At 48.1% G+C, this 72089-nt stretch overlaps 1 protein-coding gene across 1 annotated transcript; it reads right to left on the bottom strand.

The window, feature by feature from the left end:
- Window positions 1-31671: 31671 nt before the first annotated feature.
- PPRC1 (PPARG related coactivator 1) lies at window positions 31672-60849 on the bottom strand. Its single transcript, XM_077258280.1, has 14 exons — window positions 60590-60849; window positions 53443-53592; window positions 52962-53111; window positions 52656-52736; window positions 49735-52426; window positions 49018-49071; window positions 48463-48520; window positions 47475-47542; window positions 44893-45700; window positions 37175-37354; window positions 36992-37049; window positions 33855-33976; window positions 32837-32988; window positions 31672-32101 (listed from the first exon to the last, which is right to left on the bottom strand). Exons 1-14 carry the CDS (start codon window positions 60668-60670, stop codon window positions 31998-32000), a joined length of 4758 nt encoding a protein of 1585 aa, XP_077114395.1. The 5' UTR covers window positions 60671-60849; the 3' UTR covers window positions 31672-31997.
- Window positions 60850-72089: the final 11240 nt, after the last annotated feature.

Here is a 72089-nt window from a genome sequence, read left to right as displayed (position 1 = left end):
CCGTGACGTCACGGCTTGTGATTGGTCGCGTCGCGGTCACATGGGCGATGCGACCATTCACAAGCCGTGACGTCACGGGAGGCAGGAAACGCGCGCATTTTAAAATTACGTCCCGGCTTGTGATTGGTTGCGTGCCGCCCATGTGGCCGCGACGCGACCAATCACAGCAAGCCGTGACGTAATTTTCAGGTCCTGAATGCCTAATTCTAGGCATTCAGGATTTTAAAATTACGTCCCGGCTTGTGATTGCTTGCGTGCCGCCCATGTGACTGCGACGCGACCAATCACAGCAAGCCGTGACGTAATTTCAGGTCCTGAATGCAGAATTCTGCATTCAGGACCTGAAATTACGTCACGGCTTGCTGTGATTGGTCGCGTCGCGGTCACATGGGCGGCACGCAACCAATCATAAGCCGGGACGTAATTTTAAAATGCGCGCGTTTCCTGCCTCCCGTGACGTCACGGCTTGTGATTGGTCGCGTCGCCCATGTGACCGCGACGCGACCAATCACAAGCCAGAACGTAATTTTAAAATCCTGAATGCCTAGAATTAGGCATTCAGGACCTGAAAATTACGTCACGGCTTGCTGTGATTGGTCGCGTCGCGGCCACATGGGCGGCACGCGACCAATCACAAGCCGTGACGTCACGGAAGGAAGTAAACGCGCGCATTTTAAGCAAAGTATGCTGCCGGTTCCCTCGGTGAGGTCCATGCTGCGTCGGAGAGGTGAGTATAGCAATATTTTTTATTTTAATTCTTTCTTTTACACATTAATGTTGTTTCGATACCGATACCAGATACCACAAAAGTATCGGATCTCGGTATCGGAATTCCGATACCCGCAAGTATCGGCCGATACCGGATACTTGCGGTATCGGAATGCTCAACACTAGTCCCTGCAGATCGGGTGAAGGGGTTAACTCCCATTTTACCCGATCTGCAGAGACAAGGGGAGTGGTACTTCAGCCCAGGGGGGTGGCTTCACCCCCCCATGGCTACGATCGCTCTGATTGGCTGTTGAAAGTGAAACTGCCAATCAGAGAGATTTGTAATATTTCACCTATGAAAATGGTGAAATATTACAATCCAGCCATGGCCGATGCTGCAATAGCATCTGCCATGGTTGGAGACCCCGATCTGCCCCCACCCCACCCCACCGATCGCCTCCCCAGTCGTCCTTTTTGCCCCGATCTCCGTTCCGCTCCCCTCCTCCCTCCTGTCGGCTCCCCCGGTCCTCCTGTCCGCTCCCCAGGTCCTCCAATCCCCCCCCCCCCGTGTTCCGGTCCCACCCCCCCATACTTACCTAGCTCCGATGTCCCTCCCTGTGTCCGGCCGTCTTCTTCATGGGCGCCGCCATCTTGGAAAATGGCGGGCGCATGCGCAGTGCGCCCGCCGAATCTGCCAGCCGGCAGATTCGTTCCTGCACATTTTTGGCGCTGTGATAAGTTCTATCACAGCGATCAAAATAAAAAAAATAGTAAATAAATCCCCCCCTTTATCACCCCCATAGGTAGGGACAATAATAAAATACAGAAAATATAATTATTTTTGTTTTTCCATTAGGGTTAGGGTTAGGGTTAGGGTTAGGGGTAGGGTTAGGGGTAGGGTTAGGGGTACGGTTAGGGGTAGGGTTAGGGGTAGGGATAGGGGTAGGGTTGCACTTAGGGTTGCACTTAGGGTATCACTTAGGGTTGCACTTAGGGCTAGGGTTGCACTTAGGGTTGCACTTAGGGTTGCACTTAGGGTTGCACTTAGGACTAGGGTTGCACTTAGGGTTGCACTTAGGGTTGCACTTAGGGCTAGGGTTGCACTTAGGGTTGCACTTAGGGTTGCATTTAGGGTTGCACTTAGGGCTAGGGTTGCACTTAGGGTTGCACTTAGGGTTAGGGTTGCACTTAGGGTTGCACTTAGGGCTAGGGTTGTACTTAGGGCTAGGGATGCACTTAGGGCTGGGGTTGCACTTAGGGCTAGGGTTGCACTTAGGGCTAGGGTTGCACTTAGGGCTAGGGTTAGAATTAGGGTTAGAATTAGGGTTAGGGTTGGAATTAGGGTTAGAATTAGGCTATGTGCACACGGTGCGGATTTGGCTGCGGATCCGCAGCGGATTGGTCGCTGCGGATTCGTATCAGTTTTCCATCACGTTTACAGTACCACGTAAACCTATGGAAAACCAAATCCGCTGTGCCCATGGTGCGGAAAATACAGCGCGGAAACGCTGCGTTGTATTTTCCGCAGCATGTCAATTCTTTGTGCAATTCCGCAGCGTTTTACACCTGCTCCATATTAGGAATCCGCAAGTGAAATCCACACAAAAAACACTGGAAATCCATGGTAAATCCGCAGGTAAAGCGCAGTGCGTTTTACCTGCAGATTTTTCAAAAACTGCGGAAAAATCCACACAAATCCGCAACGTGAGCACATAGCCTTAGGGTTAGGGTTGGAATTAGGGGTAAGACTAGGGTTAGGGGTGTGTTGGGGTTAGGGTTGTGGTTAGGGTTGGGATTAGAGTTAGGGGTGTGTTGGGGTTAGTGTTGGAGTTAGAATTGAGGGGTTTCCACTTTTTAGGCACATCAGGGGGTCTCCAAACGCGACACGGCGCCACCATTGATTCCAGCCAATCTTGCGTTGAAAAAGTAAAATGGTGCTCTCTCCCTTCCGAGCCCAGACGTGTGCCCAAACAGTGGTTTACCCCCACATATGGGGTACCAGCGTACTCAGGAGAAAATGATCAACAACTTTTGGGGTCCAATTTCTCCTGTAACCCTTGGGAAAATAAAAAAATTGCGGGCTAAAAAATTATTTTTGAGGAAAGAAAAATGATTTTTTATTTTCACGGCTCTGCGTTATAAACTTCTGTGAAGCACTTGGGGGTTCAAAGTGCTCACCACACATCTAGATAAGTTCCCTTGGGGGTTTAGTTTCCAAAATGGGGTCACTTGTGGGGAGTTTCTACTGTTTAGGCACATCAGGGGCTCTGCAAACGCAACGTGATGCCCGCAGAGCATTCCATCAAAGTCTGCATTTCAAAACGTCACTACTTCACTTCCGAGCTCCGGCATGTGCCCAAACAGTGGTTTACCCCCACATATGGGGTATCACCATACTCAGGAGAAACTGGACAACAACTCTTGGGGTCAAATTTCTCCTGTTACCCTTGGGAAAATAAAAAAATCAGGGCTAAAAAAATTTTTTGAGGAAAGAAAACGTATTTATTATTTTCACGGCTCTGCATTATAAACTTCTGTGAAGCACTTAGGGGTTCAAAGTGCTCACCACACATCTAGATAAGTTCCTTGGGGCGTCTAGTTTCCAAAATGGGGTCACTTGAGGGGGAGCTCCAATGTTTAGGCACACGGGGGCTCTCCAAACGCGACATGGTGTCCTCTAAAGATTGGAGCCAATTTTTCATTCAAAAAGTCAAATGGCGCTCCTTCCATTCCGAGTTCTGTCGTGCGCCCAAACAGTGGTTTACCCCCACATATGAGGTATCAGCGTACTCAGGACAAATTGGACAACAACTTTCGTGGTCCAGTTTCTCCTTTTACCCTTGGGAAAATAAAAAAATTGTTGCTAAAAGATCATTTTTTGACTAAAAAGTTAAATGTTCATTTTTTCCTTCCATGTTGCTTCTGCTGCTGTGAAACACCTGAAGGGTTAATAAACTTCTTGAATGTGGTTTTGAGCACCTTGAGGGGTGCAGTTTTTAGAATGGTGTCACTTTTGGGTATTTTCAGCCATATAGAACCCTCAAATTGACTTCAAATGTGAGGTGGTCCCTAAAAAAAATGGTTTTGTAAATTTTGTTGTAAAAATGAGAAATCACTGGTCAAATTTTAACCCTTATAACTTCCTAGCAAAAAAAATGTTGTTTCCAAAATTGTGCTGATGTAAAGTAGACATGTGGGAAATGTTACTTATTAACTATTTTGTGTCACATAACTCTCTGGTTTAACAGAATAAAAATTCAAAATGTGAAAATTGCAAAATTTTCAAAATTTTCGCCAAATTTCCATTTTTTTCACAAATAAACGCACAAATTATCGACCTAAATTTACCACTAACATGAAGCCCAATATGTCACGAAAAAACAGTCTCAGAATCGCTACGATCCGTTGAAGCGTTCCCGAGTTATTACCTCATAAAGGGACACTGGTCAGAATTGCAAAAAACGGCAAGGTCTTTAAGGCCAAAATAGGCTGGGTCATGAAGGGGTTAATATAGGGTTTTCATTGTTTCTTGGGATTTCACCTAGCATTTCATTTTCCACCGTGGAGAAGAAGGTGTTTAATATGTTAGCCTTTTCCTCATCATCTACAACCATTCTTTCCTCACTATTTTTTAAGGGGCCTACATTTTCAGTTTTTATTCTTTTACTATTGATATAGTTGAAGAACAGTTTGGGATTAGTTTTACTCTCCTTAGCAATGTGCTTCTCTGTTTCCTTTTTGGCAGCTTTAGTTTTTTAGATAAAGTATTTTTCTCCCTATAGTTTTTAGAGCTTCAATGGTGCCATCCTGCTTTAGTAGTGCAAATGCTTTCTTTTTACTGTTAATTGCCTGTCTTACTTCTTTGTTTAGCCACATTGGGTTTTTCCTATTTCTAGTCCTTTTATTCCCACAAGGTATAAACCGCTTACAGTGCCTATTTAGGATGTTCTTAAACATTTTCCATTTATTATCTGTATTCTTATTTCTGAGGATATTGTCCCAGTCTACCAGATTAAGGGCATCTCTAAGCTGGTCAAACTTTGCCTTCCTAAAGTTCAGTGTTTTTGTGACTCCCTGACAAGTCCCCCTAGTGAAAGACAGGTGAAACTGTACAATATTGTGGTCGCTATTTCCTAGATGCCCGACCACCTGCAGATTTGTTATTCTACTTACTAACTACTAACTAACTAAAAATATCCCTTTTAACCCTATGTCTGGGAATCTCACTGCCCAGCACCACCGTGCCAATTCTCGCTTGCAGTCCTGGCATTGTGACTGGCCCGGTCACTTTCAGAGAGATTGTCATACCCCTGCTGACAGATGCTACCTTCAGGTTCCCCCTTCCACCTATAACCTGAATACTGGGAACTCTGGGGGATACTCTGGTTACAGACAGCCTCAAAATCCTGATAATCGCCCATACTGACGGGGTGGCCAACCAGGGTCTGCCATCACAATGTCCTCCACCAAACCTGGGGCATGCTCATCAGTCACGCTTCCTGTTGGAGACACCCTCATCAAGTTTTTGGTAGACTGGGGTGGCCAATTCCATAATCAAGTCATCAGATGTACCTACGGATATCCCTATTCAATTCTCAGACCAAGAGCTTATTTTAATTGGAGTAGATGGCAGACCCAATAAACATACTCTTACAAAACCCATCCCTGTGGGACCTTTCCCTGAGGTCACGGCCCAGTTCGTAATCTCTCCCACATGTCCAGTAAATTTACTGGGGGCAGACATATTATCACAGTTCCGCTCCAGAATACAATTCCAAGATGATGGTCAGATGGTTCTTACGTTACATAACCCTTATGCAGATGAACACAATGAGGAGATCTGTATCCTACACGCCCTTCCCACAGTTATGATGGCCCTGATAGGCTCAGACCCTCCCCCAATAATGCCTGAGGACCAATGACTCACCTCATATCTCTCAGAGATACCACCCAAACTCTGGTCAAAAGGGCCAGATGATATAGGGAAAATGCCTGTAGAACCAGTAAAAGTGTTTTTAAAATCTGGTGTCCCTTTTCCCAAAGTCCATCAATACCCTTTGAAACATGACCAGGAGCGGGGCCTCAAGGGGCAAATACAAACGTTACTCGATAATGGTGCACTGGTACCCTGTGTTTCCCCATGTAACACGCCTTTGTTTCCCGTTAAGAAAAAGACCCCACCCGGCCAACCTCCTGTGTACCGGCTGGTACAAGATCTATGGGCAGTTAATGCAGCTACTGTTCTGGAAACTCCGGTGGTGCCTAATCCACATACTCTTTTGTCCCAGATACCTCAGGATGCTGCTTGGTTCACAATCATTGACCTTGCCAATGCCTTCTTCAGCATTCAATTACACCCAGATTGCCAGTTTCTGTTTGCATTCACTTATCAGGGACAACAATTGACGTGGAGAGTTATGCCACAAGGGGCCCAAAACAGTCCCAATCAGTTTGCAAAAAATATGGGCGAGTGTCTTTTACCCTGGCAGTTAGATCACCCCTATGTCACACTGCTTCAGTATGTGGATGATCTTTTTTTGTGTGCACGAACAGAGCAGGAAGCTATTGCTGCCACTGTTAGCCTCCTCAAGTATCTGGCAGATCTGAACTGTCTGGTTTCGGCCTCGAAACTTCAGTTCTGCCTTGGTCAAGTGATATTTTTGGGTCACTGTCTCCTTCAGGTTGTCAGACACCTCACAAAAGAAAGAAAAAGAGCCGTCAGCTCCCTTCCTTTTCCAAAAGATGAGACTGAACTCCAGCGTTTTCTTGGACTATGTACTTATTGTCGTCAGTGGATACCGGACGCATCCCGCTTAATGCAAGTGCAGCGCCCCAGAGTCCTGGTCGTTGCAGTACTGATGCTCTGCCGCTATGGGGGGCTATGGTACGTCTGATGGCACTGAAGGAGTTCATCTGACCAGGTATCACAGACACCAATACATTTCACAGTCTGGCCTCTAGGAGGAGCTAAGGGCGCTATGTATTAGGCCACTCCTCACAGTCTGGTAAAACTGGGGGTTGGATAGGAAGTTAGAAAAGAAAGCTGACTGGGAATCGAACAGGCAACACCTTGTGGCAGAGGGTGTTGCAGGGAGAGACTCAGGGGGGGTCCCTGTCAGGGGTGGGATCCTGACAGAGGCCTAGCGAACAGAGAGAAAGTTACGGGTCCGCGCCTGCACTTCATCGCGGCGGCACCCCAAGAAAGGATAAGAAGCGAGATTTATTGTGCTGAGTGAGAAACGAGATCAACGCAACAAGGAGAATACCAGTAGGAGTCGTGCTGTATGAAGAGGCAACATCCTACTGAGGCGCGCAACCGGTGGCCGGAACGCCGAGGAAGTATTAGGCTCCAGGCAATACTTCAAACCTACGGCAGGACAGTCAGTTAGAGGCGGGCTGTCTCACCCAATTGACCTAGGAAGACACAAGGGGGGTAACAACAGGAGTGGGGCGGCGCTAGAGTCCCAGAAGAGCTCCGAGCCTCCCCCGTCATACGGGTGCATCCTAACCATAGCATCTGGGGGACGTAGAAGAACATCAGAATCGAGTTGTGAGGGAACACGAGAAACAGACACAACAGTTGTGGGGACTATCCCGTAAGCACAGCAGGGGAGGACCACAACACATAAGCGCTAGAAGGTAGGCACAGATTTCCACCTGCAAAGGGAACTCTGGATGTGCCATCGGACCGGCCGGACTTGCGCAGCCCGGTTAACCATATTCCGGATTGAGGACCCTGAAGCCTTCAGTAAAGAGGTAAAGAGACTGCAACCTGGTGTCCTCATTATTTACTGCGACCGGCACTTCACCGCACCATAACATCACCACCATCCCTCACCCTTTCTACTGGACGCCCCTCGGCAGGGCCACGGACCGGGCCTAGCCACCGTGACAACCCCAGAGCAGAGACTCAGAGGCCCGGTACCGGGTACCCCTCGGCCCTGCGGCGGTGGGGGCGACACAACTTGGCGTCACGAACAGGATCTACTTAAGCCTGAAGAATCAGGTCATGTGTGCCTTGGAACTGTGATTTACTGTGCTTGGACTGTGCTTTATTGCAAGGACTGTGTATTGCCATTTACCGCCAAAATCCGCCATTACAGCGCCCTGAGGAGAGCGCAGGAGAAGAAGAGGGGTGTGAAGTGGGCGTAGACAAGCTGGAGAGCGCGAACGACAATGGCCGCCCAGTCTAAACATTTCTGCGTCCTGAGGACGTGTCCGTCACCAGCCGAGGTCCGCCTCCTGATTCTCTTTGGAGGAGACCATGGAGACGGGGCCGCCCACGAAAGAGACCGCGGGAAGAGGACACTGGAGAAGAAGTAAAGATGGCGACGCCGGGAGTACCTCATGGGAATGACCCGACTCAGCATGAGGCTGCACAACCCAACACAGCCCCAGATACGCCATCGTTGCGGGGACTGACCCTTGCGGAGCTACCGATGGGCTGACCCCACTGGCCGCCATCTGAGGAGTGTGTGGCTGCAGCCGAGGCCCGGCAGATAGCCTACCGCCGGGAGGCCGACGCCCGTGTGACCGCTCAGCTGGGTCAACCTACGGAGGTTCGCCTGTCTCCGGTGTCCCCGGCTTCTTTCATCCCGACTGCGGCGGAGTGTGAGCTGCAGGCACAGGGCCTGAGGATCCTGCCGGAGGCAGAACACCTGCGGCGTTTGATGACGGCTTGGCGGAACAGACCCCAACCTGCGGCCCAGGTCGATCTGACGAGCGTCGAGGAGACTCCACCGTCACACTGGGGTGTTGTGGTGTCCTTCAACTCCCGGAAGGGAAGGGGAGTTATTCAGGAGATTGGGGAGCCACTACAGGTCCGTGTTGACTGAGAAGAAGTGGAGCCCTGCGGGGTAAGGTACGATTCCGACCTGGAGCCTGGTGACGCAGTGACCTACACCTGGTGGAGGAGGGAGGTCGGCTGGATGGCTCGGGGCGTCCAGCGGTGTGTCGCACTCCAGGCCGCTACCGGGACATCTGAGGACGAGCCTCCTGCAGGGAAGGCGATGGAAACTGTCTCCGTGGAACCTCAGGAAGTCCAGGCTCACCACGTGCCCCTGGGTCGCGCTTGCCCACGAGTAAGGAGGGCATCCCGACGAGGGATCCTGTCATTGCTGGAGCCGGGACCGGTCCTTGTTACACCAACGCGACCCGTTGGCCGGGTGAGGCCTGGAAGGAGACCGCATCCTGCTCCGCAAGAAACTGAGTAAGCAAGAATGCTTCATTAAATGTAAATAGTTAACTGTTTGTTTTCCTGCTTTTTGCTGCTTTAAACCCGACTAGGGTTAAACTCTTAAAGGGATCCCTTTGTTTACCTGGGATCCCTTCCTCTATTTTTTTGTTTTTCTACTTTTGCCCCAGTTATCAAGAGACTGCCGAATCATGGACGGTGAATGATTCACAAACTGATGCTGTAAATAGTTTGCACCTTCTTAAAGGTGTCCTCTACTGGTTTTACATAAAGAAAGGACTCTTTGCGAAGACACTGTTCTTGGAACCAGCACCGGAGTCCTTGCTGCGTATGGACTTGCAGCTTGAGAAGTTGCACTACCCCATAGAGACTTGGTTCCCTCTTAAAGGGAACGTTCACTCATAACATTTAAAGTCTAATGATGCCTTAAGAGAAATAGTGATAATGCTTACATGTAAGGTTATATGTAGAAAGCTAGTTAATTGTAAGAAATGCTTAATAATGTGTTAGAGAATGAGGACAGAAAGTGAACCCAGACGGGGTTAGTCAGTGAGTCCTCCTAGGAGCCATACAGAGATGGCTCAGTAATCCTGAACTGAAAGATGGATGATAAGTTCTATACTGTGTATAGTTACGGAAAGGCAGTAGGCCCGGGCAGAAAGGGGCGGTCCTGTAACAGAAAGGAGAGGCAGTAGGCCTGGAGCAGATAGGACAGGCGGTCCTGCAGACATAAAGAAGGAGAATGAAGAAAAAGTTGATTAGCCTTATAATGTTTATAAGAAGGTCTTTAGTGGATTTAGCGTGTACGTCCTTAAAGGCAATGTTAACTTATTGTTCAGAAATTTGCACTTAGTAGAATACCCGGTTGGGTAAAAGAAGTTATTTATAGTAAGTTATCTTAAATATTTAACCATGTTTGTAACGTTCAAGTGTCCTCACCTCCCATAAAGGGAAGCTCTGTTAAAGTTTACTTGTTACTGCATTTCTAAAATTGTATGTCTTTTTGCTGACATGTATTGTTGTTTTCTTCCCAGTCGAGGAGTACTGGATTTAACCGGGGGGGAGTGCAGCGCCCCAGAGTCCTGGTCGTTGCAGTACTGATGCTCTGCCGCTATGGGGGGCTATGGTACGTCTGATGGCACTGAAGGAGTTCATCTGACCAGGTATCACAGACACCAATACATTTCACAGTCTGGCCTCTAGGGGGAGCTAAGGGCGCTATGTAATAGGCCACTCCTCACAGTCTGGTAAAACTGGGGGTTGGATAGGAAGTTAGAAAATAAAGCTGACTGGGAATCGAACAGGCAACACCTTGTGGCAGAGGGTGTTGCAGGGAGACTCAGGGGGGTCCCTGTCAGGGGTGGGATCCTGACAGAGGCCTAGCGAACAGAGAGAAAGTTACGGGTCCGCGCCTGCACTTCATCGCGGCGGCACCCCAAGAAAGGATAAGAAGCGAGATTTATTGTGCTGAGTGAGAAACGAGATCAACGCAACAAGGAGAATACCAGTAGGACTCGTGCTGTAAGACGAGGCAACATCCTACTGAGGCGCGCAACCGGTGGCCGGAACGCCGAGGAAGTATTAGGCTCCAGGCAATACTTCAAACCTACGGCAGGACAGTCAGTTAGAGGCGGGCTGTCTCACCCAATTGACCTAGGAAGACACAAGGGGGGTAACAACAGGAGTGGGGCGACGCTAGAGTCCCGGAAGAGCTCCGAGCCTCCCCCGTCATACGGGTGCGTCCTAACCATAGCATCTGGGGGACGTAGAAGAACATCAGAATCGAGTTGTGAGGGAACACGAGAAACAGACACAACAGTTGTGGGGACTATCCCGTAAGCACAGCAGGGGAGGACCACAACACATAAGCGCTAGAAGGTAGGCACAGATTTCCACCTGCAAAGGGAACTCTGGATGTGCCATCGGACCGGCCGGACTTGCGCAGCCCGGTTAACCATATTCCGGATTGAGGACCCTGAAGCCTTCAGTAAAGAGGTAAAGAGACTGCAACCTGGTGTCCTCATTATTTACTGCGACCGGCACTTCACCGCACCATAACATCACCACCATCCCTCACCCTTTCTACTGGACGCCCCTCGGCAGGGCCACGGACCGGGCCTAGCCACCGTGACAACCCCAGAGCAGAGACTCAGAGGCCCGGTACCGGGTACCCCTCGCCCCTGCGGCGGTGGGGGCGACACACAACCTCTCTACAATGCCCTGAAAGACGGTATAATGAACAATAAGGAAAGATTACCGGCTTGTATGGAAAGCCTTTATCGTGCCTTCTTTGAATTAAAGCGGCTTATTGCTTCCGCCCCTGCCTTGGGCATCCCGGACTATACTAGACCATTCCATTTGTATGTGTCTGAGAATGAAGGACACACAGCAGGGGTACTCACACAGTCGCATGACAATAGGCAACGACCAGTGGGCTATTATTCGGCCCGCCTCGACCCCGTAGCCCGGGCATCACCAAGTTGCATGAGGGCAGTTCACGCCACTCACTCGTTGCTTAACAAGACTGCAGGCATAATTCTTGGACATGAGACGCACATTTTTGCCCCGCATGATATTGCGGCAATACTGACACTCCAACCGTCAAGACATTTGACTGTACGACACTTGCGGCTGCAGTGTTCACTCCTTTTGCCTGACTACGTCAAGTTGCATCGCTGTACTACAATCAACCCCGCTACTTTACTGTCGGTCCCCAAGAAAGATGGCAGTGATGAGGATTACCTCCAACATGACTGTTCCCAACTCCTGACTGAAGAGACAGCTACTCCATCAAATGTCAGTGAAAATCCACTTCCAAATCCTGATATGGTGTTATACACGGATGGTTCAAGATATGCTGATGAGTTTGGCAGATTCCACACCAGATACGCTGTTACTATCGAAGACACTGTAGTGCACGCATAGGAGCCCTATGGGCCAATCGAGGGTTTATTACCACCGCCGGGACTCCAGTGAAGAATGCTGAAGCTGTTAAAACCCTCATGGACTCAATCAAATTACCTACCCAGGTGGCCATTATCAAAGTTAAGGCGCACGGTCCTAGGAACAGTCCACAGACTGTTGGCAACGCCCTTGCGGATATGCAAGCAAAAGCTGCTGCTCTCCTACCTGTTGAACCGACCATACCAGCTATGGTGACCACACGCTCTCAGCGTAAACAGTTACAAGAAACACTGACTCTACAGGAACCTGATGATCTGCCCCAGGCTGTTTTCTGCCGGACCCCGCGAGACCCCTTAATGACGATGCAGAGAATGTCCCCAATGGAAGAAGTGAAGCAGTGGAAGGCCGCTGGAGCACGTATGGACAATGGTCTCTGAAAAAAGGACCAACTTGTGTGTCTCCCTAAGCGGATGTACCCTGCTATTGCCACGTGGGCACATGGGCCCACACATCGAGGAAAAAAACAGGTCCTAGCCCTGGTACAAAAATTCTACTGGGCTCCAGGTATTTCTACAGTCCTGACAGCACTCAATCGTGCATGTAACATCTGTCAGACCTGCAATCCCGGTCAACTTCAACGTGTATCCCCGAAGCACCTTGCTAAGCTCGACTATCCTTTCCAAATACTCCAGGTGGACCACATCACATTGCCTAAGTCTGGAAGGTATGAATATTGTCTGGTGGTTGTCAACATGGTTGGTCGGAAGCATTGCCCATTACCAACATGACTGCAAAAACTACAGCAAAGAAACTGGTGATGGAAGTCATATGCATATATGGTGTTCCAGAAGTCGTTGAAAGTTACCAAGGTGCAGCCTTTTCTTCTCATGTGTATCAGGAGGTTCTGACAATGCTTGGATCCACTGTAGCCTTCCATACTCCATACCATCCACAATCCAGTGGGAAAGCTGAGAGGCTGAACGGCACACTGAAGGGACAATTGACCAAAATGATGCAGGAGACTACAGCTCCATGGCCAGAGCTCCTACCCATTGTACTGTACCACATTCGCACTACCCCTATTACAAAACATGGCCTGTCCCCATATGAGATATTGTTTGGTGCTAGGCCCCCAGTTGCAAATTTCCAGCCTCAGCAGTTGTCAGAGGAAACTGATCGTGCTGTTCAATGTTATTCAGCTTAGTAAAAATCTTGCTAACACCCATGCTCTAGTTTCTTCTTCCCTTCCAGATTCAGCAGAAACTGACACTTGTCACAACTTGAAGCCTAGTGATTTTGTGGTCGTGAAAAGGCATGTCAGAAAACACGGACTGGAACCCTTGTATGACGGTCCCTACCAAGTCCTCCTCATTACTCCTATGTCAGTAAAGCTGGAAGGAAGGCTGACGTGGATCCACGCATCGCCCTGCAAGCTGGTCAAACAGACTAGTAGCAAATAAGGGGATATAATGTTTTTTTTTTTTCCCTTCAGGGAGACCACATGTAGTAAAGATGGGTATAGCCAATAAAATTGTCAGTTCTATTTTCATTTACCCTATGATTACACAAATGTGGGATAAATTGCATATACTTAATACTACTGTTGCTGTCCAAAACCAACTCATCATAGTCACTACTCACTAATCAACATACTGAACTACTGGATTACTTAACAGCAGCACAGGGTGGTATGTGTCAGGTTATTGGACCCGCTTGCTGTCATTATATAGATCCCAATAGCACTATGAAGTTAAAGTTAGAGGACATTCAAAGACTCAGAGATCAATATGATAAAGACAATGACCGTAATAAGGACAGTTGGTGGGCAGACACCTTCTCCTTTCTTAATCCAGCCAATTGGTTTAAGGGACTTGGGGGCTGGATAGCTGGAATCTTGAAAAGTTTGTTACACATTGCTGCCTTTATCCTTGTCATGTATAATACTACAACTTGTTCTTTGGTGTTTTTCTGTATGTATTAGGAATTTCTGCACTAGGACAACTAATAATTATACCAAAAGCGTTGTCACCCCTGCTCTTCTCTACACCAATTTCACAAAGTTATCTGATGAAGATGTTGAAGCCAAGTGCATGGCTACCTTCAAAAGACCTCCTCCACCGTCATCAAAAATTGTTATCCGTAAATTGTAGCATACTAGGGGGACGGGTGCGCCACAACAGCCATGGCTGGTAACATGGCACCAGTCATGTGAAGACCGTACCCCTCAAGCTTATAGCTCGGGATAGTACCTCTGATGCTACATGTTAGTTAACAAAATTTATCTACGGGGAATGTGAAGGGTTAAACTAAGAAATATTAAAGCAGGCTTCATTTTGTGCTTTTCGACTCCATCTTGCTGTTTTGAGATAAATTCTGCTACTAGGCTAAAGTTCATAGTTGTTATGAGACCTTGATTGTTCTAGTTTGAACAAGAGCATGAGTCTGAAGGTGTATTGTTCTACGAGACCTTGAAGTACAGGCTGTTCTTGCATTCTTATAGGTCAAGTGTTGCAAGTGTGATTTTATACTATTGGTTGAAGTGTAACTTGTTAAGATTATGAAAAGTGCGACACAATAAACGGGGCTTAGAGATCTGCTTGACCCTCACAAACAGAGACACACGTCTCTGTCTGGTTATTTTCAGTTGCCAGCAACGCGCTGTGGATCAATTTGAAAATCACTGAGTCAACCATGAAGGGTCACTCGAGATCCTCCCTTAACATGACCACATCAGGCGATGCATCTTCCAAGAAATCCGCTGCCTTCAGATTAGTTGGGAGTCTTGCTAGTAGTTGGTCTCTTGGACACTTGTTCCTAATCTGGCAGTCAAGTTGGTTAAGCAACAAGTGGGGATCTTTCTGTGCATGTGACCGCTGCTAGTGATGAGTAAAGTTGAGCGAATTTGTTCAGATTCGGTTGCCGAATCTGAATTTGCTACATTCGTGCCATATTGGTTCCCTATTTGTGCCTAATGTATGTTTGTGGATCGGTTCCGAACATATTCAGTAATTCCTACTCCCATGGATTCTAATGACGTTCGGCTGTTTGACTAATATTACATAAACAATATTCGCTGACGATCGTATTCGGAACTGAATCCACACAAATTCGCTCAACTCTAGTGATGAGCGAGCACCCTTGGGAGTTATCAGGGTATCTTAGGAGTGCTCATATATTATGTTCGAGTCCCTTCGGCTGCATAATTCGATGCCATTACACAGCCTGAACACATGTGGTGTTTGCCTTTATGTTATGGAATTCCCACACATGTTGAGGTGGTATAACAGCAGCAGGAACTCAAACATAATATGTAAGCACACCCGAGATACTCGGATAACACCAGAGCATGCTTGGATAAGGGTTAGGATGAAGGGGCAAGGGCCACTTCTATCTGCTCAGTGCATAAGGAGATTTTTGTGTACTCGCCGTAAAATCCTTTTCTCCGAGCCAATCATTGGCCAATCACAGGACCATGGGTGTTATGCTGCTGCCACTAGGAGGACACTAAGCAAATACAGAAAGAATAGCTCCTCCCCTGCAGTATACACCCTCATGCTGGCTCTAAGTGAACCAGTTCGGTAACAAAGCAGTAGGAGCTTAACATTTAACAAGGATGAACTATGTCAAAACAAGTCAACACAGAAAAACCAAAGCCAATAGGCTAACAGGGTGGGTGCTGTGTCCCCCAATGGCGAGTACACAAAAATCTCCTTTTCTCCTACGCCTCATTGGGGGACACAGGACCATGGGACGTCCTAAAGCAGTCCGTGGGTGGGAAACAATCAACTGCAATTGCTCCTTGTACCCACAAGTTACAGATGCTGCACTGCCGCCTGCAAAATTCATCTGCCGACGGTCGCATCTGCCAAGGCCTGAGAGTGAATATGGTAATGTTTTGTGAACTTATGCAGGCTGGACCAAGTCGCAGCTATGCAAACTTGTGCTGCCGAGGCTTTGTCAGTGGGTGCATCTTGTGCCATCCGGCACCGAGTGCAGTGAGCCTTAATCCCTGCTGGGACAGGAAGACCTCTGACTCGGTAGGACTCCTGAATAGCCAAACGAATCCATTTGGCTATTGTCACCTTGGAAGCGGGAAACCCTTTCCTTGGTCCTTCCGGGAGAACGAACAGGGCATCTGACCTGCGGAAAGACGCTGTCCGTGAGACGGATCTCCTAAGAGCTCTCACTAAATCCAGTGTGTGTAGGGCCTTCCCGATGCGATGTACTGGTGCCGGACAGAGTGACGGTAAAACAATGTCCTCATTGAGATGAAAAGAGGAGACAACTTTCAGTAGAAAAGACGGGGATGTTCTCAACACCACCTTATCCTGATGAAAATTCAGGAACGGAACTTGAGAAGACAAAGCCGCCTGCTCGGAGACTCGTCTAATAGAGGTGACCGCAACTAGGAAAGCAAATTTCCATGAAAGAAAAGACAGGGAAACCTCCTGTAGAGGTTCGAAAGGAGCCTGTTGCAAAACTCCGAGGACCAGATTAATGTTGCAGAGTGCGTCTTCTAGCAGTCACCGCTGTAGTTAGGAAAGCTTCAATCAGCAAGATATCTTGAGTAAACAGTATTTACTTCATACTGGTAAACATGAGATACAATTCAGTGTCACACGTGCACACTGAGGCATAACACATTCATGAAGAAGCAAGAAGAATCAGGAAGTAAGAAAAACAACCAACAACAACAACAACAACAGAGAGTTTCCCTCTCACATTACAGCAAGTATATTACTTTACACACTATCGCCATCTGCTGTCTGGTTAGTGTAAAGTCCTCCTTTCACTTATAATAAGTCCTAATCTGTTGCATATGCCAACACCCTTTCTCAACAGTAAGGACTTATTCAATCAAACCCAACTTTTTTATTAGTCTCTGATGTTTATCAGCATTCAACGCCTTCGTGAGAATGTCTGCTGTCATTTCTTCAGTAGGACAGTACTCTAACTTCAAGACTCCTTGTTCCTGATGATCTCTCATGAAATGATATTTCACATCAATATGCTTGGTTCTTGGATTGACTCTTTCCATCTGAGCAAGAACAAGACATCCTTGATTGTCCTCTTTCAGTTTTGTTGGTGCCAACTGTGGTTGTCCTAATTCTGTCAACAATTGTCTTAACCACAGTACTTCTTGACTTGCATGTGCTGCGGCAACATATTCTGCTTCTGTTGAAGATAGTGTCACAATTGACTGTTTCTTACTTGTCCAACTTATTGGTCCACCTGAGAGGAAAAAAATATGTCCACTGGTAGATCTTCTGTCAGTTGGATCTCCAGCCCAATCTGCATCAACATAACTTGATAAAATGCAATCATCACTTGTGGGTAATTTCAGCTTAACATTGCTAGTTCCTTTCAAATAACGCATTACTCTCTTCACGGCATTCCAATCAGCTTCATTTGGTTTTGATACCTTTCTACTCAGGATTCCTACTGCTGCTGCGATGTCTGGTCTTGTAACGGTCGCTAGATACAGTAGTTTTCCTATTGCTGTTCTGTATTCTTCATTATTTGGTAGAATATTTTTTTCACTGTTCATCTCTTTGAGATAATTAGTTTCCATTGGAGACTTTACTGTTTTTGCATCCTTTAATACAAATTTTTCTGTTATGTCTTGAATCATGTGATTTTGATTCAGTAGGAAACTTCCGTCTTCTTCTCTTTCTACCTGTATTCCTAGATATTGTTTTACATTTCCCAAGTCTTTGATTTCGAAATGTTGCTTCAGGATTTTTAGAATGTTTTCGTTATCCCTTTCTTGTTCAAAACAAATCAAAATGTCGTCTACATATATGAGTATATAAATCCATCTATTAATCAGCCTTTTTGTGTATAAGCATGGATCAGCTTTGCTTCTTTGAAATTTTTCATTTAAGTACTTCCGTGATTTTGTCATTCCACGCTTTAGCTGCTTGCTTTAAACCATATATGCTTTTCTGTAGTTTACAAACTTTGTTTGGATTTCTTTCATCTTTGAATCCTGGAGGTTGCTCCATATAAATGTCTTCTGTTAAATCTCCATTCAGAAAAGCTGTCTTTACATCCAGATGTCTCAGTTGCATCTGTTTCATTGCTGCAACTGTAAGTAAAGTTCTTATTGTAGTGTGTTTGACAACTGGAGCAAATGTCTCATCATAGTCTTCTCCATATTTTTGAGAGTACCCTTTAGCTACGAGTCTTGCTCGGTATCTTTCAGCTGTGCCATCTGTTTGGTATTTAACTTTAAAAATCCATTTACATCCTATGGTTTTTCTTCCTTCTGGTAAATCTGTTAGTGTCCATGTATTTGAATCTTGCATGGATTTAATTTCTGTTTCTGTTGCTTCTATCCATTTATTAGCTTCTTCTACTGGCAGGATAGATATGTCTTCCCAAGAAGTAGGCTCATAGATTTTTCTTGTGCTTGTCTTGTATGAGAGACGTTTTGGTGGTTTTCCTTTGTTCTCTCTCATTGAACGTCTTGGTTCTGTGTCTGTTTGTAGATGTGATTCTTCACTTTCAGTATTTTGTTCTTCATTAATTTCTGCTTCTTTCTCATCAGATATTTCTTCAGTTGTGTCACTATTGGTTTTCTCATTTTTTGTTTCAACTGAAATCATAATGTCTTCATTTAAATCTTCAATGAATGTCACACTGTTACTCACCGTAACTCTGTCTGTTTTGGGATCTAGGATTCTGTATCCCTTGCAATTTTCACTATATCCAACAAATATTCCTTCCATGGATCGGTTTTGAAGTTTGGAACGTTTTTCTGTTGGAATGAATATGAAAACTTTACATCCAAAAACTTTTAAATGATTGACACTTGGTTTCATACCTTGCCACAGGTCATATGGAGTTTTCATCAGTTTTCTGGAAAAAAGTCGGTTCTGTAGATATGTAGCTGTTATTGCTGCCTCACCCCAATATTTCTCTGGTAGTTTGGAATCCGTCAGCATACATCTTATCATCTCTGTTAGAGTTCTGTTTTTCCTTTCTGCTACTCCATTTTGTTCAGGTGTGTATGGAACCGTTTTCTGGTGTTCTATTCCATTTTGTCGTAAGTAGTCTTCTATTCTGTGACCTGTAAATTCACCTCCAATATCACTTCTGATGACAATTGGCTTCCTTTGAAATTTGTTACTTGATCTTGTTACATAGTCTACAAGTTTATCAAAAACTTCACTTTTGTTTTTAATTATGTGTATCTTGAGTAATCGTCTATAAAAGTCAACATGTATCTATTGCCTCCTGATGTAGTCACTTTCATGGGTCCACATACGTCCGTATGCACCAAATCAAGTGGTCTTTTGCTTTTCATCTCACTTTCTTTTGGAATAGATATCCTTGTGGCTTTGGATTTTATACAACATTCACATCTTATGGTAATTGAGCAATCTGATATCTTTAAATCTTTTGTCAATTCTTTTCTCTGTAGTTCCCTTATACTGTCAGGGTGTCTATGTCCTAGACGTCTATGCCACATGTGAATACAGTTTTTGTGATCATGTGTACATACCTTCATCTGTTCTTTTGGTGTGTCAAAATGATATAATTGTTCATCTGCCTTGACTTTGGTTATCACCTTGTTTCCTGCAATAATTGCACACTCATTGTCTTTAAATTTCACTGTAAGTCCTTTTGCTGTTAAACATTTCACAAACAATAATCCGCCTTCCAATTTTGGAACATACAACACATCCTGTACAAGTATCTTTGAATCTTGTCCGAACTTGTTTGAACAATTTAGCATACCTTGTCCGATACCTTCTGCGGTTATTTTGCTTCCATCTGCAAGATAAATGGCTTCTTTCTTATCTAAATCAAGATCAGTAAAGAAATTCTTGTCACTTGTCATATGACTCGTTGCTCCTGAATCAATAAACCAACCAAGTGATGGTTTCTTGTCTGTTACTTTAAATGTGCCATTCCAATTATTCTCACATGAATCGGAAAATGTGTTTTTTACTTTCTGTGTATGCTTTTTATGTTGTAATTTTTGTTGTTCTGAAGATATTCTCCTGTATGTTCAGCTCCTGGGAGGATGACTTCCTCTGTCACTCTGTGTCTGGATTTCCTTCTGTTTACAGAGCTTATCTGTGTGCTCCGTTGTTATCTGAATAAACCAGGATCCTTCTGCCTTGTAGTACACACCTGTAGTGTCTGGGGTTCTGGGCCCATAACCTGTTGCAGAGTGCGTCTTCTAGCAGTCACCGCTGTAGTTAGGAAAGCTTCAATCAGCAAGATATCTTGAGTAAACAGTATTTACTTCATACTGGTAAACATGAGATACAATTCAGTGTCACACGTGCACACTGAGGCATAACACATTCATGAAGAAGCAAGAAGAATCAGGAAGTAAGAAAAGCAACCAACAACAACAGAGTTTCCCTCTCACATTACAGCAAGTATATTACTTTACACACTATCGCCATCTGCTGTCTGGTTAGTGTAAAGTCCTCCTTTCACTTATAATAAGTCCTAATCTGTTGCATATGCCAACAATTAAGGTCCCATGGTTCCAACGGCATCCTATAGGGCGGCACCCTATGGGAGACTCCCTGAATAAACGTCTTCACTTGTAATCTGTTGGCAATCCTGCGTTGGAAAAGAATGGACAGGGCTGAAATCTGCGCCTTGAGCGAACTAAGGGCGAGACCTAAATCCAAACCCGTTTGTTAAAATTCAAGGATGGCAAGGATGGAAAATTCAAGAGAACATCCCCGGTCGTTGACCCAGGAAAAGGTAGTTTTCCAAGTGCGATGATAAATGTGCATAGACGTAGGCTTTCTAGCGCTGATCATGGTAGAGATTGCTTCCGGAGAGAAACCTGCCTGGGTTAGAACCCAGGACTCAATGGTCATGCCATCAAACACAGGGCCTCTGCGTTCTGGTGGTAAATGGGGCCCTGTGATAGCAGGTCTGCGCGATTCGGTAATCGCCAGGGAACATTGGCGAGTAGTTGAACTAGTTCCGCGTACCACGCGCAGCATGGCCAATCTGGCACAATCAGGATTACCGGTACCCTCTCCACTCTGATCTTCTTGATGACTCTCGGCAGTAAAGGAAGCGGGGGAAATATGTACGGAAGCCGAAAATTATGCCACGGGAGTACAAGAATCTGCCCCGATGGCTGCCGGATCATGGGACCGAGCTATGAAGTCGGGAACTTTGGAATTTAGCCGTGAGGCCATCAGATCCACATCCGGAATTCCCCAATGACAGCAGATCTGGTGGAAGTTCTCCAGATGGAGAGACCACTCCCCAGAGTCGATGCCTTGACGACTGAGGAAATCTGCCTCCCAATTGTCCACTCCTGGGATGTGAACCGCAGAAATCATTGAGCGTTTTTTCTCAGCCCATCGGAGGCCTACCTCGGTCATGGCCGTCTTGCTGCGGGTTCCCCCTTGGCGGTTGATGTATGCCACTGCAGTGGTGTTGTCGGACTGAATCCGGATTAGGTGACCCGCCAGGAAGGGATGACATTGGAGAAGCGCCAACCTGATTGCCCGAATTTCCAAGATGTTGATCGGAAGGTGTGATTCCTGGGGGGACCAGCGGCCCTGAGCAGTGTGATGAAGGAACACCGCTCCCCAGCCTAGAAGACTGGCATCTGTTGTCAGAACTAACCAATGTACTGGAAGAAAGGACTTCCCTCGATTCAGGGAGGATTTCAATGTCTACCACCTGAGACTGTCTGACTCACTGGGGAAGGAGGAACCGACGATCGAGGGAGAATGGTTTCCTGTCCCAAACAGCCAGGAGGGCATGCTGTAGAGGACGGAGGTGTAATTGAGCAAATGGAACCGCCTCCATAGCTGCTACCATCCTGCTGAGAACTCTCATACTGAGGCGCAGAGAGTGAGGGCGAGACAGAGAGCTTCTGAGCTTCTCGCTGTAAGACTGAGATCTTTTCCGGGGGAAGAAGAACCAACCCCCGGGATGAGTCGAGTATCATTCCTAGAAAGGAAATCCGCTGAGCCGGTACTGGGGAAGATTTTTTGAAGTTTATCTTCCAACCCAGGTGAGAAAGAGTATCTATTGTGATGTTCACGGCCTCCTTTCAGGTGCGGAAAGAGGGGCCTTTGATGAGGATATCATCTAGATACGGTAGCACCACCACATCTCAGGTGTGAAGGATGGCCACGGCAGCCGCCGTGACCTTGGTGAATACCCTGTGAGCGGTGGCGAGGCCGGAGGGCAGAGCAACGAATTGAAAGTGATCTTCCTGAACTGCGAAGCAAAGAAACCTTTGGTGAGAAGGTAAAATAGGAATGTGGAGGTACGCGTCCTGGATGTCTATAGACGCCAGGAACTCACCTTTTTCCATGGAGGCAATGACAGAACGAAGCGATTCCATCCAGAACCGTCGCGCCCTGACAAATTTGTTCAGCACTTTTAGGTCCAGTATGGGCCATACTGTACCGTCCTTGTTTGGAACAATGAAGAGGTTTGAATAAAAACCTTGAAACCTTTTGCTTTGAGTGACGGGAATAATAACTCCGTCTTTTCTCAGAGAGCTTATAGCTTGGAAGAACTCTGATGCTTTTGCCCTGGGAGGAGAAGACCGGAAAAAACAATTTGGTGGAAGAGAGAATTCTATCTTGTAACACTAGGTCGCAGACCCTTTCGTTGTGAACGACCGAGAGCCATGCGTCGCTGAAGGAAAGCAGGCGGCCGCCTACTTTGAGGGTGTCCTCCGGATACCGCAGGGAGTCATTGTGTGAGACCTGCCCGGTCTGGACCCCTGGATCCTGGCTGCCTAGGACTGCCTCTCCATGAAGGGGAAGGTTTGTAAGAGGTCTGGGGACCTCTATCCCTACGTTGTGCCCGGCTGGGTCCGGAAGATGTGGAAGTAGAGGACCAATTTGAGTTGAAACGAAAAAATTGGGACCGAGCCTGCTGTTGCTGATTCCGAAAGGGCCTCTGTTGTGGAAGAAATTTACTCTTCCCTCCAGTGGCGTCGAAAATTAATTGGTCGAGCTTTTCGCCAAAAAGGCGACCGCTCTGATATGGAAGAGAAGTCAATGACTTTTTGGAAGCAGAATCCGCACGCCAGTCCCTGAGCCATAAGGACCTCAGGATGGTGATGGTGTTTGCTGCTGCTTGAGAAGCAGTTAGCAGCATCTAGGGACGCGGTCACAACAAAATCTCCAGCTCTGGCTATCTGAGTAGCGAGGTCTGCTATCTCGGAGGGAAGATTGGTATCCAGCGCCGCAACAAGACCTCAGCCCAGTGGGTCATAGCCTTAGCCACCCACGTAGCGGCAAAAGATGGGAAGAGTGCGGCTGCTGAGGCTTCAAAGGCTGAACGCGGAATATTGTCAATCTGACGATCGGTTGGGTTTTTAATCGAGGCGCCCTGCGAAGAGGATAAAACAGATTTAGTAGCCAGGCGGGATGCCGGAGGATCAACTGGGGGCGACTGCCCCAATCCTTTCTTAGATCCTGGGCAAAGGGATATTTTGACTCCATGGGCTTCTGCCCTGTGAATCGTTTATCTGGACGGCTCCTGTGAGATTCAACGATTTCCTTAAATTCGGGATGAGTGGCGAACACTATGAGCTCGCTTGGTCCTCTTAAAGGACATGGCATGATCCGTTTTAGATAAAGGTTCCTCATCAAGCTTCAAAGCCTTATTCACTGACTCAGAGTCGAGAGTCTCCTGACCGTGATGAAATTCCTGATCTAGGGACGTGTCAGAATCGTCCTCTGAAACAGGTTCTCTACTTGCCCCAATGGAAGGGGAGCGAGAAATGGAGCTCTCAGAACCCGAATCCCGGTGATGGTCTGGGGATATGACATGAGTCCTTTTCCTGGAAGAGCGAGTGCTCCTTGGCAAGGTACGACCCCTGGAGTACAAGGGGTTCTGACGATCGGAAGCTTCATCCGAAATAGTGCCCTGGTTAGAGGAAGGGTCTCGGAACGAGTCTAACGCTTTTGTCAGGGATGCCATAGACCGGGTAAGGGAGGTAGCCCACTCAGGGGGACTAGGCTCACTGGGTTCAGTATCAGTAACAGGTGGTCCCTGAGCAGTCACCGGTTCACAAGCTGTGCACAGTGCAGTATTGTGACCCCAGGGTGATGACACCTTACAAGAGGTACATGCAGCGAAGAACACTATGGGTTTTCCCAGTGTTTTTGTGAGGCTTTGAGACATAGCGTAGCCTTGAGGAGAACACTTACTAGCAGGGGAAGAGTTAAGCTATGTTTCTGCAGCTTACCCAGGTCCGGTGTCTTGAGTCCCCAGGGGAGGTCTGCAGTGTATGCCCAGAAATCGCTAGTCCTGAAGGCTGTGATTCAAAAGGCTGGAGCAGCGCTGCAGCATCAGCCCTGTGGGTGTCCCAAGATGGCCGCCGAGATCAGTGAGAGCGCTTCTCAGGGAACGAGAAGCGCCAGAGAGTGGGAGGTGGTAACTGCAGGTGGGTGTGGCCAAAACTCAGACCTGTATGAAGGGAAAAAGCCTGGGGCTAAATTTTAAACCTGCGGTTGTGGCCTGCAGCGCCGCGACCGCTATTAGCGCAATACTTAAGCCACGCTCCTTCATTGAATTGCCGCACTGCGAACCACCCACGGACCCGGGCTTTAAGGTGCGGACCTCCCAGCGCCTCAGTCCCCGCAGTGTACTCACGGTAGATGCGGTGGGCTCAATCCACCGTCGCCATAGTCAGGGAGGGGCTGGAGAGCTTCTGCCGCCATGCGTCATCCGCTATGTCAGTGGTGATACAGAGGCCATATATATCATGTCCGGCTATGCACCTGGCTCCAGGAGAGGTAGATGGAGGGCTACTCCATGTGGTCGCCTGCTACGGAGGGAGATCGGAACGCGAAGGAACAGTCGCCCGTAAGGTGAGCTCAGGGCTGGCATCCAACATTGCAGGAAAGGATACGGGAGGAACGCTCCACGTACTTGCCTATTGATGATTCGGGGGAGATCGGAACCTAGAAAGGATCCGTCACCCCCATTTGCTCCGTTAAGGGAAAAAATAAAATAAAAGGTAAAAAACTAAAATAAAAACCGGTGGGGTCTGAAAGCAGACCCAAGTGCCTCCTACAGACACTGAGCAAGAACTGGTTCACTGAGAGCCAGCAGGAGGGTGAATACTGCAGGGGAGGAGCTGAGAGCCAGCAGGAGGGTGTATACTGCAGGGGAGGAGCTGAGAGCCAGTAGGAGGGGGTATACTGCAGGGGAGGAGCTGAGAGCCAGCAGGAGGGTGTATACTGCAGGGGAGGAGCTATTCTTTCTGTGTTTACTTAGTGTCCTCCTAGTGGACAGCAGCATAACACCCATGGTCATGTGTCCCCCAATGAGGCGTAGGAGAAAAATTAAATTATAATATTCACTGCTTCACATCCTGTGATCTGGATTCCCCTACACAAACTTAAACTTCAATGTTAATCGGCAGCAGCTTTATCTATGAGCTACAGCCCACAATGATGTAGAAAGGAGAAATTGGTCCCTGAGAAGAAAAAAGCATTAAGCTACTTACGGGTAGCGGCATTTCTCGGAGGCCCATGACAGCACGACGAGAGAGGGGATCCGCCCATTAGGAACAGGAAACCTACAGATACAAAAGGGCGGCACCTCTCCCCTGCATCAGTTGTATTTCAGAGCCTTGAGAGGACTACCGCGGTTAGTGGCACACAAAAATATACATTATATACAGTTTATATACAAAATTTTAACCCATATAATGGAACTGGGTATCATACGTGAGATATATACATTATAGGAGGTGCAACCCCCACGTGAAATAGGGAGGGAACTAAGGGTGCTGTCATGGGCCTCCGAGAAATGCCGCTACCCGTAAGTAGCTTAATGCTTTACTCGGACTCCCATGACAGCACGACGAGAGATTTACAGAGATGTAACACCTTAGGGAGGGACTATAGCTTGCAGCACCCTTAACCCGAAGGTGAAATCAGAGGAGGCCCCTAAATCCAACCTATAGTGTTTAAAGAAGGTGGACGGGGATGACCATGTGGCCGCCTTACATATCTGGTCGATTGATACTCCAGATTTTTCCGCCCAGGATGTAGCCATGGCTCTGGTGGAATGCGCCCTCAGATTCTGCGGAGTCGGATCCCCACCTGCAGTATAAGCCAAAGAGATAGCCTCCCTAATCCACTTCGCTAGTGTGTACTTTGATACCCTGAGTCCCTTTCTAGGATTTTGGAAAGATAAAAATAACGCATTATCTTTCTTCCATGTATCAGTAACAGAGATGTATTCTAGCAGGCATCTCCTAACGTCTAGTGTGTGGAGTAGCTCTTCTTTAGGGTTGGAGGGATTGGGAAGGAAAGATGGTAAAACTATCTCCTGTGACCTGTGAAACCGTGATGACACTTTTGGTAAATAGGCTGGGTCCGGTCTGAGGACTACCCTATCTGGCAGAAACTCTGTGTAAGGGGAAATTCTGGAGAGAGCTTGTATGTCTCCTACCCTACGGGCAGATGTTATCGCTACCAGAAATGCTGTTTTAAGGGATAAGGCCTTAATTGAAGCTGATTGTAATGATTCAAACGGCTCTCTAGTCAATGCTGACAGGACTAGATTAAGATCCCAAGGCATAGATCTATCCTTATGTATGGGTCTTGCCCTACTAGAAGCTTTAATGAACCTTGAGATCCAATAATTATTGGCGATGTTACAGGAAAACAAGGCCCCTAGGGCCGAGACTTGTACCTTTAGGGTACTAGTGGATAGATCTAGCTCTAAACCCCTTTGCAGGAATTCTAAGATCTGTTTTATAGGTATTCCCTCTTCTAAATTAAAGTCAGAAGAGGCCAGGAATTTCCGCCAGGTTCTAGCGTAGATTGTTGTTGTAATCTGCTTCCTACTTTTCATAAGGGTTTCAATCAAATTTGGGGAGAACCCTTTGTCCTTCAGTAACGCCCTCTCAAACTCCATGCCGTTAAATGGAGATTCTTTACTTGAGGATGGCTGATCGGACCCTGGTAGAGTAAATCTGGAATGTCCGGAAGCACCCAGGGGTCCTCCACTGACATGATCCTGAGCCAGGTGAACCAGGCCCTTCTGGGCCAAAATGGGGCAATCAAAATAACTCTTGCCCGATCCTCTCTTATCTTCCTGATTACCAGAGGTATCAAGGCCAGCGGGGGGGAACGCATAAGCCAGCCGAAAGTTCCAACTGATCAGAAAGGCGTCTACCTCCAGAGGATTCTCCCTGGGATTTAGGGAACAGAATTTTACTGTCTTTCGATTGTCCCTGGTGGCAAATAAATCCACCTCTGGATGTCCCCATTTGTGGACAATCTGGTCGAACACGAGACCGTTTAGAGACCACTCCCCTTGTCTCAGGGTGTTGCGGCTTAGAAAGTCCGCTTTTACATTTTCTTTTCCTCTTATGTGCAGTGCGGTTAAAGATAGAAAATGGTCTTCCGCAGTCTGGAATAGACGATCTGTCACTCTCATCAGTGATTCGGAATGAGTTCCACCCTGGTGATTTATGTACGCGACCGCCACCTGGTTGTCCGAGAGGATCTTGACGTGGTGACCCTGCAGATATGAGTAATTTTTTAACTGAAAGTTCAACTGCCATTAACTCTTTTTGGTTGGAGAAGGCTGATGTTAGGGGGTTTCGTAGACCCTGAACTATCATGTCATCCATGTGTGCTCCCCAACCTGAAGGGCTAGCGTCTGTCGTTACAATACGTGTCTCCTGTGTCACCCAGGGAACTCCTGCCGATAAATTGTCATTGATTAGCCACCATCTAAGATGTCAGTGCTTCTGGACCCAAAGTAATCTGACTTTGCAAGGACCCTTGTAAGACTATCATTAACCAGTACCTCGGATTGTAAAGGTCTGGTGTGAAATTGGGCCCAACGGACAGCGGGAATGCACGAGGTTAGAGATCCTAACAGTGACATAGCCTGTCTAAGTGTCATGGATGGATTATCAGTTGCTCTAGACACCTGCTGTTGGATGTGTAATAACTTGTCGGGCGGAAGACAACACTGTTGGGTTTCTGAATTTAACAACAGCCCTAAGAATCTCTGTATTTTCTGGGGCTGTAATCGGGATTTTTCATAATTCACAATCCACCCCAGATGCTCAAGTTTGGTTGTGGATGTTTTTAGCTGAGAGGCAATGGTCTGCTGAACTCCCAACTATAAGGAAATCATCCAAATAGGGGACAATTAAGATGTCAGACTCTCGTAAGTACGCCATGACTTCGGCCACTAACTTGGTAAACACCCTAGGATCTGCTGATAAGCCAAAGGGAAGAGCTCTAAACTGGAAATGACGAATTTGTCCCCCCATTGACACAGCTACCCTCAGGAATCTCTGGAAGTCTTCATGTATTGGGACAGGATAGTATGCGTCCTTTAGATCTACAACTACCATGAAGCAGTGTTTAAACAACATTTTTATTGCTGAACCAATTGATTCCATTTTGAACGATTCATTGGTCAGAAATTTATTAAGGCCTTTAAGATTTATGATCGTTCTAAACGATCCGTCTGGCTTCTTGATCAGAAAAAGAGGAGAGTAAAATCCCCTCCCTCTTTCTGATACTGGGATTTCAATCAGAACATTCTTGGAGCATAATTTCGTGACTTCTGCTTCCAAGGCTGCTTGCTCAAGGGGGGAGGAACGTAAAGGGGTTAACATAAATTTATCTCGAGGCCAGTGATCAAAGTCAAGTCTTAGACCTTTTGCTATAATGCCTCGGACCCATTTACTGTTCGTAATGTCAAACCAAGCTGAGGAGAATGCTGACAGTCTACCCCCCACAGGGATTGCTAGTCATTGGTCCGGTTTTTCCTGTTCTTTCGAGGAACGGCGAAACATAGAGCCCGTACCTCTTCCGCGTCTATCCTCCCATCTAAAACTCTCTCTAGAAGGTGAGGATCCGCGTTTTTTCCCGCGACCAAATCTCCTCTTAATGAAGGGCCGGCGGTAGGATGCTGAAGACGGATTAGGAAATTTCTTCTTATCATCCCCCGCTTTCTCCAGCAACTCATCCAGAGTTGGTCCAAAGAGATATTCTCCTTTACACGGGATGGCGCAGAGCTTAGTTCTGGATTGAATGTCGCCAGACCAGCACTTCAACCATAAAGCTCTACGAGCCGCGTTGGAGAGTCCTGCCGCTCTAGCCGCCATCCTGACTGAGTCCACAGATGCGTCTGACAGAAAGGCCGCAGCATTCTGCATTGTTGGTAAAGCCTTCAGAATGGAATCTCTGGAAGCGCCGTCCTTGAGCTGGGACTCTTAACTGATCCAGCCAGACCATTAAAGACCTGGCTGTACATGTCGCGGCAACTGCTGGTCTTAGAGATCCTGCCGCCGTCTCCCAGGTTCCTTTAAGGAAAGTATCTGCCTTTCTGTCAAGGGGGTCCTTGAGGGTCCCCATATCCTCAAATGGCAATGAGGCTTTGACGCTTTTGCCACCGCCGCATCCAGCTTAGGGGCTTTATCCCATGTTTCCACAACCGGATCATCAAAAGGGTACCTGCGTTTCAATGCTGGCAGTAAGGAACCCTTTTTCTCGGGTTTCTTCCATTCTCGGAGAATCAAGTCTTGGATCTTTTCGTTCACCGGAAAAGATCTGTTTTTTACGATCCAATCCGCTGAACATCATATCCTGCTTTGAGGGCTGCAGCTTGGGCTCTTCTATCCCAATTGTGCCTCTAACAGACTTGACGACTTTGTCAATTCTATCCAGGGGTAGACAGAATCGTCCAGACTCCTCATCTGAAGAAGAGGAAGGACTTGAGTGATAGGCACCCTCTTCTCTTTCTTCCTCCGAAGAATTAAGAGTCCAGGGGGGTCCTATGTTTTGAACCTCCCGCTTGGGACAGGGACCGTAGGGATTCCCTTACTTCCAAACGGATCATTTCTTTCAGGTTAGCCGCACTCACAGATTCTTCCGCTACCTAGGGGAGGAAAATATAGGTGATAACTACTATCTGACCTAATGTCACTTCCACCCAACCACTCCTGTAGACCTCAACGTCTGTTGTATACAGGGGGCACATAATTTTTTGGGACAAGAATCAGGTAAGGGGACCCCACAGAGGGCACATTCCTTATGCTTTGACTTGTCCGTGCTTTTCTTCCCCTAGAATGATAAAGTATAGGGGGCCTGCGTGACAGAGTGAACTTTCACGTAGATCACTTACCCGTGCGCCAAAGTACCGGAATACGAGGGGGTTCTTTCCTAGCCGAAGCTCTGGATCCTTTTGCGGATGAGCTTCTTCGACTGGACTGGTCGCTTCTGTCCTTGGGCTTCTGACGCACCTCATCCAGCAGCTGCTGCTGCTCACCACCACTCTCCATGATGACTTGCGACCAAAAGCAGGGTTCTGCAGTTGTCACCTGCTTAAATCCCCCTTGGATCCGGTCAGCAGATAGGTCAGCGCTACCCCATTGGCTCAGGATACAGCAGGGAGGGCAGGAAACCATGTGGGAGAAACCGGCATTCAGGATGCAATGGGCGCCGCCATCTTGGATCGACTACGCATGCGCAGACACCCGGCGACCCGGAAGCGGCTGCTAACTCCGCCCCCTCACGTCACCGCACCCGGAAACGCTCCAGCACACGCTGAGAGCGGTGCAGGACGCCGGGGACGGACCGCAGCGCTCCGGGAGTTCACCCAGACAGCCCTGACGCCGGTACCCCATATTCACCGCACCGCTGCATCACCAATGGGATATACTTACCGGCACCGACGCTGATGGAGGCAGGAAAATCCTCCGGACTCCGCTCCCTGCTGCGAACGCCACCGCGTGCAGTCCAGCCAGGACCACCGTGGCGTCTCCAGGGTTCTCCGCACCGGCCGAGGTAGGAGACCCCCCCGCTACCAGACTCGGTCCGGCCGGCCTGGGCTCCTTTAGTTCAATCTGTAGGCACCCGTCCCTTTAGGAACAGGAAACCAACTGATGCAGGGGAGAGGTGCCGCCCTTTTGTATCTGTAGGTTTCCTGTTCCTAATGGGCGGATCCCCTCTCTCGTCGTGCTGTCATGGGAGTCCGAGTAAAAACCTCTTTTTTCCCTTAAATTTGTTAAATAATAAAAAGCAGTTACAATTTTTATTTTTGGTGACATCTCCCCTGTAATTGAACTCACAACTTTTAACATTACAGGCAGGAACTAAAGCAACTGAGCCACAGGCTCTGGTGCGGTAAAGGGGAAACTGTGTTGCAGGCTCTGGCTCCATAGGCAGAATATACAGATAGAAGTAAACTGGATGTACTTGTATTCTAGATTGAAAAGTTTTTTTTATTTTTTAAAATTACTAAAAAATAATGAGAACCACTTAAAATAATGTTATTTTTAATGAGCTTTTTCTTTTTAAATAATTAATCACAAATCAAACAACACGGACTTATTTGATGTCCCTGTAATCATAACGACCCGCACAACACAGCGCTCAGATTATTTACGGAATCTGTAAATTACACAATTGATATTTTTTTGCTCTATTGAAAAGGGAAACCAGAGTGTGTTCACACGTTGCGTAAAATGTTGGATTATTTTTTTCCTGCATGTGTCCGCACCACACAACGCAATAAAAATCTACTCTGATTATTGCGTGTTTGCTGGATTTCTTTTAGTTGTATTCCCCCTTATTCAATGTGTTTTTGGTGCAGATGTGAATTTGCGTCTTTAATGCTTTATAAACACTGCAGAAAAGATTTGGTTTTGCACTTAAAAATACAGCAGCTTTTTTTTTTCCTTCATGTGTTTTTTTTTCAGAAGTCTAAAGGCAGTATCAAGCCTTTCATATTGAGCAGAGTTATGTTTAACATATTGTTTCAGCCCTCCACAAAAATGTTCCTGAATCGCCTGCTGCTTGTATATTCCTAAAGATCACACCGTCCTCCCCGCACCTAAATGACCACACAAGGACTCCGCTGTACGTTATATGTTTATTAGCGATCTGCATAGTGACTCCTCATCAGATCTGGGCAGTGCACACTAAGCGCCAGTTAAATAGGTTAGAAAACCAAAAAAAAACAAGTATCAATTCTAAAATAAAAAATAAAATTGTCTTTAAACTTTTTTTTGATTATTTTTTTTTAATTTAATTAAAAATGAAAAATAATCCAGCACTTGTCTCCCCGTCCCCTGGGATGTTGGGAGTCTCGTGCTCGTATTTAGTGAATGGCCTTCTCTCCAGTGTTTGAGGTAACTTCGTTATACATGATTCTTCTGTATTGACGTCCGGGCGTGGCGTTACCTCCGGTGATTCTTTTGGGCTTGTTTTAATAAGGTATCGAAATCTAAAGCTTCATATTTGCTTCTAGCCGGCGTCGGATCAAAGTCGTCACGGTTCGAATCTGCAAAGAAAAAAAAAGAAAAAAATGATGGGAATTGATATTTGACTTCCTGGCTCGATAACGACCCATCGGGTTTCTGATATTGTATCATGGCAACCAAATGTAGGAGAACGGTTCAAATCGCTTAAAATGCCGAGGTCGCCGATCATCACTGAATCCTGGTTGAGCTGCTCTGACCAGAGCGAGCGCCGATACCGGCGAGTGTCTGCTGTGTTAATTATCCAGCACCCACCAAGGATGGAACAGGCTCTAAACTTCTTCCGTACATAGACAGCAAGTGTCAGAAGAGGGTGGACGATGGGTACAGGAGGTGCCATGTGGCACAAAAACCCTCTTCAGCTTAAGCCCTTTATCAGCTGCACTGCCTGAACTGAGGCTTAAGGGTACTCCAGTCCAAAAATTATCTACTCACTGGATAGGTGATAATTTTTGGATCACCAGACGAATTGCAATTCCTCCTGACTACAGAAGAAAAATCATCATCCACAAGTCCCCAGTTTGGGAATTATTACCTATCCAGTGATCAATTTTGGAAACAGGACTACCATGCCCAATACACATGCGAATACGAATGTGCACAAGTCTCGTTGAACCCCAAGAGCAGATGAGCTGAATAAGCGAGGAGCAAAAAAAACACAAATAGAGGTTGTTTTCTGATCCAGCCTTACAATGCAGTGTGAATGCAGACATTGCTTGGGTTTGTGCCCGTCACACCACCAGTAAGAAGGTACTTACCAAGATCAGCATAATTACTTTTACAAAATTGTCTCCTGCCTCCAAAGCAGAGATCGAAAGGCAACTCGTCTGGAAGGCGCAATTTGTGGCCATTTTCTATAGCAGCAAAGGCTTCCCTGGTACAGCGGTACGTCACAAAGCCATAGTTATCACTGGGGGAGAAAAAGAAGAATGCACATTAATGGAGAAGTAACCAGAGCACAGGCGGAGCAATGTGTCACTCTCAGCGGTGTGTGGCTGCTGGAGAAGTGCATAATTTCTTGGGTAGTCTTCTAGAGTGCACCTTCGGTGGAGGCCGGATGTTGGGCCTTACATGGTTAACAGGGTGGACAAATCCTTCATTAACTCAAGCTGCCGAAAGCCTCAGCAATCAGCACAGGAAAATGGCTGGGAGCTTGTAGACTGGAAACAGAGAAGATGGCGGAAGATCGGCAGGAGTTCAGCCATCATAAAGCCCCATGAGCTGGTCCATTATGGCGGCTGAGCTCCTGCAGATATTCCGCCATCTTCACTGCTTCGCCATGTAGCAATTCAGATTGACCAGCTTTCCTCCCATCGCTGCTGTTGGAAGCAGCTTCCGGCTGTGTAAGGGTCTATTTACAAGGCATCTTTTTCAGTGGATTCCCCCCTGGAACCCAACTAAAAAAGTGCTTAAAATATCAGCAATGAGAGTGAACAGCAATGTCAAAACCACTTGCAGTGCACATGATCGGTCACTTTTTTTTGGAAGCTGCCACTATATTATACACCGCCGGAATTTTCCTGATGAGTCTTCCTATAGTAAAAACAGTGCGGATTGCCGGCACCTAAATGACGTCATGTGCACAAATCCCAGCAGAGCGAATGAATCTGCTCCACACACTGGCATATTTGTGCCATACGGCAGAATTCCAGGAATTGGCAGGGGACCACGACATGGAGCCGCAGAGCCATGTGAAAAGCTGTACTGCCCATTATTAAAAGGTGAAAGGGTCTTACACTTTCCGGCTTCCCCATCCGCTTCATACTGATCACTTACCCCTCCTCTCTGAAGTGGATGTTGCACTCCTCTATCTCCCCGAAAACAGAGAAGCGGCGACTCAGCTCCGATCTTGTCATGAGACTGTTGATTTTGCCAATGTACACGACCCTCCGCTCCTCCTGAAAAGTCAGATGCAGTCATATTAACAGCAGATAATGCACACAACATTGATATTCATGTACAGCTACAAGGCGAGAGGGGGGCGGAAGAGCAGCGAGGCGAGGGGGAGGGGGGGGGGGCGGAAGAGCAGCGAGGCGAGGGGGGGGGCGGAAGAGCAGCGAGGCGAGAGGGGGGGCGGAAGAGCAGCGAGGCGAGAGGGGGGGCGGAAGAGCAGCGAGGCGAGAGGGGGGGCGGAAGAGCAGCGAGGCGAGAGGGGGGGCGGAAGAGCAGCGAGGCGAGAGGGGGGGCGGAAGAGCAGCGAGGCGAGAGGGGGGCGGAAGAGCAGCGAGGCGCGAGGGGGGGCGGAAGAGCAGCGAGGCGCGAGGGGGGCGGAAGAGCAGCGAGGCGCGAGGGGGGCGGAAGAGCAGCGAGGCGCGAGGGGGGCGGAAGAGCAGCGAGGCGAGAGGGGGGCGGAAGAGCAGCGAGGCGCGAGGGGGGCGGAAGAGCAGCGAGGCGCGAGGGGGGCGGAAGAGCAGCGAGGCGAGAGGGGGGCGGAAGAGCAGCGAGGCGAGAGGGGGGCGGAAGAGCAGCGAGGCGAGAGGGGGGCGGAAGAGCAGCGAGGCGAGAGGGGGGCGGAAGAGCAGCGAGGCGAGAGGGGGGCGGAAGAGCAGCGAGGCGAGAGGGGGGCGGAAGAGCAGCGAGGCGAGAGGGGGGCGGAAGAGCAGCGAGGCGAGAGGGGGGCGGAAGAGCAGCGAGGCGAGAGGGGGGCGGAAGAGCAGCGAGGCGAGAGGGGGGCGGAAGAGCAGCGAGGCGAGAGGGGGGCGGAAGAGCAGCGAGGCGAGAGGGGGGCGGAAGAGCAGCGAGGCGAGAGGGGGGCGGAAGAGCAGCGAGGCGAGAGGGGGGCGGAAGAGCAGCGAGGCGAGAGGGGGGCGGAAGAGCAGCGAGGCGAGAGGGGGGCGGAAGAGCAGCGAGGCGAGAGGGGGGCGGAAGAGCAGCGAGGCGAGAGGGGGGCGGAAGAGCAGCGAGGCGAGAGGGGGGCGGAAGAGCAGCGAGGCGAGAGGGGGGCGGAAGAGCAGCGAGGCGAGAGGGGGGCGGAAGAGCAGCGAGGCGAGAGGGGGGCGGAAGAGCAGCGAGGCGAGAGGGGGGCGGAAGAGCAGCGAGGCGAGAGGGGGGCGGAAGAGCAGCGAGGCGAGAGGGGGGCGGAAGAGCAGCGAGGCGAGAGGGGGGCGGAAGAGCAGCGAGGCGAGAGGGGGGCGGAAGAGCAGCGAGGCGAGAGGGGGGCGGAAGAGCAGCGAGGCGAGAGGGGGGCGGAAGAGCAGCGAGGCGAGAGGGGGGCGGAAGAGCAGCGAGGCGAGAGGGGGGCGGAAGAGCAGCGAGGCGAGAGGGGGGCGGAAGAGCAGCGAGGCGAGAGGGGGGCGGAAGAGCAGCGAGGCGAGAGGGGGGCGGAAGAGCAGCGAGGCGAGAGGGGGGCGGAAGAGCAGCGAGGCGAGAGGGGGGCGGAAGAGCAGCGAGGCGAGAGGGGGGCGGAAGAGCAGCGAGGCGAGAGGGGGGCGGAAGAGCAGCGAGGCGAGAGGGGGGCGGAAGAGCAGCGAGGCGAGAGGGGGGCGGAAGAGCAGCGAGGCGAGAGGGGGGCGGAAGAGCAGCGAGGCGAGAGGGGGGCGGAAGAGCAGCGAGGCGAGAGGGGGGCGGAAGAGCAGCGAGGCGAGAGGGGGGCGGAAGAGCAGCGAGGCGAGAGGGGGGCGGAAGAGCAGCGAGGCGAGAGGGGGGCGGAAGAGCAGCGAGGCGAGAGGGGGGCGGAAGAGCAGCGAGGCGAGAGGGGGGCGGAAGAGCAGCGAGGCGAGAGGGGGGCGGAAGAGCAGCGAGGCGAGAGGGGGGCGGAAGAGCAGCGAGGCGAGAGGGGGGCGGAAGAGCAGCGAGGCGAGAGGGGGGCGGAAGAGCAGCGAGGCGAGAGGGGGGCGGAAGAGCAGCGAGGCGAGAGGGGGGCGGAAGAGCAGCGAGGCGAGAGGGGGGCGGAAGAGCAGCGAGGCGAGAGGGGGGCGGAAGAGCAGCGAGGCGAGAGGGGGGCGGAAGAGCAGCGAGGCGAGAGGGGGGCGGAAGAGCAGCGAGGCGAGAGGGGGGCGGAAGAGCAGCGAGGCGAGAGGGGGGCGGAAGAGCAGCGAGGCGAGAGGGGGGCGGAAGAGCAGCGAGGCGAGAGGGGGGCGGAAGAGCAGCGAGGCGAGAGGGGGGCGGAAGAGCAGCGAGGCGAGAGGGGGGCGGAAGAGCAGCGAGGCGAGAGGGGGGCGGAAGAGCAGCGAGGCGAGAGGGGGGCGGAAGAGCAGCGAGGCGAGAGGGGGGCGGAAGAGCAGCGAGGCGAGAGGGGGCGGAAGAGCAGCGAGGCGAGAGGGGGGCGGAAGAGCAGCGAGGCGAGAGGGGGGCGGAAGAGCGAGGCGAGAGGGGGGCGGAAGAGCGAGGCGAGAGGGGGGCGGAAGAGCGAGGCGAGAGGGGGGCGGAAGAGCGAGGCGAGAGGGGGGCGGAAGAGCGAGGCGAGAGGGGGGCGGAAGAGCGAGGCGAGAGGGGGGCGGAAGAGCGAGGCGAGAGGGGGGCGGAAGAGCGAGGCGAGAGGGGGGCGGAAGAGCGAGGCGAGAGGGGGGCGGAAGAGCGAGGCGAGAGGGGGGCGGAAGAGCGAGGCGAGAGGGGGGCGGAAGAGCGAGGCGAGAGGGGGGCGGAAGAGCGAGGCGAGAGGGGGCGGAAGAGCGACGCGAGAGGGGGGCGGAAGAGCGACGCGAGAGGGGGGCGGAAGAGCGACGCGAGAGGGGGGCGGAAGAGCGACGCGAGAGGGGGGCGGAAGAGCGACGCGAGAGGGGGGCGGAAGAGCGACGCGAGAGGGGGGCGGAAGAGCGACGCGAGAGGGGGGCGGAAGAGCGACGCGAGAGGGGGGCGGAAGAGCGACGCGAGAGGGGGGCGGAAGAGCGACGCATCTGCAGAAAAAAATTAAAATCTCAATGTACAGCAGTCTCATGGGGTCGATGACGAAGGCGCTGGCTGGAAGTACTTACTATGGCTCGCTCCTTGTGAAATATCTTCCTCCTGTTATAACTTTCTCTGGATTCGCACCTGTCAAACAGACGTCACATTAAAAATGGCAGAAATAGGAAAAAAATAGGGGAAACAAACCAAAAAACTACAGCCCACATGAACAACCACACTGTGCCGCTGCCATATGCAGCACATGCATTTACCTCCGACTTCGGCTCCGACATCTCCGCCCATAGGGTGATATGGATCGTGACCGAGATCGACTGGAAGAAGGAGTGCATGACCGGGATGAACATGACGAAGATCTCGAGGAGCCGCTAGTGCCATAACTAGATCTGGAGGAGGAGCGAGACCTGCGCCTGCTTCTGGATCTGAACCTGGAGCTATGAAAAAGGAAAAACAGAACATAAAGCTGCGTGCAACACCGAGGAGAGCGACCATGACTGTATAACCAGGCGCATACATCCTGCGACGATATTCCACTGGGGAGAGTTTAGACTCTTAACTCTTTATGAAAAAATAGAAAGTTTCAGCAGTTTCCCTATAATCAGAGGCCGGATTACAATGACTGATAACACCTCTGTACACACCGAATTGATGAAGGTTCGACCACTGAGACTTTCAGTTACCATAAGAACGGGGCCACCAAATGCCCCCCGTCTGAATGGAGTGGTGGTCCCGCATGCATGCCACTTCATTCATTGGTAATAGGCTACCCGGAAAAAGATGAGTGCTGTACTCCATCTCAGGGAGTCCCATCAGCAAAACTCAAAAACAGTCTTTTCCGGCCCAACATAACTAAAATTAACAATTTAACTGATTTCCAATAGGCACAAAGTAAAAAAAATCCTGCCGTTTTGTGTCTACAGCTCCAATGCAGATTGGAGTTTCCAAGGTAACAGCTGTGGCGTATAGCCAATGGCGGCAGGCCACACGACTGATATGGGGCCCGCGAGTGGAAGACCTAGTGTCAGCGCCTGAATCGGCGCCCCACCCCCGCCCCTCTGGCCCCCAGCGCAAGCAATTATGATGGAGGAGGGAGCATCAGCTGACCCTTGAACCCCAATCATCCTCGGCGTCTGACGTGTCAGAGTGGCGGGTGTAATGACGTCATGACAGCGCGTCCTCTGTACTGAGATGTGAGGCACTTCATAGCACAGGAGACCGGAGCAGCGGGTGAACGAGGAGAGGCGAGTATTTATTTCAAAATCAGTGATTGGTGGCCGTAATACAGTACGGAGGACCATGGGGAGGGTGCATTACAGTGTACAGAGGACGTATTATAGCGTATCGAGGACCATGGGGGACACTGCACTACAGCGTACCGAGGACCATGGGGGACGCATTACAGCGTACCGAGGACCATGGCGGACGCATTACAGCGTGCGGAGAATTATATGGGGCTCAATATACTATATACTGTGTGATGGGCTGTAAGGGGTCCATTATACTGTATGGAGGGCTAGTGCAGCCATTAAACAGTGTGGAGAGGTTTGGGGCCGTTATAATGTATGTAAACCCATTATACTGCATGAAGGGCTGTGTTGGGGTCACCATACTTTGCCTTGGGAGTTGTGGTGGGGTACAGTAGGTTCATTATACTGTGCATGTGGAGGAATTCACCATGGGGGTATCATTGTGTTTGGGGGGCACTTTTGTTGGCATCATACTTTATGTGGGCAATGAAACAGGAATCTAGGACTTCAGCAGGAGGACAATGACTATGTAAAGGCTGGAAAGTTATGAGATGGTTTTTTGTGGCCCAGCCAATTATTTAACTTTTTTTTTTTTAATGGCAGACCTTCTGCTTTGGGGCTCCATGATATTTATGTATGCACCTGGGTAACAGACTACAAATAGGACCCTGTAGTCTGATCCTGCAGTCATCACGTTTATTTCCATTTGTCCTCTGTTGTAATGTACGTTTCGTAGATTACCTAGAAGCGCTGGACATATAGAAGAGATGATGACTGCCGAATCAGACTACAAACAGTTCCTCTGTAGTCTGTTACCGTGGAGATGTAGAATGTTAGGGAGAAGTAGACAAAACTATAGGATATAGATTTGCAGAGGGGGTTCAGGGTTCGAGTGACAATCGCTGGGAGAGAGTGCAGTCACCACAGAGAATACAGGTGATATTTTAAAAGGAGAAAATATACGAATTGAGAAGCGGTGGTCCCGAGTGGTAGACAAATTTTTTTGGCTACATACAGGAGACCACCAGGAGCATTAATTTAATGCTCCTGGTGGTCTCCTGTATGTATACATGTTATATTGGGAGTGGTGATTATAGGGATCTTGATACTTTCTTGGCCTTCCTTCATTATGAATCTGGGTTATTGTGTAGCGCAAATTCTTTTGGCTGCAGTTGGTTTAAAAAAAAACCAAAAACCAAAAAACATTCTTTATTCACCCTCCCCTGGCCAAGCGCTGAGTCTCCCACTGCAGTTTCCCGATGTTTGTTGCTGTCTGCAGCCAATAACTGAGCTCAGGAGCTTTTCCCAAGCATTGATTGGCTGCAGCGACGTTGAGTGACATCAGCACTGTAGACAATAACAGACACTAGGAGCAGCGGTGGAGACTAAGAAATGGACCTTGGGAGGGGAGGAGAAAAAAAAAAAAAAAAAAGGATTCTGCGGTGGGAGAGGGTTTTTTTTTTTCTGAAACTGGAAGTTATTAAATATACATATCAATGTGAAAAAAAGACCGAAACATCATAACGTAAAAATATGCAGAAAAGAAAGATGAAGAAAAATTATAAAATACAAAGGGGAGAACAATAAAAAAAAAACCGAAAAAAAAAACCAAACAAAACACTTAACCGAAAACTAAATGATAATACTTGACAGCCAATTTTCACATTTTAGTAATAAAGTAAATCCTTAAAGGAAACCTGTCACTGCAAAAATCGTATACCAGCTAAGCCCACCGGCATCAGGGGCTTCTCTACAGCATTCTGTAATGCATTCTGTAATGCTGTAGATAAGCCCCCGGTGTATCCTGAAAGATGAGAAAAAGAGGTTAGAGGGGGCGGTCCCGGTCCGGTCCGATGGGCAAAGTACTGCAGTGCGCAGGCGCTGGGCCTCTCTGACCTTTACCGGCGCCTGCGCACTGCAGTACTTTGCTCTGCCCTCAACAGGACAGACAACCACAGCGTGAAGACAAGAAGAGGACGTCATCGTAAGAAGATGGGAGGTCCCGAACCGCGACGCCCATCGGATCGGACCGCAGCAGGACCGCCCCTGGGTGAGTATAATCTAACCTCTTTTTCTCATCTTTCAGGATACATCGGGGGCTTATCTACAGCATTACAGAATGCTGTAGATAAGCCCCTGATGGCGGTGGGCTTAGCTCACCTTCGATTTTGGGGGTGACAGGTTCTCTTTAAGGGAATGACAAACAGAACTCTCCTGGAGACATCTATGGCTGTCTCTGCCGGATTGCTATGAGTGCCACCTAGTGGTCGGCACCCATAACAAGTTAGCAAATCTGTTACATACAGGTGATCTGATCATCGCCTGTATGTAGCAGAGCCGAACGGGTTGTGGCAGCTTCTCCCACGGAGGCTATTGAAACATGCCAAGAGTAAAAAAAAAAAAGAAAATGTATGTGTGTGTGTGTATATATATATATATATATATATATATATATATATATATATATATATATATATATATATATATATATATATATATATATATATATATATATATATATACATACATATACACACATATATACATATATATATATATATATATATACACATATATACACACACACATATACACAGCGTAGTGAGAAAAAAAAGTCAAAACGTCAGAATTATGTTTTTTTGGTCGCCGTGACATTGCATTAAAATGCAATCAAAATGCGATCAAAAGATCGTATCTGCACCAAAATGTTTATTAAAATCATCATCTCGGCGTGCAAAAAATAAGCCCTCACCCAACCTGAGATCACGAAAAATGGAGACGCTACAAGAATCGGAAAATGGCGCAATTTTTTTTGTAACAAAGTTTGGAGTTTCTTTCACCACTTAAGATAAAAAAATAACCCAGACATGTTTGGTGTCTATGAACTCGTAATGACCTGGAGAATCACAATGGCAGGTCAGTTTTAGCATTTAGTGAACCTAGCAAAAAGCAAAACAAAAAACATCTGTGTGATTGCACTTTTTTTGCAATTTCACCGGACTTTAAATTTTTTTCCCCATTTTCCAGTACATGATATGTTAAAACGAATAGGGTTATAGCCCTCACATGGCCATTTTGACCAAAAAATAAAAAAGTTATGGCTCTGGGAAGAAGGGGAGCGGAAAAACGGAAATTCAAAACCAAAAATAGCTCTGGTCGTTAAGCGGTGAAAATATGGAGGCCGCTTCTCTGGAGGACCTGCCTTCCCTGATCACTACACAGAGACAACAGTTTCCAAAAGGAATGGTGTAACGGTACATTTCTCCTCTGGGGGCGCTGCAGGGGATCTGAACACTTGTTCCTTCTCAGATCAGAGCAGCATAGAGGACCCCTATACACAGAGGACCCCTATACACAGAGGCCCCTGATGTGCTCACCCTGAGATCGTGTAAATGGGCCCATGTAACGGCGCCCTTCATGTAGCCACACGGCCGTAACGACGCACCTAACACCAAGCGTAAGAGTGAAAGTAGGAGACCGTCAATTACTTCTGTAAAATCCGCTCATTTCACTGCTCTCCATCCTGTGCAGCTTTGCATGTGGTTGGGGTGGAGCAGATACGAGATTTACACCCTGACACTTCTCCAATATCGGTGCCCCTAATGCAGCCACGGAGGAGGACGGAGCACCGAGAACATATACGCACTGCAATGAGTTAAATCCACAGTAAAAAAAAACTGCATAAAAAATGCTGCACGTTTACAATCCGCAGAGTGTGAATGAGCTTAGATAAAAGTCGCACCCAGATTTAAAAAAAAATTAAAAAAATGCGGTGTATTCGCCACTGTGCACACTAATAACCAGAAGCCCCGCACTTTGTTACTCAGCCTCCTGACGAGCCCCTGATCTCTGGCCTGTACAGACTGGCAACGTGAATGAACAATTAACCGGCGCAGTCAGCACTTGTCCGGGCGCCACGTTGTGATTTGACACCTCTGATGATCACGTTAAAGCCGCGTGTGCATCAGCCAGATACGGTGTCTAAACAATCGACTTGTATCTCGGCGGCACATTAGAATGGTCCCCACATTCTGCAGATAAAGCTCATTTATGCCTTTTCCAGAGCTCCGCTTGCAGTCAGTGAACGGAAACCTGTATTGTTTTACTGCTAGAGAGCTTTTGTTTCAAGTGAGACGTGCTCCACGTGGCCAGGACAAGGTCTCCTGGAACTAAAGCCATGAAGGCGCAGATGGACAAGAAGAAAGATCTTGAAAATTGCAATTTGATGCTGACCTAAATGCCTGAAGATTTCATCTTGGAACTATAGGCGGCAGTCAGTGTGGTACAAGATGCTGGACCCAAACATATAACCACAGGCGGACCAGGCTGCAAAAGGCCTCTTAATTACAAAGATGAGGAATATGTATTTTTTGGCTAAAACAATTTTGCAATAGAGTTTCATTAAAAATTGTGTACTACTTTGACTTGTACGTCCCTGTCCATACCCTACGCACCCCCTGCCCAGCCCCCAGTCCCCTACGCACTCCCTACCCATCCCCCTACCCACTCCCTACCCATCCCCCTACCCATGCCCCTACGCACTCCCTACCCATCCCCCTACGCACCCCCTGCCCATTCCCCTACGCACCCCCTGCCCATTCCCCTACGCACCCCCTGCCCATTCCCCTACGCACCCCCTGTCCATTCCCCTACGCACCCCCTGTCCATTCCCCTACGCACCCCCTGCCCATTCCCCTACGCACCCCGTCCATTCCCCTACGCACCCCGTCCATTCCCCTACGCACCCCGTCCATTCCCCTACGCACCCCGTCCATTCCCCTACGCACCCCGTCCATTCCCCTACGCACCCCGTCCATTCCCCTACGCACCCCCTGCCCTATGCACCCCCTACCCATCCCCCTACGCACCCCCTGCCCATTCCCCTACGCACCCATCCCCCTTACGCGCCCCCTGCCCAGCCCCCTTACGCACCCCCTGCCCAGCCCCCTTACGCACCCCCTGCCCAGCCCCCTTACGCACCCCCTGCCCAGCCCCCTTACGCACCCCCTGCCCATCCAACAAGTGTGTGAGATCTTCTCATGGTCTATGACAAGTTGTTGAGAATCGACTCTCACATCCGGATCCATCGGCCGCGGCAGTAATCTGTGGCCTTTGGACGGGAGCAATGAGATCTACCACTTTACCTGACATCAGAGACTCTTCTTTTGATTAGCCAGCCTGGAATGACGCACATGATGTTACAACAGGCCAACTAATCAGAAGAAGAGCCGCAGACAGCGTCACAGAAGCGGCGGTACTTGCAGCTCCAGTGCAACAGTCTTTTGGTATCAACATCTGCGACTGCTATCTCTCTTCTCCTGAACTATCCTTAAGGTACCTTCACACTAAGCGACTTTGCAGCGATAACGATAGCGATCCGTGACGTTGCAGCGTCCTGGATAGCGATATCGTTGTGTTTGACACGCAGCAGCGATCTGGATCCTGCTGTGATATCGCTGGTCATTGCTGAAAGTTCAGAACTTTATTTGGTCGTCAGATTGGCGTGTATCGTCGTGTTTGACAGCAAAAGCAACGATGCCAGCGATGTTTTACAATGGTAACCAGGGTAAATATTGGGTTACTAAGTGCAGGGCCGCACTTAGTAACCCGATATTTACCCTGGTTACCATTGTAAAAGTAAAAACAAACAAACCGTACATACTCACATTCCGGTGTCTGTCACACGTCCCCCGCCGTCCGCTTCCCGCACTGACTGACTGAGTGCCGGCCGTAAAGTAAAAGCAGAGCACAGCGGTGACGTCACCGCTGTGCTGTGCTTTACGGCCGGCACTGACACAGTCAGTGCGGGAAGCAGACGGCGAGGGACCTGACGGACACCAGAATGTAAGTATGTACGTTTTTTTTTTTTTTTTACATTTACAATGGTAACCAGGGTAAACATCGGGTTACTAAGCGCAGCCCTGCGCTTAGTAACCCGATGTTTACCCTGGTTACCCGGGGACTTCGGCATCGTTGGTCGCTGGAGAGCTGTCTGTGTGACAGCTCTCCAGCGACCACACAACGACTTACCAACGATCACGGCCAGGTCGTATCGCTGGTCGTGATCGTTGGTAAATCGTTTAGTGTGAAGGTACCTTTAGGGTATGTTTCCACGGTCAGGAAACGCTGCTTGTTTGACGCTGCGCAGAGCTGCAGCGTCAAACAAGCAGCGTCCAGATGTTCCAGCATAGTGGAGGGGATTTTATGAAATCCCGTCTCCACTATGCGTGGAAACCCGCATCAGTCTTCCCTGCGACTCCGGACATGCTGCGCGTCTTTTCAGATCGCAGCATGTCTGTACACCTTGCGGGGACGCAGCGTCCCCGCAAGGCATATCACAGGGCCCTATGGGAGCGAGCGATCATCCCGGATGTGAAGAGTTAACACATCCGGCATGATCGCGTCCCAGAAAGGGGGCGGGGCTTAGTGCCGAGCGGCTTCGCCGCTGCGGCGATACCGCCGGCCATCCTGACCGTGGAAACATACCCTAAAGCTCATTTATGACCAGTTACAAGTTGAACTTTGATGTGGTCACAAATGAGCTATAAAGCTAACTCCGATAAAGCGAGATAACAGTTAGGCAGTCCCTGCCGTCTATGTACAGTGATAAATAAAGGATGTAGAAACCCAAGGTTGAAAATTCTGAATGAAATCCTTGGATAAAAATGCTTTTTAGCCAATACATGCAGGTCAAAAAAGTAAAAGCCCCTAGTACAGAAACTTACGTTCTTCTCCTCTTTGATGCAGGCGACCCTGACCGAGACCTTGAGGACGAGGAGGAGGAGGATCTTGAGCCTGAGCGACTACCGCTAGACCGGTCTCTCCTGGATTTTTGGGGACTGGGGGAACCCTTGTATTTCCTATAGCAGCGCAGAGCCCTCCGTGCCGAGGCGTCTCCTCTCTTCACATCAGTTCTACTCTCTCCGTTTTCACTACGACAAGGCGAGGAGTCCGGAGACATTAATACTGAAGCTGGTGCACTGGCAACTGCCGATTCAGCCACAACATTAGTCCTGTGGTCCAGGGGGTCTGTGCTAGCTTTTTGTATGCTATCACAAGGTGCAATTGGTTTGCTGGGGCCACAGGTGGTGCTTTGGTTGGGGACTGGTGAAGGTGCGCTTGGCGCAGCAGGCGGCTTTGGGCAAGCTTTGTGCTGCTGCCGTTTGGCGAATTGCACTATGGGCTTTATGGTGATATTTGGATGGTGCTTGACGTTCCAGCGAGAGCCTTCTTCACAGGGGGCAGGTGGCGGAGCAGTGGTGGCCTTGTTCTCTGCCTCCGGGCTCGGTAAGATGCAGTAATCATGGTCACCAGAGGCCACATGGACAGGAGGCACGGCGACAGCGGGTGAAGAGACAACACTGCGGCTTTTTAAGCGGCTTTGTGGCAATGGCTTTGGCTCGATGAGTTTTGCCGTTTTCAGAGGTGAACAGGTCTTTTCCTGGCCATGCAAAGTCCTGGACTTGCCAATACTGGGCCCAGTAACCACAGACTTCCAGAGCTGATGCGGTGGAGTTGCAGGAGGGGTAAGACCTTTAAGAAAAAAAAAGGGGTTTTTTTTTTTTTTTTTTTAACAACCTGTTACACATCCTAGAGAAGATCTATACAAATGCAAAATTTACTGAAGACAGTCAAACATTTCATAGCTTAGATATACGGCAGCGTATCATCGAAAATCCCATAATGCACAGATCCTCAGCAGCATGACTATCATGGCAGTACTGGGGGCCGCGGGAGTTCTGCTTAAGGGGAACCTGTCACCAGGTTTGGCCATTAAGTGTTAAGACCTCCACCTTTTAGGGCGGACAAACAACATTCTATAATGCTGTATATCTGCCCCCAACCTGACCTGAAAGTGTTTTTCTTATACTCACCTGCGGGGTGGTCCGGTTCGAGGGGTGTCGCTATTCTTGAGATGACGCGTCTCTACGTTATCCAATCTCCCCGGCATCGCGCTCCTGTGCAGGTGATTTTCTCTGCACTATTGAGGGCAGAGTAAAGTATTGCAGTGAGCAGGCGCCGGGAAAGATCAAAGAGCCCTAGCGCATGCTCATTGCAGGACTTTACTCTGCCCTGGTCAGCGCGGAGAAGTACCCCTGTGCGGGAGCGCGATACCGGGGTACACCGTGTGGCTGATGTATGTAGGGAGGGCGGCATGCAAAGAAGACGGGAGGCACAGGACCAAGAGGAGCGACATCCCTCGGACCGGACAGCCCTGCAGACGAGTATAGAGTAGGTCTTCTCTTTCAGGTCAAGTGGGGTTTATATACAGCATTGTAGAATGTTGTATATCAGGCCTGAAAGGTGGAAGATTTATCTCATATTGGCCAAACCTGGTGACAGGTTCCCTTTCAACCTGTACCTAGCGAGTTCCCCATAGTGGTGGCTGTATACATCAGTAGGCAGCAAGCTCCCCTAGTCGCAGCTGTATAAATCTGTATGCAGGGAGCTCCCTCTAGTGGTGGCTGTATAAATCTGTATGCAGTGAGCTCCCCCTAGCGGCGGCTGTATACATCTGTATGCAGTGAGCTCCCCCTACTGGCAGCTGTATAAATCTGTATGCAGTGAGCTCCCCCTACTGGCAGCTGTATAAATCTGTATGCAGGGAGCTGCCTCTAGTGGTGGCTGTATAAATCTGTATGCAGTGAGCTCCCCCTAATGGCGGATGTGTACAGATAAATATGCAGTGAGCTCCCCCTACTGGCGGCTGTATAAATCTGTATGCAGTGAGCTCCCCCTAACTGGCAGCTGTATAAATCTGTATGCAGGGAGCTGCCTCTAGTGGTGGCTGTATACATCTGTATGCAGCGAGCTCCCCCTAGTGGTGGCTGTATAAATCTGTATGCAGCGAGCTCCCCCTAATGGTGGTTGTACAGATAAATATGCAGTGAGCTCCCCCTAATGGTGGCTGTGTACAGATAAATATGCAGTGAGCTCCCCCTAGTGGCGGCTGTATAAATCTGTATGCAGTGAGCTCCCCCTACTGGCGGCTGTATAAATCTGTATGCAGTGAGCTCCCCCTAATGGCGGCTGTACAGATAAATATGCAGTGAGCTCCCCCTAATGGTGGCTGTATAAATCTGTATGCAGTGAGCTCCCCCTAATGGCGGCTGTACAGATAAATATGCAGTGGGATACAGCGACTGGTAGCTGCAGGCAGACACAATTAAAGGATTTAATAGAATGAGTGAAGAGCGGCTGCACAATCAGGAGTGGGACATTACGAGAGCCTTCAGCAGAGCTGATCAGCGTCATTCGTGTATTTACCGGAGGTGCGAGGTCTATACATATGATAGCAGCTACTCACCAGCTGTGTTCACCAACTCCGGCGCCAACTGTTTCTCATGAACTTTCTTCTCCAATGTTTTCCCGGTCCTGCCAAAGAAACAAAACGCATCACAATGACAATCATCACTACCCAAAATACCCCCAACAAGGAGCTTCAAACCAGAATGTGAGGCTTAAGAATGTCGGAAATGAATGTAGCAGAGTTCTCAGACCTCCATCTAAAGTACATGGGGCGCCAAGCTTTAGCAAGATGCCGGGGTGAAGGAAGGATCGGGCTGTTGGGCGATATGTCTGATCCCTTACTCTTATGGGTGGTGAACCGTACCTCTCTCCACTGAGCCCACACGAAGCTCACAGATAAAGTGCACAGCCAGACTCAGACTATGCAGAGCTTAGAGGGTTAGCACGGCTCACGTCCACACGGAGAGTAACTTCTGCAGATACCTGCTGACCGTGCACACGTCCCGGCAATGTCGTCAGCAATGCAAAAGCGAGCAGCACCGGAATTACCGCAGAAAATTGGCTCCGATCGCTGCCCCATAAATTTTTTTTTGTTTGTTTTTTACTGATTAAGGAATTTTAAAGTTTGGACTTTCCAGAACTGTACTGGCCTGCAGAATAATGTGGTTAGGTCTTTTTTTTTTTTTTTTTAACTATGCAATAAATGCCGTAAAAAAACAAAACAAAAGAAAAAAATACAACTAACAAATAGCGTTCTTTTCCACCATTCCAGTCCTCTTGGAATTCTCAGGTAGAAAAAAAAAAAAAAAAAGAGAATAAAAAAAAGTGGAAAAAAAAAAAAAATAAAAAAATTGTCCATGGCAAAGAGTTCTTTAGGAATGACATGGTTTATCTTCTGTACTAGCGGCTATGAGTCACAAGAATGGGACAAACTGCGGCAAAAGGAACGAAGTGTAGAAACGTTTCCTATTTCATCCGTGCGGTGGGATATTATGCCGGAACGTCTGCACGCTCGGCCGCAGCTGTAGGGTAACTCTGCTACTTACCCCGAGTTTCCTACAGCCAAGCTATCAGGACTCCGAGGGAGCCGCTCCTCCTCTTTAGCTGCAAAGAACCAAATGTGTTAAACTTCTGTAATCAGGACGAGGATGAGATTGACAGGTCACGTACACAACAAGAACGGAAGATCTAAAGACTACAGCCCGGCGCTGGCAGTGTGCCGCTCATCATCGCTGCCATGACCCATTCTAGGGAGTGACCCTGCAGCGCTAAAAACAAGGATTCTGCAAATGTTTCATTAAAATCAGAAGATTCCACACAAAAACATTCTCTTATTTTTTTTTCAGTAATGTCAAACAATGAAATGGGATGGTTTCCACTTGTGCGCCGCAGACTAGGGCTAGGTTGTCATTGTTTGGGCATGTCTCCATTTTACAACCTGATCCCATTAAGTGTTTACCGCAGAGCAAGCCAACCCCAATAAAAGGAGCTGCTCCAGACCAAGCACATTCTCCCCGAGACAAAGGGACGGCACAGCTCCTGTGTGTCAGCGGCAGGGAACCGTCAATAAGTGAAAAGTAAAAACACGGACCCCTGCTTACCTTCAGACTTCTCAAACTGCTCCAGCAAGCTGGTGAGATCCGTCGCTTCAATGCCTGGACGAAATAAGAAAGTCAATTCCCAGCCATACGTCGCAGCCTTAGGTAGCACTTTACCCTTTTCTTCCCACACGACTTTTCATAATTTTTTTGTGCGCTCTTTTTTTATCCTCCCCTTTTTCCTAGAGCCAAGTCAGACCTTGATGGATACTGGTGACTTATTCTAAGAATATTCTGTCCTCAGAAATCCCTTTGAAGTACCAGCTATAGATGCAGAGAGCTTTTAGCATACTGTAGCATAAACGGTTCCTCCATGCCAGAGCTAGAACTTGGCAAAATGAGTATAAAACTGCATAAGGCACAACTCAAGACCACTACTCAGATGCGCTCCTCGGGGGAGGGATTATAAAATAGAGATGAGCCAATCAATTAACAAGGCACAGGTCACATTGAAAAGACTTTAGTCCAGCGCCCACAGACTGTCACCCTGCCGACATCCTTGGCGCCTCTTTTCTGATTAGTAAGCGTGGCATGATGCCATGTATCACAATGATGGCGCAGAGGATTCTGATAGGTAGGAGGCCGTTCGCAGACAAGGTCGCTTGATCCGAGTCCTGGGAATCGATTGGCGCATTTCTATAAAACACTACATTTCAGGATTTTATTGCCTACTGATCAACGCAAAACCCTTAAAAGTGACGGTGCACCCCGACTTCTTACCCGATTCACAAGTAAAGCTTTTCTCTGGCTCCTTCGGGTCAGATTGGACTGTAGTTTGGAATCTTTCCTCAGACGTACAGACGGGTTCAGCACGAGGGAGGACGCCAGGCTCTGCAGCTACTGATGCCACCTTATCTTGGGCAGCACCCCTTTCTGTGGCTGGAATCTTCTCAATTTTTGTCTTCACGACCTTTGAAGAAACATCTGGTAGCGAAACATTTTGTTCTTGTCTGGGCAGTATGTTTAAGACCTGCATCTTTACATTTGCAGGAACCGTCTGCTTTGGCTGCTCTGGTTTCAACCCCGATGCAGACGGTGGCACCTGAATTCCAGGTTGCGCATTGGCTATGTTGGCATTGGGAGCCGGCTTTATTTGGAAACCTAATTTCTGGGCTTTCTTCAAAATTTCCATTATTTTAAAGACCATTTGGTTGGTAGATTTCATATCGGGAATCAGAATATTTTCCTTCTTGGGTTCTGGGACGGGCGCATTTTGGGATTTCTTAGCAGCTTTCATGGAGGACGCATTAGACTTTGGGCATTCAGGTTTTGTACCATTTTTGGTCTCTTTTGGCCCTACAAGGTTCTCCGCCTTCATCACTGGTATCTGGTAAGTCTGGGGTCTGCCATCTACAGCTGGGACTGCATGTTCCTTCCTTCCTTCTGGAACTGGTAGCACATGGAGACTTGGTGCACCAAAGGGAACAGACTTTTCAGAAGAGATAAGAAGGGACTGACTTTCAGGCATCACTTGTACCATTTGTGCATTAGGCCAATATGGTGTTGGTGGCCCTGGTACCCAACCAGTAGGATGCACTGGTGGCACCGCAATAGGTGGAGGTGGAAACGGAGGCCAACTCATGAGAGGTGGTGGTTGTACAGGCATAGTATTTGGATAATGAGGAACTGCAGCCAAGGGTGGCATGCCAGGGTAAAAAGAAGGATGTGGAGAGACTGTTGGCCACACGGGAGGATAAAATGGAGGTGGCAAGTTAGGCTGGGGTGTTATTGTCGGTGGAGCAACATATGTACCAGCTGGACGTGGCATCTCATTTAAGTGGTGGACTTCTTGACTCGTCATAGGTGCAGGAACAGAGGCTAAACTTACTGGACATTCCTGTCCAGAATTGCTAACTTTTTTTGGAGGATATGGTTTCTCTTCTTCTGATGGTTTCTTTGATTGTCCAGGTACAATTAAGCAGGGTAGTTCTGCCAACTCTGTCGGGGGCTCGGGGACAGTTGGCCATTTGCTACACGACAGGTTTTCATTTTCTCGGGCAGGATTCGGTTGACGGTGCTGAAGTCGTTTCCTATATTCACTTAAACTGAGCAACTTGGGCTTCGCTTCCTTCATCTGCAAGGAATCACCATCTTGCGAGTCTTCAACCTTCGAGGCTCCAGATTCTTCTCCAACGCAGATATCAGAAGAGACCAAAACGTCTTTGACATTATCCGTATCAGACTGTATAATTTCAACCGTGGCGACAGGCTCTGAAGTCTCAGCAGAACCAGGATTCTCAAATTTGGGGGTTTGCTCCAAATCTTTTCCAACATTTATTGCATTCTTTACTTGTTCGCTTTCTTTAGAAACAGCCTTTACTTTCCCAACTGCAACTTTTTTCTCGGTGCTGAAAGTGTCCATGCTTGCACGGGTTCTCGCCTTGGCACGGCCGGTCTTGGAGGAGCGGAGATCCATCTGGGACTCCTTTTTAACCTGGTCTAATGTCTTAACCAAAAAGTCAGATTCCTGCAGAGAGGGGTTGGTTGGACGGCTCGTCGATGGATGGGCGATGCTTTGCACCGTTACCGGTTCTGGTGCTTCTGGAGGTTTGTCTTCAGCGACAATCTTCGTTTTACTTTTCGACTTTGATTTAGAAGGTTTCTTAGCTCTGCCAGTTCTTCTCACCTTCTGTGGCAGCTCTTCATGAGCAACTATGGGTGCAGTGATAACGGGTGCACTATTATTTTTACGGTCTGAAACCACTTCCTCCGAGTTACAGGAGTCGTCATCATCCGGAGACTTATTAACCATTACGTCAGTCGCTGGAGGTTGAGGGGGTGAATCTCCTAATTTAGACACAACTGCAGCCTCCGTCAGTTCTTCATGGACCCCATCCGCTTCTTTTATGTAATCATTCACTTTTCCATCACTCATTTCTAACTCTGGGACGTCCTTCTCCGATGAGGACAGGTGATTAGGTAGATTTTCCATCTCAACATCCATTCCCGTCATTCCATCTAAAGACTCCGGACATAAGTCTGCCGGCGGCTCCACCACCACCGGGACTTTTATACATTCCCCTTGTTCGGACACAATCTCAAGAAACACTGCTTCCTGTAGGTTTTCGTCATCTTCGGACTCTAGGCACATGGTTATGGCAGGTAGGCAGTAAGGATGCATGTACTTAACCAATTCGTTGAGGGCAATTTTTTCTGTATTTATGATACACGGCGTTCCGTGCATTAGGATCTGGTCGGAATCCCCGTCATTATCGCCATCGTCATGTGTTAGTATACCGGGGCTTTTATTAGTAACACACAGCAGTTCTTCTTCCTCTCCGTCACTTCGTTGGTGGGTTTCCTCCGCTTCGGCCCTTCGCGGTAAGCATGCTATCAAGCTTTTAAGTCGGGTGCGTCTCTTTGGTGTGGAGCAGATTGTATCTGGAAACAGTTCCCAGTTTGGCCCAGAAATCTGTAATGAAGCATGAATATCATGAAGTCTACCAACGTAAAGCTCTATAGGACACTTGTCCCAGAAATGGCACCTGTGGCGGGGGTTGTGCAGCCCCCTTCTCCTCCGCCTTAACGTTATGCATGGAAAGCCCTGACGGCTAGGCCCATCCGACATCCTGCAGGTATCCGGCGGATGAGTCAGAGAAGGGGCTGCAAAACCTCTTTAAAAAAATGGTAATTTTACTCACTTTGCTGGGAGTAGCTCTTCGCTGGCCATCCAGGGTGAACATGTCGTGATCAGGGGGTGTACGCGACAAAGCAAACAACTTCTGCAACAAAAGAAGAAAACAGATGTGAGCTTCTAAAAACAGGTAACAGTGTTTCCTGCAGATCCCCCCCATACACATGCACGGTCAATTCATCTGAGCATGCATATCACTGCTGGAAAAAAGATAAGCTGCTGCCAGACATCTGTGTGGGCTTGTGGTTCAAATCCAAGACAGGACACCGGCTATACTTACTCAAACCCCAAATCTGTCTACATCTGGACTTACCATACCGCCTTCTCGATCCTTCGGTGACACCAGCAGCTCTGAATCTGGAATGGAGTCAAACGGCGACATATTTTCGTCATCTGCATTGTCCAGGATCTCTGTTAGAGCCGTCAGAAGTGACAATTCGTTTTCATCGTCGTAAAGACCTTTCTGTTGGGGGAGAAAAATAAAATTAAATGGGATGAAATAAGAACAAAAACCATAATTGTGGCGCTATATCTGTTCAAAAGGTTGAATGTAGTTAGTATTGCAGCTGGGTGCTGTAGTCATGCTTTTACCGGAGGTATGACCACAAGTCCAGGAGAAGCTAGGTCCTGCCACAAAGGCATCAGTATTACTGCGGATAGACCAGGGCTGTGGAGTCAGAGCCCATTTTGGTGGAGTCAAAGTCATGGAAATTAAGGAGTCGGAGGTTTGGCCTACCGACTCCACAGCCCTGGGATAGACAATGCGGGGAGATGAGAGCCCCTGTGCCTCGTACCTCGGTCTGTGCAGCAGGATCGTCAATGATGGAAATGATCGAGTTGTCGATGTAGCCTTGGAACGTTCCCAGGATTCCTCCTGCGTCCAGGGATGACAGCGTGAGGTCAGAGAGGCCATCACAGGTATCGTCTTCGTCCAAGTCGTGACACTGCAAAACAAAAAGGACGTGTGAAACCCCGCCAGGAGCAAGAAGGCTCTAATAACTGCAAGCCGCTTTAAGGCGGGGGGCTATATGGCGACTTTGGCCAATACACATGTCGTGGGGTCATAGATCGCTCTAACATTGCAATACATCCTTGCACTGTGAGTATACGCATGTCACGGATTATAGAGGAAAGGAGGGAGAGAATAATAGATAGGCAAATGGAATAAAATATAACAATTAAAAAAACATTAAAATATAAAATTTATATACGGTACCTGACCAAGTATAATTATTGGGATAGGGAGAGAATAATCTGAAGCCCCAAATTAATTGCGATTTACTAACGGGATATAATTTACCTTGTGTAATTAGAGAGAGCATTATATTTTACATTAGCACTGAGCATATGAATCCCTACAATGGTTGATGGGAATAATGGTTTGTAACAATATAGTGAATAATCCAGTGCAGTGTCCTATCGGTAATACGGATGGATCTATTGTATCAGTAGTTAGTTTGCAACATTTCGCCGACTATGTGGCAACTGACGTATTTACAAGTGTATAAGGGATAGTTACAAGGATTAGAGGTTATGTAGCTTTGTTAATCCCTTTTGTGATGTGTTCAGTCCATACAATAGTACGAGGAGATAAACACTGAATAATTAGTACACCTTAGTATTCACAGTCTCTGAAGAAATGCATACAAAAGCTGCTAGAGGCAAACACAGAGTGAACTAAATGAACGAATAAGATATTCTCTCTGTAGCAAAATCCTAAAATTAGTGAACACAAATAAAGCCTTGTTATCAGGCAAACTGTGGTGTGATCTGCAGCTACAAGACCTCTTAAGGCCCCGTCTCACATAGCGATTTACCAACGATCACGACCAGCGATACGACCTGGCCGTGATCGTTGGTAAGTCGCTGTGTGGTCGCTGGGGAGCTGTCACACAGACAGCTCTCTCCAGCGACCAACGATCAGGGGAACGACTTCAGCATCGTTGAAACTGTCTTCAACGATGCCGAAGTCCCCCTGCAGCACCCGGGTAACCAGGGTAAACATCGGGTTACTAAGCGCAGGGCCGCGCTTAGTAACCCGATGTTTACCCTCGTTACCAGCGTAAATGTAAAAAAAAACAAACAGTACATACTCGCCTTTCGGTGTCCAGGTCCCTTGCCGTCTGCTTCCTGCTCTGACTGAGCCGCCGTACAGCGAGAGCAGAGCGCAGCGGTGACGTCACTGCTGTGCTCTCACTTCTCACTGTACGGCGGCTCAGTCAGAGCAGGAAGCAGACGGCAAGGGACCTGGACACCAAAAGGCGAGTATGTACTGTTTGTTTTTTTTTACATTTACGCTGGTAACCAGGGTAAACATCGGGTTACTAAGCGCGGCCCTGCGCTTAGTAACCCGATGTTTACCCTGGTTACCAGTGAAGACATCGCTGGATCGGTGTCACACACACCGATTCAGCGATGTCAGCGGGGCCTCAACGACCAAAAAAAGGTCCAGGCCATTCCGACACGACCAGCGATCTCGCAGCAGGGGCCTGATCGCTGGTACGTGTCACACATAGCGAGATCGCTATGGAGGTCGCTGTTGCGTCACAAAACTTGTGACTCAGCAGCGATCTCGCTAGCGATCTCGCTATGTGAGACGGGGCCTTTAGGGTACCGTCACACCGTGCAATTTTCGTCGCTACGACGGCACGATCCGTGACGTCGCAGCGTCGTATGAGTATCGCTCCAGCGTCGTAGACTGCGGTCACACTTTGCAATCACGGCGCTGGAGCGATGCCGAGGTTCGCTGGTAACCAGGGTAAACATCGGGTAACTAAGCGCAGGGCCGCGCTTAGTAACCCGATGTTTACCGTGGTTACCAGCGTAAAAGTAAAAAAAACCAAACCGTACATACTGACCATCTGATGTCCGTCAGGTCCCTTGCCGTCTGCTTCCCGCTCTGACTGAGTGCAGCCGTACAGTGAGAGCACAGCACAGCAGTGACGTCACCGCTGTGATCTGCTCTCACTTTCCGGCCGGCACTCACAGTCAGAGCGGGAAGCAGACGGCAAGGGACCTGACAGACATCAGATGGTCAGTATGTACGGTTTGGTTTTTTTTACTTTTACGCTGGTAACCACGGTAAACATCGGGTTACTAAGCGCGGCCCTGCACTTAGTAACCCGATGTTTACCCTGGTTACCAGCGAACGCATCGCTGGATCGCTGTCACACACAACGATCCAGCGATGACAGCGGGAGATCCAGCGACGAAAAAGTTCCAAACGATCTGCTACGACGTCCGATTCTCAGCAGGGTCCCTGATCGCTGCTGCGTGTCAGACACAGCGATATCATATGGATATCGCTGGAACGTCACGAATCGTACCGTCGTAGCGATCGTAATTGCACTGTGTGACAGTACCCTTACCATGTTGCCCATTTGTGACCTGAAATGGACAAAACATTAGAATCTAGTAATCAACCTGAATTAAAGGGGTTGTGTAGTGCTTGCATGACCTTAAATAGGAGTGCAGACCCTGGCAATGATTGCAACCCATTGGCACCTTACAATAGCATCCCAGGGGCACCGATGAGCGGTCAGGGATTTAACAGTTAACGGCCACAGGAGGCGCTCTGCCCTAAGCTGTTGGTGCTTATAAACTCCCATGAAGGGGAGATGGGAGGAGCTAGTGGAACACAGACATTCCGCTACAAGTTTCCTGTAGAATGTTCTGAGCACCGTCATCTCCTATCTCAGTGATGGGAATGATAAGTCCAGGAGGAGAAAGAAGCAGATTTCTCAGATAAGAAAAGTTACAAAGTTTCTTATTTTCACGTTTACTACTGACGTAAAAAAAAATTAAATGATAGTTGCTCTCTAAATATAACCTGAAACAACGGACAATTATTTTCGGTCATCAGTTCAGTGTCGCGGACATTGTTTGTATTGTTTTTAGGTAAGTTACGTCATCTTTAAGCAATCTCTACAATAGAAAAAAGAAAAGAAAGTGAAGGCAACAATTTAGTAGGAACGTCGGGCGACATGGACGCTCGAGATATAGCCCGAGGAGTGATTCTAACCGAAGCCAGACTCAGGGCGGCCTTAAAAACCAAAACAAGAAATACAGGTCTGACGGGAAGTCGGCGTGAGATACAGGAGTAGGAACCTGCTGCACTTTTCCTTTGTAACTCTTTTGGTTAATCTCTCCCATGGACTCAATTCAATAACAATAGCCAAGCCAGCCCCCTTCTCTGTCAATGTATCATCCATGACAGAGAAAAAAGGTTTAGCTTGTCTACATGAGCACAACTGTGATGGGGACTGGATTGATCATATCAATAGCTGAGCCAGCCCCCTTTACAGCAATACGTCATCCAGAATGGGGAAGGGGCCTGGTTTAGCTATTGCACATGAGCACTGCCATGAAATAAAAACTGGGTAACTTCACAAGCCCATCCAGTCCTGTTCTTTGACAATTCACCATTCATTACTGAGAAAGTATATAGTCTGGCTACTGTAAGAGAGCAGCGAGCCAGCCCCCTCAACTCACTGCTTTGGCCATGTACAGAAACCTGGAACCTATGTATTTTGGTCAAGAACAGGACCAGGAGTGCTGTCGAACCTGAGATGAGAGACACTCGGAGCGGGATCCTATGCGACACTCGAAAGACTTAAGCCCAAAATTGGAACATCTCTTTACATAAGCAGCGAAAAAACTAACCTGACAAATAACATAAGAACGAGACGCTGATTCATTCATTGCACTGGCAGCAGTTCATTGTTTCATGTGAAGCAGTAAAACATTACACCAAGTGACTCAGGAAGCGATTATTACAGTGCCAAAGGGTGGGAAATTCTACTTAAAGGGGCAGCACTGTGTAATGCTTCATGTCTCCTGTGGTGGCGCTGCGGAGGAACTGAACACCAGCACAAGCTAGCGGGTGCAACTACAAGATCAGCAGTGGAAGGTGCGCCGCATTACACTGCCGGGATTGGAGACAGCTCTGATCTGTTCCATTAATTTCCACTCCACCCACAGTAATAAAAATATATATATATTTGCGCTGCCCGAGTCCGATGTCCTGCTCCCTCCTACATGGCATCCACCGCTCACTAGTAGTAAAGACCGCCGGCTCTGGCTGCATGAAAAACCAGATGAGGAAATCTTTTATATTTTCTTTGCTAAACTTAAAAAATAAGGAACAAATGATAAATACTCCAAAATGATATCAACAAAACACAAAAAAAAATACCAAACCCGCTATATGGTAAAAGCGCACTAAAACCTTAAAGTGCATCATTAGGCGTCACTGGTTTTTTTTTTTATAACATGTGACGTATATATATATAAAAAAAAGCAAAAACTATTTTTCTTAATTTAAATAAATGCTAATAAATAAAATGCATTAATTACCACAAACAGAAAAAATAAAAAAAATTGGCAGAAAAAAAAACAAAAAAAAACAAAACACAACAACCCCGACCTGCCGGCAGTTCTGGCACGTCACTAATTAACATCTATGTCATCATGGGGCAGCTCCACACTCAGCACAGGTGTCTGCAGCACATGGCCGGGGTCCTCCCCACTCCACTAACACCAGACACAAATATCCACCCATCAGCAGTCTGGAGTGGACGCCGCCCGCCCGATGCCGACACGTGGGACCCCGGCGTCTGCTATGCTAACATATGGAAGGAGCCGCCGCGCCTGGACCTGCACGAGTCCTCCAGTACCTGTGTATAAAGCTGCCCCCCGACCACCGCTGGAGGGGACAGGACACGGAGATCAGGACGCCGCCCTCCGGAGCGCCCCCCCACCATAACTCACAGGCAACACGGAACCATCAGTCCTTCACCTGCACCAACATTACAACTCTTAGCATGTCAGGAAGCAAGCTGGGAGTTGTAGTCCTCCGACAGTTAGAGAATGTTGCTATAATGCACCAGGGTGGCCAAAGAAGTGACAGAGGAGAATTAAAGTAAAATCAGCATCCCCCCAAAAAACAGAAGCGTGACAAGTAATGACAGCCAGACCCCCATGACCAGTTCCGGAAGTCATCTAGGACCGGGATTGGTCTAATTTCTGGGGTCCGAACTACAGAAGACTCCTGAAAACCACATTAAGTGGCAGACCCCGGCCATAGTAGCATCATGTGACCACTGCTGTGATAATATGGAGACGGCCCACCAGTCCAGAGCTCGGGGGTCACCTACCCGGCAGAGGGCGAGCACAACAACCGCACATCTTTCTGCCTCTTCCCATCACATTTCCCCAAGTACCAGACTGCTACAAATGTACAGGGACCAGGATGGTTGTGGGGGGTGAAAGCCATTATAGGGAGGGAGGAGGGAGGTGCAGCTGCAGGTTATTGCTAGGGCAGGATTACAGGCAGCGTTATTAATAGGAACTTAATTATAATTATCAGAGAATTACAGACCGAGGTCTAGACAGATGATATACGGTAGTATTACAGATTGGGGGGGGGGGGGGGGCAAAGCTATTGTACGGTATTGCAGATATTATACGGTATTACAGATGGGGCAGCGATATACGGTATTACAGACGTGCAGAGATATTATTCGGTATTACAGAAGTGTAGAGATATACGGTATTACAGAAGTGCAGAGATTATACGGTATTACAGAAGTGCAGATATACGGTATTATAGATGTGCAGATATACGGTATTACAGAAGTGCAGAGATATACGGTATTACAGATGTGTAGAGATATACGGTATTACAGATGTGCAGCTATTATATGGTATTACAGTGTAGAGATATACGGTATTACAGATGTGTAGCTATACGGTATTACAGATGTGTAGATATACGGTATTACAGATGTGCAGCTATTATATGGTATTACAGATGTGTAGAGATATACGGTATTACAGATGTGTAGCTATACGGTATTACAGATGTGTAGCTATACGGTATTACAGATGTGCAGAGATATACGGTATTACAGATGTGCAGAGATATACGGTATTACAGATGTGCAGAGATATACGGTATTACAGATGTGCAGAGATATACGGTATTACAGATGTGCAGAGATATACGGTATTACAGATGTGCAGATATATACGGTATTACAGATGTGCAGATATGTACGGTATTACAGATGTGCAGATATGTACGGTATTACAGATGTGCAGATATGTACGGTATTACAGATGTGCAGATATGTACGGTATTACAGATGTGCAGATATGTACGGTATTACAGATGTGCAGATATGTACGGTATTACAGATGTGCAGATATGTACGGTATTACAGATGTGCAGATATGTACGGTATTACAGATGTGCAGAGATATACGGTATTACAGATGTGCAGATATGTACGGTATTACAGATGTGCAGATATGTACGGTATTACAGATGTGCAGATATATACGGTATTACAGATGTGCAGATATATACGGTATTACAGATGTGCAGATATATACGGTATTACAGATATATACGGTATTACAGATGTGCAGATATATACGGTATTACAGATGTGTAGCTATACGGTATTACAGATGTGTAGAGATATATGGTATTACAGATGTGCAGCTATTATATGGTATTACAGATGTGTAGAGATATACGGTATTACAGATGTGCAGATATTACACGGTATTACAGACGTGCAGAGATATTATCCGGTTTTCCAGGTGTGCGGGGCTGGTACACATAACACGTGGGGTATCGCACACATTACACGTGTATTACAGACTGCACGGACCGTATATTCGGCGCCGCCGGTGCACGTTGTGCCGGTCCCGGCTGTTCTCCTCGTGTCACGCCGCCTCCACGAGTTTCCCCGGCCGCAGACACACGGAGGAGCCGCGGGTAGAGCAGCGCCCCCCGCCGCCCGGCCCCGGCACACACGCGTCTCTCCCATCCACGTGTCACACACAGCGGCTCCTGCAGCGCCCCGCACCTCTCACAGCGGCCGCCCCGGCTCCGGAGCAGCTCGGCCGGACGCCGCCTTCCCAGCACTGTACCTGGAGAGATCCTGCGGCGGTGAAGAGCTCCATTCCTCCGATGGTTAGCGTCCCGTCTCCGGCTCCCCACCGCGCCGCCATCTTGGCCCCACAGCTCCGATCCTGAGCCGGCAGCAGCAGCCCGGCCACCCTGGAACACGTGGTGCTTGCCGCATGGGAGGGGGCGGAGCCAGGAGTTAGTCACTGCCGGGAACAGAGCGGCTGGGAGGGGAGCGCCGCCATCTTGGTTGTGGCAGAGGCAGATAATCTCCCAGAATGACGCAGGCGCTGCGGTCTGTGTGTGATATAATAATAATCCAATAATGGTGCAGTGGAATTACTGGGCACAGCTACAACTGAACCAAAACATTGTCCTCATAAGAGGGACCTATAACAGCAACCGCTGCTGTGCCCCCATAAGAGGAACGGCGACCCATAAGAGCAACCATCGCTGTGCCCCCATAGGAGCGACCTATAAGAGCAACCGCTGCTGTGCCCCATAAGAGCAACCGCTGCTGTGCGCCCATAGGAGCGACCTATAAGAGCAACCGCTGCTGTGCCCCATAAGAGCAACCGCTGCTGTGCGCCCATAGGAGCGACCTGTAAGAGCAACCGCTGCTGTGCCCCCATAAGAGGAACGGCGACCCATAAGAGCAACCATCGCTGTGCCCCCATAGGAGCGACCTATAAGATCAACCACCGCCGTGCCCCTATAATAGCGACCACCGTAGCACCCCCAGAAGAGCGTCAATCGGCGTGCCCCCATAACAGTGACCGCTGCAGTTCCCCCATAAGTGACCTATAAGGCTATGTGCCCACGTTGCAAATTCGTGTGTGGACTTTTCTGCACCGTTTTTGAAAAATCTGCAGGTAAAATGAACTGCATTTTACCTGCGGATTTCCAGCGGTTTTTGTGCAGTTTTACACCTCCGGACTCCTATTACAGGGCAGGTGTAAAACGCTGCGGAATCCGCACAAAGAATTGACATGCTGCGGAGAATACAACGCAGCGTTTCCGCCCGGTATTTTCCGCACCATGGGCACAGCGGATTTGGTTTTCCATAGGTTTACATGGTACTGTACACTGCATGGAAAACTGCTGCCAATCCGCAACGTGTGCACATAGCCTGAGAGTAACTGCCGCCACGCCCAGGAAGAGCAGCCGATGCCATGACTGCCGCATTGCCCCCAGAAGAGTGTCAGCCGTCACACCCCCCCTGTACATATAACTGGCGGGGACACCATACAGGAGGCAATGGGGCTGAGATCACTGCAGAAAATATCTATGATAAAGTTATCCCCTGTAATAAATAACATGAAAAACCCAGAACAGAGAATTCCAGCGCAGCAGCTACACAGGGCTGCGTTACCGCTCTGCACAGGGCTGCGTTACCGCTCTGCACAGGGCTGCGTTACCGCTCTGCACAGGGCTGCGTTACCGCTCTGCACAGGGCTGCGTTACCGCTCTGCACAGGGCTGCGTTACCGCTCTGCACAGGGCTGCGTTACCGCTCTGCACAGGGCTGCGTTAGGCTACGTTCACATTAGCGTTAAGCTAATGTGCGTCGGATTTGCGCCGGCGACGCAGCGGCGACGCATGCGTCATGCGCCCCCTATACTTAACATGGGGGACGCATGCGTTTTTTTTTGTTGCGTTGTGCCACACATGCGTCTTTTTTGCCGCAAGCGTCGGACCAAGAAAACGCAACAAGTTGCATTTTTCTTGCGTCCGATTTTCGGCAAAAACCGACGCATGCGTCGCAAAACGCAGCGTTTTTGCGTGCGTTTTGCCGCGTTTTTGTGTGCGTTGTGCGTTGCCGACGCAGCGGCGCACAACGCTAGTGTGAACGTAGCCTTACCGCTCTGCACAGGGCTGCGTTACCGCTCTGCACAGGGCTGCGTTACCGCTCTGCACAGGGCTGCGTTACCGCTCTGCACAGGGCTGCGTTACCGCTCTGCACAGGGCTGCGTTACCGCTCTGCACAGGGCTGCGTTACTGCTCTGCACAGGGTTGTGTGACCGCCTGCACAGGGCTGCGTTACTGCTCTGCACAGGGTTGTGTGACCGCCTGCACAGGGCTGCGTTACTGCTCTGCACAGGGTTGTGTGACCGCCTGCACAGGGTTGTGTGACCGCCTGCAGCGCCTCTCCCCGCCCTGCAGAGCATCTCTGTCCTGTGTACAGTCATCCCAGTGACGTCACTTACATGGCGCGAAACCCGAGTGCGTGCAGAGTCCTCCGCGCGCTGATTGGCTGCAATGTGTGGAGACCACGCCCAGACGCTTGTTTTCCCGCGAAATCAGGGCGCAGCGAGGTTTTTTTTCCCGGGACTGGAGCGGTCCACGTGGTCGTGCAGAGGCGGAAGTGAAGGGGTGGGGGAGGGGCGGAGCACTGGGGCTGGGAGGGGCCGACGGCCAGACTGCTGGAATGTACTGGGCTGACTATAACCCTTTCATGCCTGGCTGCTATCAGTAGCGCTGTTTTTTTGCGCATGCTCTGTTGATCTCGGTTCCCTATCCAGTGTTATTTTGCTTCCACTCCCTCTTCTGATAACTTTTATCCCTAAGCCCATTTCAGGCATTTTACCATCTAATGTGGTGAGCAACGGTGGAAAAAATGGTCATTAATGCAAAAACCCTGCACTTCCATCATTGTTTTTTTTTCTGCATTTAGTTTTTGCAGCACTGTGGTAAAAGTGACCCGGTAACGTGACTCTCTGGGTCCGGGACAAACTTGGAAACATATGTTTTTAGGCTTTTAATGGTTAAAAAGTTCATAACTCTGTAAAAAAAAAAAAAAAAAGTTACTATTTTGTGAAACCGGTAATGTTTTTTTTTGTTTTTTTTCGGTGGATGGAGCCTTTTTTTTTCTTGTACGCTGTTTATGGATTTTTAATAGTATATATCCATAAATGATATTTTTTTATATGTGTTTTTGACTGGGGTGCTCCTAGATTTTCTGCTTTATTTTAATTTTTTTAAAATACATTTTTCTTTTACATTTGATATTGATCTTTTGCGCTATAAACTGCAGCTCTACAGCATCGCAGCACAGAGTCAAAGTAACCATCTATTATATAGGTGTACCAAGATGGCGGCGACGGGGTGTTCAGAAGTCGGCACCCAGTGATTGTGCCGCAGGGGAGGCTGGTCGCCATGACACTATAAAGCAGCCATGTGAATGCGTAAGAGAGTGACGGCGCCATCTATAGGGTTACACAGCAGCGATCCGAGCGCGCTCCGGACTGTCTCGTTAGTGTGAACTTAGCCTAATGATTGCAGGAACAATGACGCACGGCGGAGAGTCCTGAGCATTTGTGGCTGCATTTCAGAACACGGAGTTGGGGATTTGGTCAGAATTAAAGATGTCCTCAATGCTGAGAAATCCAGGCAGATATTTATCCATCACGTAATACCATCATGGAGGCGTCTGATTGGCTCCAAATTTATTCTGCAGCTGGAGAACGACCCCAAATATCCATCTAATGTCATTATTAAAGGGAACCTGTCACCACGTTTTTGGAAGATGGGATAAAAATAGCGTTAAATAGGGGCAGAGGTGGGCATTACATTAGTGTGTTTGTTATGCGTTTATTACCCACCTAAGTTGCCGAAATACCTTTGCAAAGTCTCCGTTTTCGCCTGTCAATCAGGCTGGTCTGGTCAAAAGGACGTTGTCTTCCCCCAGATTTTGCGTAGTTTTCCGTTGGTGGCGTAGTGGTGTGCGCATGCCCAAGGTCCCGAATCCTCTGCCAGGGGATTTAAAAGAGCGCGCTGTTCGTTTTCATTGGTGATCGGTGGGCGCGGCCATCTTCCTTTGGCCGCGCGTGCGCAGAAGCGGCGCTCTGCTGGCCGCGGCTTCAGGAAAATGGCCGCCGCGATATCCATCTGCGCACGCGCGGCATCCCGCGGCCATTTTCCTGAAGCCGCGGCCAGCAGAGCGCCGCTTCTGCGCACGCGCGGCCAAAGGAAGATGGCCGCGCCCACCGATCACCAATGAAAACGAACAGCGCGATCTTTTAAATCCCCTGGCAGAGGATTCAGGACTTTGGGCATGCGCACACCACTACGCCACCAACGGAAAACTACGCAAAATCTGGGGGAAGACAAGACGCCCTTTTGACCAGACCAGCCTGATTGACAGGCGAAAACGGAGACTTTGCAAAGGTATTTCGGCAACTTAGGTGGGTAATAAACGCATAACAAACACACTAATGTAACGCCCACCTCTGCCCCTATTTAACGCTATTTTTATCCCATCTTCCAAAAACGTGGTGACAGGTTCCCTTTAATGAGGAGTCCTGGAAGTGATGATCCAGCCCCCACAGAGCCCTAATCCAGCCCCTACAGAGTCCTGATCCGACCCCCACAGAGCCCTGATCCGGCCCCCGCAGAGCACTGATCCTGCCCCCTCAGATCCCTGATCCTGCCCCCTCAGATCCCTGATCCGGCCCCCACAGAGCCCTGATCTGGCCCCACAGAGCTCTGATCCGGCCCCCGCAGAGCCCTGATCCGGCCCCCGCAGAGCCCTGATCTGGCCCCCCACAGAGCCCTGATCTGGCCCCCCACAGAGCCCTGATCCGGCCCCACAGAGCTCTGATCCGGCCCCCACAGAGCCCCGATCCGGCCCCACAGAGCCCTAATCCAGCCCCCACAGAGCTCTGATTTGGCCTCCACAGAGCCCTAATCCGGCCCCCACAGAGCTCTGATCTGGCCTCCACAGAGCCCTAATCCAGCCCCCACACAGCTCTGATCCGGCCCTCACAGAGCCCTGATCCTGCCTTCAGAGAGCCCTGATCCTGCCCCCACAGAGCCCTGATCCGGCCCCCACAGAGCCCTGATCCTGCCCCCACAGAGCCCTGATCCGGCCCCCACAGAGCCCTGATCCGGCCCTCACAGAGCCCTGATCTGGCCCCCACAAAGCACTGATCCTGCCCCCACAGAGCGCTGATCTCAGATCATCCAGTCTGTCTGGGATCACAAGAAGACACAGAAGGATCCACACAAGTCTCATACACAGAAGATTTGAGGTCAGTCCTTCAAGATGTTTGGATCAATCCCCTTCTGAGATCCTTCAAAAACTGTGTACAAGTAATGAGTACCAAGAAGAACTGATGAAGGCAAATATCGATGACATTAACATTTCTGTTTGGCTCATTCACTTTACATTTTGCTGATAAAAATAAACTATCAAACTTCTATCTATGAAAGCTTCTCACCGTGAAGCATTTTTTCCACACCTGCATAAAACTTTTGCACAGTACTGTATATTTTTGATTTTTATGGGCAGCACGGTGGCGCAGTGATTAGCACAGCAGCCTTGCAGCGCTGGAGTCCTGGGTTCTAATCCCACTCAGGACAACATCTGCAAAGAGTTTGTATGTTCTCTCCGTGTTTGCGTGGGTTTCCTCCGGGCTCTCCGGTTTCCCCCCACATTCAAAAAGACATACTGATAGGGAATGTAGATTGTGAGCTCCATCGGGGACAGCGATGATAATGTGTGCTTTAGCACTGCGGAATATGTTAGCGCTATATAAAGATTATTATTAAGATTATTTATTATTATTTTTATATCACCCGACTTTAAAATATTAAAAACGCAACTAAAAAAAAAAATACTGAACCACTTTGTGGCAGATTTACTAACCCTGTGCACATATGTAGTCAGTGTAAGCGTATAGTGGGTAGTCTGGAAGGGCGCTGTATTGGTCATAGTGGCTCATGCTGGATTATAGAATGGGGGCATCCGTAGACCTCATGGTTAATTTTTTTACGCCACCTTTTCGTTGAATTATACTGCTCCAAAATTGTAATCACAGTTTTCATCCGAGGCCTCATATTTCGATAAATGGGGCACAGAAAATGTCTGAAACACAAAACAGCTGTGGTAAGGCCGTTTTTGCCTCCAGGATTCTCAGTTTGACAAATTTCCCAGATTTATTAAAAATAATGAAACAAAAGCCTATTAAAAATGGCAAAAACAAAGTACGGTAAAAAGGATGGCATTTTTATGTGCGTTTTTGGCTGCCGTCACACTATCAGTATTTGGTCAGTATTTTACATCAGTATTTGTAAGCCAAAACCAGGAGTGGGTGATAAATGCAGAAGTGATGCATATGGTTCTATTATACTTTTCCTCTAATTGTTCCACTCCTGGTTTTGGATTACAAATACTGATGTAAAATACTGACCAAATACTGATAGTGTGATGGCAGCCTCTGAGTTAAAAAAAAAAAGTGCTGTCTAAAGCTGAGTGTGTATTTTTTTTATCAGGTTTGGTAATTCAAAGAAACATAACAAGGCATATGTGGCCCTGTACACCATGGATGGCTGACGGCCAAATGATGGTTTGGCTAATCAGTCAGCAGCTATCTCTCTTGGCTCCTCCGTGTGTAGGAGCACTCAGTTCTCCTGTGCTCTCAATAAGAGAGCTGCTGTCACACTCCTTGAAGGACGGCCTACTGTGTTCTCTATGCGAGATGTGCTGTCAGACTCCTCGGGGGACGGCCTACTGTGTTCTCTATGCGAGAGGTGCTGTCAGACTCCTCGGGGGACGGCCTACTGTGTTCTCTATGCGAGAGGTGCTGTCAGACTCCTTGGGGGACGTGCATGAAAATAGAGTGCCTTCCCCGCAGACGAAGCAACATGCGAAACGCGCGTCCGGGTTACCGCTGCCGCCCGCAGGTAATTACATAACATGTTCCCCTTTTAATGCTATCCAAACTAACTTCTGTATGTGCATCGTCCCATGTTTAGGCTGTTAAATTAATCATTTAGGTCATTATATATCAATTTGAAACCACTGGGTTTTACATATTTAATATAAAGGATTATTCCTTTTTCCCTATTTTATTATTTAAAAAGCCTCTTTATTGTGTATACTTATTATTTATCATGGGCGCAATTTATTAAGGGCATATGCATTTTTTGGTGAACAGCTCAATTATTTTTCATGCATCTATTACTTTTTGGTTATTTATACTTCTTTGATACATCTTGACATCAATCATATAGTGCAACTAATAACCTGCGTGGTGGTTTGAGTTTTTTTGTGTAGTTTCATCCCCACTTTTTATTGCTTATTGCTTGTATTATTATGTAAAAGTTATGCAAGAGTTGCTGTCAGACTCTTCGGGGGATGGCCTATGTTACCCTTTACGAGAGAGCTGCTGTCAGGCTCCTCGGGGGACTGCCTACGATACCCTCTATGAGAGAGCTGCTGTCAGACTCCTCGGGGGACGGCTTACGGTACCCTCTATGAGAGAGCTGCTGTCAGACTCCTCCGGGGACGGCTTACGTTACCCTCTATGAGAGAGCTGCTGTCATACTCCTGGGTGACAGCTTATCTCACAGAAAACAAAAGAATCGGCCATTGGACATTGGACACTTTGGATCCTTATCTCCCTCAAAATCATCTGTCTTAGGACAGTTCGGGTCCCCATACAGAAAAACAGAAGAAAATATATTGAGGGCCACACTTAAGGAAATTTTAATACTCCAAGTTATCTAAAATAGTGAATTATTTGGGTAAAAAAAAATAAGGAACAGACACAATTCAGAAGTAACAAATACACCAACAAATGTAAAAGGATAAATAATGAATTAATATGAATCTAATTATATAAAAAATCCCCTCAACTCTTCAAACATTAAATGCATTAGTGGAAATATTATGCACATAGAAAAAATAATGTGCATACAAAAAATGAATATTAAAAACATCAGCTGGTCATTGGCCAATGACAAAACAAAAACAGTAGCAAAAATTAATGTTTTACATTTAGTAAATAGCTGCATCTACAAATGTATAAATTAGCCGACTTTTGTGTTTAAACCGCTAGGAGCTGAAATAGTCACCAACTATGCAATAAATGTAATCATGCAAACTGTGCGCAGACATAGGGGGTAAGGGGTGTATGGCTGAATATCTGAATCAGCATTCAAAGAGTTTAAGCAATCCTGGAAGTGAGGGAAGGGTGTGTTTTCGCACAAAAGACCTTGGTTTGATGACATTATGCTGTGGTGTGCACATGGGGACTTGTATGCTAATCAGATGCACTGACCACCTTTGTCAGAAAACCTTTGAATAGTATGTACCTTTTCAGCATGGCCCCTGGCTGAAGGATTGTCTAGAACTTCACAATAGTCACACTGCACATTTATATATTTATTCATTTATATGTTGTATTGCCTCCATTGAATCTCCATGCTTATTGATTGAAAGTGTGAATATGCCTCTACGGAAAACACCTTTTCCTCACTTACAGGATTGTTTAAACTCTTTGTATGCAGATTCAGATATTTACAGCGATCGCTTTATAATTGCATTTAAACCACTTGTTCCCCGTGTCTGCACACAGTTTGCATGATTACATTTGTGGCATTTTTCTTTTTAACGACATTCCGCTAGATCTGGAGCCAATGACGACTTGATGGATGAACGCTCTTTATGAAAGCCTAGATAGGTCCACCAGGGTCTTCTCCACCGTTATATTGATAGGATGAAGCCATCGGGTTGCTGATCTTCCTCTTCGCCTTGTTCCTTCTGTTATTCCAACCACGATGTCCTTCTCCAGTGATCGCTCTCTTCGTAGGATGTGTCCACAGTAGACAAATCGTAGCTTGGTGATTATTGCTTCCAGTGACATGTCCGGCTTGATTTGTTCCACAACTGATTGGTTTTTTCTTCTTGCCATCCATGGTGTTGATAACATCCTTCTCCAGCTCCACATTTCTAAAGCGTTTATTCTTCTTCTGTCTGGTTTCTTTATTGTCCAGGTTTCGCATCCGTATGTTACCACAAAAAAAGACCAGATGATATACGAGCCGTGTCTTCATCTCCAGTGAAATGTTCCTCGATGTGATGACCTTGTCCAGTGGCTCCATTGTTGATTTGCCCATCGCTTTTCTCCTTTTGACTTTTGATGTGGTCACGTCATCTTGAGCGATCAGTAATCTGAGTAGGTTGAAGTCTTTAGATCTTCCAGTTCATCGCCGCCATCTCAAATGTGTCCCTGTCGTACCGGGCAGTAGTCAATATCTTTGTCTTCTTCGTGTTGAGTAGCAGTTTTGCCTCTTGACACTCCGTAATACGTCCTTCATTCCATCTACAATTGTTGCTATCAATGTTGTATCGTCTGCATATTTAAGATTGTTGATGATTCGACCAGCAATTTTTTTGATTCCTTCTTCTTTTTCAGCAAGTCCAGCCTTCCCGAACACAGCTTCTGCATATAAAGTGAACAGTAATGGTGACAGGATGACGCCTCGCTCTACTTTGAACCATGCAGTGACGCCATGTTCCGTTTGGACTGTTTGCTTCATGGTCGATGTAAAGGTTCCTAATGAGGCAGATCAGATGGTTCAGCATGCTCATATCCTTCATGGTATTCCAAAGTTTCTGGTGATCAACACAGTAGAAGGCTTTGCTGTAGTCGATAAAGCAAAAATGGATCCCCTTGTTGTATTCTTTGGCCTTTTCCATTATCCATCAAATGTTAGCTATCACATCTATTATTCATCAGCCTTTTCCAAATCTTGATTGTTCCTCTGTCAGCTCTTTGTCAATGTTCACATGTTTTTGTTGCTTTTTTTTCCGCATACAAAATCTGCTCTCTTGGCAGTACAGAAGCTGCTTACAAAAAGCAGGTTGGGGAAGTTTTTCAGCTGTGTTTTTATTACTGCATTTTTGTTGTTTCTTGTGAATGTTGATTACATTTAATGCCCCAAAAAAGCATTACTTAACTTCCTTAGGTTTTTGCAACAAAAACTCATCAAAGACTGATACCTGCGTTTTTTTTGCCACATTTTTACACTTACCCATTGTTTCCTATGGGTGAAAAATGCTGCAAATACGCTGAAAAAAGTGACACGCTGCAGTTCGAAAAATGCAGCCGTCTTCCAAGTCAGTCATTAAAATAAACCAATGTGTGTACATGAGATTTGTGAACTCTCACAGACTTTGCAGGTACTGTAAAACGCAGCTTAACATTTTCCTAAAAAATTGCAGCAAAAATGCAACGTGTGAACATAGCCCAAGGCTGAATCCATCTTTGTAGGATCTTCAGTACTTTTTTGCTAGCGTGACGTGGTAGTTTCCACAATTGGTAGCATGTCCCTCCTTTGGAATAGGGATAAAAACAGATCTTGGACCTTTGGCCATTTACCAGTTGACCATATCTGTTGACACATATGTGTTATGACATCAACTACTGCTTCAGAATAATTTATTAGCTCTATTAGAATATTGTCTCTTCCAGGCGCTTTGTTGTTTGACAGGAGCTTTAGCGTAGCAACGACTTTGTCTTTCAGGATGTTCGGCTCTCTATCATTTCCAGTCTGTTCCTCTCCGTGTCACTGAGTTTTTCTTGTAGTGATGCTCCATGTTTTCTTTCCATATTTCCTTGATCTGTTCTGGCTCAGTTTTTTCCCGTTGGTGTCTTTCCACTCTTGGTTGAAACTTTCACCGTATCTCTTTGATCTTTTGGTATGCTTTCCTGGTTTTGCCCTTTAGATGTTCTTTTTCTATCTCTGTACATATCTTTAGGTAATAAAGTTCTTTGTCTGCTCCTAGGACTCTTTAGTCTTTTACTGATGTCTGCGTCCTGCTTGTTACCTTTTGTGATTCATCTTTCTTCAATGATCTTTAGGATCTCTTCTGCTAACCATGGCTGCATGGGGTGGTCTCTTCTACCTCCTGTTTATTGTCTTACTGGCTTCTTCAGTAGTAATAGTTTTTAGATGTGTCCATAATTCTTCAGGCTTTCTTTTATCAGTGTCCAGTGTTGTAAATCGGTTGTGTAGACCCGTTCCAAAAAACTTCAGGTATGTTTCTCAAATTGAAATGGGAAACAATCTACTGTCTATTCCATTTGCGCAGCTTGACTCTCATATTTCATGTCAGAAGTTCATGATCAATTTCACAGTCAGCTCCTGACCTTGTTTTCACAGTCATGACCTCCATCTTTGACAAACACATATGTAGTCACTGATTCTTCTAGGCCCCATTTGGTGATGTCCATGTGTAGGGTTTCTGTTTGTGAATTTGGAAGAAGTTGTTCATGATGGACAGTTGATTTGTCTTACAAAAGTCAGAGAATCTTCCTCCAGGCTCGTTTCATTCACCAAGTCCAAAGTTTACAACAACGGCTCCATGTTTGCCATGGACCACTTTAATATTCAAGTCTCCCATGATCATAAATAAGTCTTGTTTTGGCATCTTGTCAATTTCTTCTTTAACTCGATCATAGAATAGTACAACGTCCTCCTCCTCAGCATCTGTTGTTGGTGAGTAGACGTCTATAGCTGTGGCATGGATTGGCGCTCCTTGCAGACGCATCAAGATGACTCTATCACTAACTGAATTGTTTCTTCTCCAATTATCGTTGCCAGAATAGTAGACCAAAAGTTCATTTGACTGGACTGAGTCCAGCTTAGTTCGCTAATTCCGAGTCAAGTCCTGTTCTGTCCATTTTGGTTTTGACAATGTTGAGTTTGCCTTGGTTCTTTGTTCGTACATTCCAAG

This window comes from Ranitomeya variabilis, chromosome 4, assembly GCF_051348905.1.
Source record: "Ranitomeya variabilis isolate aRanVar5 chromosome 4, aRanVar5.hap1, whole genome shotgun sequence".
Lineage (NCBI taxonomy): Eukaryota > Metazoa > Chordata > Amphibia > Anura > Dendrobatidae > Ranitomeya > Ranitomeya variabilis.
Note: the sequence above shows the minus strand (reverse complement) of the source record. Positions and strands in the feature narration are given on the sequence as shown.

Bases quoted from the DNA above. Each gene is read 5' to 3' on its own strand.
- PPRC1 (XM_077258280.1), bottom strand. From the start codon at position 60,670: ATGGCGGCGCGGTGGGGAGCCGGAGACGGGACGCTAACCATCGGAGGA. The intron at 45,701-47,474 runs GTGAGTAGCTGC...TTTTTCTTAAAG, and splicing joins GGAGTTGGTGAACACAGCTG to GTCTTACCCCTCCTGCAACT. The intron at 32,102-32,836 runs GTAAGTACCTTC...TTTTCTTTGCAG, and splicing joins AAGTAATTATGCTGATCTTG to ATTCGAACCGTGACGACTTT.